General features: G+C 35.7%; 1 protein-coding gene across 1 annotated transcript; it reads left to right on the forward strand.

Moving 5' to 3' along the window:
* The first annotated feature begins 6,705 nt into the window (after window positions 1-6,705).
* Window positions 6,706-38,259, forward strand: LOC149776909 (uncharacterized). Its single transcript, XM_089942665.1, has 6 exons — window positions 6,706-7,007; window positions 35,102-35,194; window positions 35,927-36,040; window positions 36,305-36,400; window positions 36,896-37,000; window positions 38,133-38,259. The coding sequence occupies exons 2-6, from the start codon at window positions 35,158-35,160 to the stop codon at window positions 38,135-38,137; spliced, it is 357 nt and encodes a 118-aa protein (XP_089798791.1). The 5' UTR covers window positions 6,706-7,007; window positions 35,102-35,157; the 3' UTR covers window positions 38,138-38,259.
* Window positions 38,260-72,089: the final 33,830 nt, after the last annotated feature.

Genomic DNA, 72,089 nt, shown 5'->3' on the forward strand with positions numbered 1-72,089 from the left:
CAACTGCAACATTTTAGTTGTGTTTCATGTCGTGGACACACACACACCTAGAAATATTCATCAAACTTGGTGTGGTGGTGACATGGATATAATTAAATTCAAAAATTTCTTCTCACGAGCGCAAGCTACTCCACATGGATTTATAACAATAAATCTACATGATCCAAGAACAAGATATCGTGTGGGTCTTGATAAAATATTTGGGTAAATTTAATTAAAAAAGATATCATTCAACTGTGCGTGGCTGCGTCAAGGAACCGTGATAAAAAATGTCGTGGAGAATATTGTAAAAAACATAATTATCTTATAAAGAAAAATCCTCATGCTGGTCCACGAAGTTGTGTTGGATGTAACAACGGCGTTAGAGGATTACAAAAATTGCGGTGGAGATCGATACAGAAGTTTGATGATATATTATAAACACAGAAAGAACATAAATCCAAAAATAGAAAAACCACCATCAGAACTTGAATATTACATGAAACATAGAACAAATAAAGATGAAACAAATAAAGATGAAACAGATGAGGAGAAACGACACCGAGAACGCGTTGAGAAATATTCATCAAACTTGGTATGGTGGTAAATTTACATAAATTAATAGCAGCAGAGGGGGTACCTACCAACGTTGGTCGTCAAAAAAATAAACAAAAAAATAAATAAACACGTAGAGTACTTTATTTTTTTCAGCTACTATTTCGAATTAAGGTTTTATTAGTATAATCGGCCATTACAGAAATAAAACATCTCAAGGAAACGTTAATTTGTAAAAATCTGGACCTTTCTACGAGATGATTTTATCTTTGTTTGTTTTATTTGTTTTTGTTGGAATTCTATGGTCTGTTCACCCCCTCTGCTGCTCAGACTTATGACAGCTCCAAACGTATTTAAAACTCTGTAAGCATATCATTGGAGTGGTTATTTGAGACTTTAAAATGCTTTTAAATTCCTTGTTCAAGTATGAATCGCTATTGTACCATGTTATGTATATTTATTTTGCATTGTTTGTATGATTTATGTTATGTATATCTGTATTCTGCACTAGACCATTGTCCAAACGCACGTTAAAGGTGTCAGTGACAGGTGACCAGTGACCGGCGACCCATAGTTAATATTTCTCTTAGTGTAGATTAAATATTCAGATTATTGGAAGAAAACATGTTAACCTCTATCGGATAGTAAGATGTTAGATTTTCTCTTGGAAATTCATAAATTTGTTGACAAATGTGAATTTTGTTAGGAAGGATGCTGACCTGTATCCTGACTCTATTATTTGTCTTAGATTTTAAGATCACTGTTGTTACTTGAAAACTAGTCCTTCCTGCCTTAATATCGGGAGCATAATTAGTCCTATTATTGTATTAAATTTTCAATTTTGTTGGTTTTATTTATTCAAATTATTCACAGGAATTACAAAGTGTTCGATCATATTCTTGCACTAAACCATTAATTTGGAATTAAGTGAACTTAGACAAGGACATTTTAGATTATATAATTGTGATATATCAAGAGACTGTTAACATACTGACACATTCGGACCATTGGAACATTAGTACGTTCAAGACTATATGTACATCAACACCTACAATATTGACTTTATTTGGAACAAATCCGGAACTCATTTTGAACTTCATACATCTGGATATGTTGTAGATTTTTTAGTATTATTTGGGATTTAATGCACAATACTGTAAGCGCCTTTTAACTGTTCAGTTTGTGTTGTATGTAAATAAACTTTTTTTTACTTAATTTAAGACTACACACACACAGACAAACACACACACACGCATATATATATATATATATATATATATATATATATATATATATATATATATATATATATATATATATAGGTTCGACTAAATGAAACTTTCTAGGTTGTGGCTGAAAATAAACAAATTGTATGATTAATGGTCTTGGCTTATTAACAGAGACATGCTAAATATAACTGAACTGATTGACAGTTGCCAACGGTGAAAATGATTATTGTTTTGTATTTGCAGCCTAAATGTAATTTACGTACCTCGTACAGTGTTATATGTATGTATGTATGTATGTATGTGTGTATATATATATATATATATATATATATATATATATATATATATATATATATATATATATATATATATATATATATATAGAGAGAGAGAGAGAGAGAGAGAGAGAGAGAGAGAGAGCTATTATAGTTGTGAAGCATGACGACCGGAAACAACAATTACAAGTGGGTTGACTGATCTTGTTTAGTCCCAGATAAGCTATAATATCGATATTTATTTATGCTTATGATACAAACGACAATCTAAGCTCAGATGCAGTTAATGTGGACTGAATGACCATGAATTTTTAAACTACGTATTATCTAACATATTTGTCAACACGCGTCAATTAAACGGTATTTCCATCACGCAATGTAAGAATTTAGGGGACAGACGAGTTATATAACGAATATTTACAATATTCTCGCTGATGTCTTCTGTAATATAATACAATCTGGTATTTGCTTTACGAAAATACGTTACAAATCTTGGTCAATGTATAGAGGGTTGTTTGTGTGTGGGGTGGTGGTGGTCTCAACATATTTATGTCACTTCATCCTTTCAACAAGCGTGGTTTAAATGTCAGCATATACATGTAAAGGTAAATATAGTCACCTGTCCTTTGTAAATATTATCAGCAAATGCCGGTCTGACAGCTGACAGAATGTTATCTAAGCAAAATATTCTTAAAATTCTTCGAAATCAAACACAAAGATCCAAACACACAAAACATCCAATCAGTAATTAACTGCAGCCAAAATAATGAAAATCAACATCAGTAACTCCTCAATGCGCAGCAACACTTCAATATCTAGCATATTTTCTGCATCTAGTAATACTCCATTCAAATAAATATCCAATAACTGGAAGGCTATTTCTTCTGCCAAACTCAATATTGCATCGGTGCTTTATGTCCAAGTTGAAATCAACACACTCTCCGACACAAAAGTCCTTAACAGCCTCAATTCAATTTATGTCTATCGTGCTTGAGATATTATTTAGTTGACCTAACCAAGTTGTAATATATTGTGTTTAATTTTGTAAGTGATTAAGTGTTGGAATCTTTGCCTACCTGACTTTTCTCATGATTGTATGTAGCATAACAGATGTTTGGTACAATTTGAGATCAAGACCTAACCTTGCTTTCTAATTAGTAAAATGTTCCACTAGAATTCCAGAATGTTCTATTCTTAGGTCAATTGAAATTTGCATATATATGGAATTTGATAAGGAAATATTTCATTCCTAACTTAATATCAGTTTCCGAAATTCGTTTGGTGTTGTGGCAGATATAATTCAAGAAGTGTTATATTTTTTAAAATCATTCATGACATTCATTATTGGAATTCATTCAGAACATTCTTTACTTTGAGACTTGTGATAAGACATTTAGGATTATTTGGGGTTTAACTTACAATACTTCAGTGCATTTGGATTTTTACTTTGTGTTCTAGGGAAATAAATTGTTTCTGACATATATTTAAAGGCCTGGGGTTGTAACAATATAAACTATGTAGCAACACCCAGGAATTTCCAGCGGCTTTCCAATTTAAAATAAAAATTATCCTCTTACTCACATATGTTATGCTGATTAGAAGGGCATTCGCACTTTTAATTGTTCTTTATTACAAATTATACTTGTACGTATTGTTTCTTATCAATTTATTCAATATTGCTTCAACTCGCGCCTTGGACTATTTTTCAAAGGGGAGAGATAACTGCGCGTTCCGTAGGTAAAAAATATAGTCAATAGCAACTATAATATTAATGATTATGGCAGAGTTGACTTTTTCCGTTTACTTCAAATAAAAATCAGGGCATTAAATTCAGCGTGAGCATGACTCAGAAGTTATTTAAACATCAGCTTACGGTGTAAAGGTTTCATTTTGTCCATAAGTACTTGCATCCGACAGTCTGTTTGTCCATCCGTCCGCCCTCTCAATCCAGTAATTATGGAACATATTTCATGGTTATTACATTTTCTACATATGAACCGGAAAGGGTGAATTTTGAGTTGAGATAGAATCGTGACTGAAAGAAAGCTCTACTGACGTTGTTGACAAACGCAATCATCATCAGCTGCGGGTCTTGTTCTGCTGGCAAGCTACATTATGAGATGCGCTTCTCGAACGATAACTGTGCAAAGAAAGAACACACATTATCATCTTGATCAAAAACTAGACTCTAGCCAGCATGTCATTTTTTTTGTAAGCACTATTGCGTAGGAGAGGAGCTGTAAGCTGTGGAAACATGCCATCGGTCACACTTACCTCACCATGATTGCAATAAAATATTAAACTACATAAACCAACCTTATCTGGGTTATACATAATCAGATATGGGAATATATATGGTGAATATAATGTGTTTTCCGCTGGGCCAGCGCCATACCCTCGATACAAACTTATTTCAAGATCACTAGGAATGTTGAAGAATGCATGCCTCAACCATGTAAACAATGTAATTATTTGATAGCATTATCTCAGTTTAAATTTAAATTAATTTTGAATGTGAAACTATATACGTTAGGTCCCATAAAAAGGGAGCAACATAAGTCGGATCAAAATGTACCTATTAAAACAGGAAAATCAATGTTGGCTTCATTCATGTTTTCTATGCAAGTTTCCTTCTTATGAATGGAGTGGATTCGTTGATATTAGTTTAGTTTAGATATTAAAAAATATCGGAACAAGCACATATGTCAATTCTTACCCTTTGTCGCCTAAACTTGGTGTGGGCATTTAACCACGCTAACGACCTTTATTAGAAACATACGTAAGCGAACTGTGACCAATCTATTCAAGTAGGAATTCCCACTTAACAAAGACTGGCATACTTAAGTGCAATTCCTTTTCACTCTTACTTAATCCGAACAAATATAAATGTTTCAAAAATATAATTATATTTAGATCAAAGAAACTTAAAAGTAGCATGTAAAATTCTTACAAGAGAGATTAGATAATATTAATTGTAATCATACATAATATTTCATTTATTTTATGAATAAGATAATTTGAAATTGGTTGTTTCATACTGTTCTCCTGATTTAAATAACTTGAAACAGGCAAACTTTCAACATATTCTTACATAAAAATGTGTCTGCGACAGTATTGTACGAGATATATAGGTGTTGACGCATCCATGTATCAGTATTTGATTTCACTCGCACTTGCTGCCCCTGGGTGTCGTCATACTCGCACTTTTTCTGGCCTTATACAAAACAAATGACTGTGCGTTTGGCATCATGTATTTATTGACGCTAATTCTACAATCCTTTCACATTCTCAGACTCAGTAAATTTCCCAGTAGAGAACAAATGGCTGGTCTCATTTCATAATATATCATATTTGTTCAAACCGATAGATTTAAAGATGCAAGGGGCTTTTTGGACCTTTCTGCTCGACAGGAACCGCTGTTTATACTCGTCTGTAGCTCAGGATCTGACATATTTCATGCTGTTACCAGATAGATGATGTGGTAATTACACATCTTCCCTTTATTTTGTACACACACACACCATAATTTTTATTAAAAAAATACATAAAGGATATAAAAATGTCCATAACTATTATTTCATTCAGCAATTTATAACCGGATTGTCTTCGTTCTAATTTGAAAGAAAGACGGGTTGCAGAGGATAAAGATAAGGGTTACAAATCTTTTTATTTAAATATTTGTTTTAATGGTGCTCATATCAGCTAAACTTTACCTTATATAAATGAACTCATATATAGAAAAATTATATTTCATAGTAGGAAAAAATGAGCACGAACTGGTCGTACGTTTGGCACCGTGGGTATGCGAGAAAGCTTGCCAGTAGCTTCTCGAGGGTCGGTGGTTCTTTCTGGAGTTTTCCCGGGTTCTTCCTCCACCATTAATACTGGCCGCCATGTATAGCCGATCGTGTGCTGAAAAATGGCGTTAAACCCTACAACAACAACAACAACGTTTGGCACCCTTTCTTAAATGGTAATTCCTACGTCCACAGTGTGGTCACTTGTTGCTTATGGACGTTGGCCATGAAGGTCGTTAGCCTGGTCAAACGTCTCACACCGATTTAAGGAAGGATGAGAATTGATACATCTGCTTGTTCCGAATTTTGCATATAAGTAAAGATAAATGGTGACAGTCAACATACAACTTGAATAAGAAGGGAAACATCACAGACGTCCATAATGAAGTCTGCTCTGATTTCCTATTTTGTTTTCACTGGTATAATTTTTATCACAATTTTTTCTTCGATCAACATGGATACCTTTTGAAAATAATTTCAGTTCGCACTGAGATTATGCTATCAAAATATTTTGTTTTCATCGTTTACGCATGCTTTTTTTCATAGGTGGACAGGCACGGTGATATATTCATGGCTATATATCAATTTGTGATATATTTCTGACCTTTACAAATGAATTGTCTGCAATTGTATTTTCCATCGAAGCTTGTGGCAGCATGACTTATCAGTTTAGGAGCATTCAAGTTCCAATAAATCTTAAATTCCTCGTCGGCATTCAACCCGTTTATTGTCATTATATTAAAATAAATGATTTCACTAAACCTTTGCAAGGATTCCAATGGAGTTTTATCTTGAATAAACCACAGCCTCTATAAGCTTCACAAATATGATACCGACCAAAGTTGAGTCATTAAGTGGAGTGTACGTAAATACATATCGTCAAGGACGATTTTGTAACATGCTATTGGGGAATGTCAAACTGATGTTTTCGTTTAAACAGTATTCAGTCATCGTTTGCGTAGCTTAAACTTTTCATGCTAATGAAAGTGAAGCAATGCTGATGTATTACATGTTTCAACTGTCCGCAGATCCTCTACCATACGTTTTTGACTTTACAAGGGTGGCACTGGCCCAACTTCACCATTGCACGAGTTTCGCTGATTGCCCACATTCATCTTGCAACACTGGCTCCATCCCTGACTGCAAAGATAATGCATGCTCTTAACTACGTGGTGAGTATATCCTTTAGCCATGCATGATTGTTAAATAACTCAATGTTCAATACTTCTACATTTATTATACAACGTCTAACAACAACACAATAAGTTTCAAAGCCGCTACCGAACATGTAGAAGGGACGACCGACAAACAAGCTTAGAAATTCAAGTTCTTATCCACACAATCAAATCTTTACACATTCCGATTCTTGAAGATGGTTATAATAACATTTGAATCATGATCACATTAATTAAAACGTCCTAATTTGTCTCCTGGGTATTACATGCAGGGTGCAGACAATATGCAGATTGTACTTGCCCTCTTGATGGCCACTTCACAAACGAATTTTCGTATCGCGTGTGCATCTGTCGAGACTCACATGGGAGTAAGATATTTACATAAATCTTTTCTCTTAAATCTTATCTTACTGGATACCACAGATATATATTCGTATTTAACAACAGATTCAGATAAGTGCAGTTCCCACGTCATGCCCACTCTTCTTTGTACAATGATTTGTTTCCATTGACAGATATATCAAATTCAGTTTCAATTTAGTTTCCATTGACAGATATATCAAATTCAGTTTCAATTTAGTTTCCATTGACAGATATATCAAATTCAGTTTCAATTTAGTTTCCATTGACAGATATATCAAATTCAGTTTCAATTTAGTTTCCATTGACAGATATATCAAATTCAGTTTCAATTTAGTTTCCATTGACAGATATATCAAATTCAGTTTCAATTTAGTTTCCATTGACAGATATATCAAATTCAGTTTCAATTTAGTTTCCATTGACAGATATATCAAATTCAGTTTCAATTTAGTTTCCATTGACAGATATATCAAATTCAGTTTCAATTTAGTTTCCATTGACAGATATATCAAATTCAGTTTCAATTTAGTTTCCATTGACAGATATATCAAATTCAGTTTCAATTTAGTTTCCATTGACAGATATATCAAATTCAGTTTCAATTTAGTTTCCATTGACAGATATATCAAATTCAGTTTCAATTTAGTTTCCATTGACAGATATATCAAATTCAGTTTCAATTTACTTTATATCGTTTAGAATGAATACGATACCTATCATATGTATAGTCATCACTGGAAAGCTATTAAACAATATTTACATTTATTATTGGACAGATATTCAAATATTTATATTTATCAAGCTTAATGTAGTGGTCTATGTGTGATATCAATACATAGGTTTATTACTGACTCGACTGACTACCTATTTAGTACATATTGTGACTATTTTAAGATCATGCGTGCTTTTTTGTTACAAAAATATTATATCCGTTTTCAAAAATCGATGTACAAATTTGGTCATAATGGTTTCAATCCATCCCAATAGAAGAGCATTTTTTTATTTCTGTTAAAAAATGTGTATCTCGATATATTTCCTGTCCACATTTTGTGTGTGGCTCGTTCAACATGTCTTTAAATTTCCTTTCCGTTGATGTTCAATATGTTTAGAAGTTTTGTTCTGCGATATCAATCTGTAAAACGTACACAAATTAATCTGTCTCTGTCATCTGTATTCTGGGTTTAGTAGAGAAACCGATGTGAACTTTTACTGGGCTTAAATTTCAGTTTTTTTACAACCAACTATTTTCCATCAGTATCGGTCAACTTTTTGAAATATAATTAATCAAATCCTTTTGATTGCTTCTTCTCTTTCATATATGCATCCATCTATATTTATGTATGCATTTATGAAATTTGTCGCAATATTATGTTATTGTTTCTTCTGCTGTTGTTATTGTAATAATGAATATGTTGTCACTGTATTGTCAATTCGTTTTTCTTTCTTTGTAAGAAGACAGATTAAATGGGACATTAAGATCATTCCTGGCTTGGCCAATCAACGATTACAAGCTAATTGTCTTCTGCAAAAGTGTTTGCTAACTGAATTATAATTAAACTCTATTAATTAGGCAATATCATACTACAATCTGACTCGAAATTTGAGATACTTAAAAATGGACACATCAAAAACTAAATGTGTCATTTAAAGATACATGAAGTAAGTGGTTTTATTGAAATAGACAGGCGCATACTACCTCGTTCCATATATATTCTGCTCTCATTAGTTCCGTCAGTACCAGTCTTCTTACTTCATCCTATATGATAAATAGAACCAAATTAATGCACGACATCCAAGCTAACCTAACAACTTGCTTACCTCCTACCGCAGAACAACTCGATAACTGTCTGCGTTCATTACTTGACAAACATACCCCAGCTAGCGAATGCAGAGTATCAATTAAAAAGTGTTCTCCATGGTATAGCAGTGTTAGGGACCAGCTTCGCACTGCTAAAAGAGACCGCCGTAAAGCTGAGAGGCTCTGGCTTTCCACCAGACTCACTATTCATAAGCAGATCTATGAAGTTGCTAAGAAGAACGTCACAAATATAGTCCATGCAGCGAAATCAGCCCATTACACTACTAAGATCATGGAAAGTTCCAGCTGCAAAGAGCTCTTCGGGATTACTAACAAGCTAATGTCAAGGAACAAATCAACGCCACTTCCAACTACCTTCTCTCCAGTCGACCTTCCGGACATGTTTGCAAATGTTTTTCCGTGACAAAATACAAACCATTAGAGATAAGCTTGACAACACAATTTCAACTGACTCGTCGTCACCATACATTTCGGACACAGAATTTGAGCGGCAACCATTAGCAGCATTTGAACCTGTCTCTATGGATTTCGTACGTACAATCGTGACGAAGAGTGCACCAAAGTCATGTGAACTTGATCCAATTCCAACATCACTGCTGCTTGAGTGCTTAGATCCAGTATTGCCTTCACTAACTGATGTTATTAATACCTCTCTCTCATCTGGGGAATTCCCATCATTTTTCAAAACTGCCATTGTAAAGCCTCTGCTGAAAAAAAACCAACACTAGACCATAACGATTTAAAGACCTACCGCCCAGTTTCTAATCTCCCATTCATTTCAAAAATCTTAGAAAAGGTTGTTCTATCCCAGCTTGTATCTCATCTAAATTCAAACAGTCTTTTTAGCAATGTACAATCTGCATATCGCCCTTGCCACAGTACTGAAACTACTCTTTTAAAAGTAGTTAATGACATTCTCTCTGCATTGGATATCGGAAAGATTACAGTCCTCACCCTCCTTGATTTGTCTGCAGCATTTGACACAATAGACCATGATATATTACTTCACAGTCTCCAGCATGTATGTGACATTCATGATATATCCTTACTGTGGTTCAAGTAATACTTGGTCAACAGGAGACAAATTGTATCTGCAAATAGTAAACACTTCAACCCAGTTAATCTATGTTGTGGTGTTCCACAGGAGTTTGTTCTTGGACCTGTTCTCTTCATTCTGTACACTCAGTCGCTCTCAAGTGTCATAGGTCATCATCCAGTGTCTCATCAATTGTACGCTGATGACACGCAAATATACAAAAGTAGCCACCCAACTGAAGTTGATGCAACCATCCAAGGTGTAGAGATGTGCATTTCTGATGTGAAATCATGGACGACTTGTAACAAGCTGCAGATGAATGATGATAAAACTGGGGCCATTCTGATCACAACACAAAGACTTTCTCATTCACATCCTTTACCTAAGACAACAAATATCAGCAACGCCAACATTAAATTCACACAATCAGTACGAAACCTAGGTGTTACTCTGGACAGTACTCTCACATTGCACCAAATTGTGATCAACATATGAAAGGCTACATATCTTGAGCTGAGACGCATCAGCTTAATTCGCAAATATCTTTCAGCTGATGCCTCTAAAATATTTGTGTGTTCATTAGTACTTTCAAGACTGGACTATTGTAACTCAATTCTGTCTGGTTCATCTCAATATCTGCTCCAGAAACTTCAAAAAGTTCAAAACACAGCTGCTCGGATCATACTTAGAGTACCACAATTAGAGCACGCCTCCCCACTGCTCTGTACCCTACACTGGCTATCCATTCGATCCAGAATCAAACACAAAATGTGTTCTCTGTGCTACATTTCACTGCCGGACTCTAGTCCAACATACCTATCTGACCTCACTCATGTGTACACACCAGCAAGATACTTACGCTCCTCTTCTGACAATCGTATACTCATTATTCCAAGTATGAAAACAAAGTCATATGGACAGCGTTATTTTGCATACCAGGGCACAGGAACGTGGAATGAATTGCCTACTGAACTTAGACACAAAGACACAGTGATCACATTCAAGAGGGCTCTCAAAACTCACTTATTTCGACAGCAAGAACAAACTTAAAGACCTAATAATGTTTCCTACCTGAAATATTCTCAGCATGTTTTTTATTTTATTTTTAATGTTTTTCTAATTTCATGTCGATTGTTTTTGTAATAATATTATTATGTTTCTTATCTTATAGGTGTTGTCTAACGTTGTAAAGCGCTTAGAGCTTCTAAAGATTAGGCGCCATACAAAGTCCTCATTATTATTATTATTATTTTTACTTGCAGTGTGTTTGTCTTGGAAATATTCATTTTTGTACTGGGGAACGGTACCACCCATAAGGCAGCTTATTTTGAACTGTAGAGAAACCAAAGAAAGGTAACGACAGCACTGAATACTGAACAACACGCCAGAACTGAAACATTGCACCTCGATTCCCTGTGTCAAGTAGTTAAATCCTGCTATGGCTAAACTGTTAGGCGTGAACAATCTATTCCGATTTGCATGCCAAATTCAAACTTGTTTTATAAACTTGTGTAATCAAAATAGTCACGCAAGACCATAATAAATTTTTATTCTTTGAACTTGAAACCACGGTTGGTTCATTACACCAATGCTGTGTCGAAGTCATCATCATTCTTCGTAACTGTTTTTGGAACATTTTTACACTACTGCTAAACGTTTCCTTATGGCAAATTTGTACATCGAAATTTACAACGAACACATCGCTGTATTTGTTTTCTTCTATTTTAGATTTGTCTGCGTTGTACAATAAGCGTGTCGCATTTGGTTCGTCCTCCAAACAAACTGTCTCGGGGGTTCACAGGTTTAATGTCCATCATGTCGTGACTTTCGGAAATGCGCCGAACATCGAGATTGGTTTTGAGAGGCCCATCATCGTACTCGTTCTCCCACGTTTCTACCGTTTTGCATCTTTGATTTTCTAACCTCACGCATCGTTGATATGTTTGGTCATACAACTCTGAGAAAGGACGTTTGAGATATTGTTTAGGGAAACACTTGGTGCATCAGTGATATAAACATTCCTCGGAATTCGTAGACAATATGGTGGTTTCTTAATCCCAACCATCTACTTAATATTTTCCAACTTTCTTTTCTTTCCTCCACCGCTTCTAACATGTTGTATCCCTTTGCCTCAACTTTCATTCAAGTAATACAACCAATGCAAAACAATGACGGACTATTGACGGATAACCAAGAGCTAAATTTGATTACTAATTTGTTCTCGGGAATGAATAGATTTCAATATATAACTTCACACATTTTAGCGATTGCAAAGCTTCCTTCAGGGGAGCCATACCTCCGTGATGCATACATAAATGACTACAGTTTTGCAAAGAAATTGCGTAAAATGTCCACATCGGATCGGCAATATTTTAACATTTCTTCCTGAAAGCAAAACGGGTTTGAAGAGTGGGTTAGTACTAAGGGAAGGCTACAGCTTGTGGTGTGTATGCAGTCGTAATAATATAGTTCAGGAAAATGAGGGAACACAAAGCGTTAATTAGCTTCAATATAAAAAAATCGTGGAAAATAGCTTTTGGCCATATCTGTCATCCCAAACGTTTTAGGACACTCTCGTCAAAGACATGGCCTAAACACTAATCGAATCTTTAAACTGTACTTGTGATACATGTAATACTTTCATCTAGATGAATTTGGCTCAGTCCATGATGACTGAGTGGTATTCTCCGCCTTGTTCTGAATAATTTTAAAAGGGAAATCGTCATTCTTATCACTAGAAATCATGAGTCATAGCTGTAACATATCGATGACAGTCCGCGTAACGCATATGTCCCCTTCGCTCTGTGTGTCGTCGGTAGGCTCTAATATCAAGATCCATTCGGCAAATTCGGAAAGAGTACGGAGTCCAAGAAATATTCTTTCACGTCCTCCTGGAAACTTAAAAACAATTGGAACATTCATCAAATATCAGTTCTTGTACACACTTCTCGCAAGCCCGATGGGCTACGCAGAAATTAGAGAATTAAACGTCGGTCTCATGAGTACATGTTTCTTTTTATTCTTGTGCTGGTCTTCTTTAATGTCTTCTTCCAAAATCTTCTCACATTTATGAGTGTTGCATTGATGTTCAAAGTCCACGATTTGGTCACAAAAACTACATTTTTTTCTTTCCTGGAGAAACATATGCCTTGAAGTTATAAGCTTGAATAAGATGTACACAAGTGGAATTCAATCTCCTTAATTCGCAAGCACTTTCGTAAAGCATACATCTGACAAGGATTAGCTCGCAAGTCTCAGCACTGAATGTTTTGATCTCGATTGGTAAATCCTTGGTCACACTTCCCACAATAATACTGGTATCTAAAAAAATCCATTGATATTAGTATTGGTATCCAAATATTCTTTGTGAATGTAGATTTTGCGTTTCAGGCATGCCATACACAAAATCTTTATATTTGCCTGCCTGCTGTAACAGGAGATCTGCTTCTCTTAGATGTTTGGCTCTGTCCGAATGTCAAATTGTCTCTTCTCGGAATATGTTCGAACCACAGCGATGGCATGGGCTAAGAACATTTTGTATCTAGAAGTTGTCAATTCAGATTTTACTGCGTTTTGTACTACGCATGTTGTCCGTCAATAACAGTTGTGTGCCTTCGCTACCTCTATGAGATGAAACGTTGGTCATGTGAAGTATGACGTTTCAATTGGCTATGCTAAACTTGCAACTGGATTGTTGGACATGTTGTATTGTATAAATCACTTTTGACAGTGCTAACTCTTGTCGCTGTATTAAACTCAGTCCTTGCAGGAGACTTATACTGTCGTGACGGATGGAGAGGCTCAAACGATCGTCCTCTTTAGCTTGCAATTGTCGTTTCGGTATTTCTAAAACAAGGTCACACAAATCTGTAATGAAACCTGCTGCTTATTCAGTTGGCACTTCAGATTTAAACTCTTAAATGTTTGCTAATACTTAATAAGTGTGATCCGTACTTGTATGTTTGGTAAATCTGTTTGTATTGTTTTTCTATGTCGACGTCAATGGCAATTATATTTAATTTGTATTGCGTAATTGACCTGTGTCAATTACTGAGGGTCGGAGTTTGGGCCTACATGACTAGTCGATTGTGTAAACATGTTTACTTTGGTTTATAATTCGGATACTGCCATGATTCTGGCCTTAGAAGATTCGGGAAACAAATTATGTTACGAGTTTAATGAAGTTCCATTAAGATGACATAATAATTGCCACGTAGAAGTGCGGAATTATAGACAGTTATTTATATCAGACTTACTCGCTAATAGTGTAACATCGAAGTGGCATCAGTCTTTTAACTGACTTCACAAGATTTCAATTATTCATTGGATTTACAAAGTGCTCATTGAATTGAGGACTAATTATATATTTTGGGATCTTTGTGAATTCGTTTAAATACATTCTGATTATATCATCGCGATACTTCAAGACTGTTAGCAATTCGACACATTCCAAGCTATTTGCACATCAGCACACTCAAGAGTGAAATTCATTCGTAACATTATTGGATTTCATTATACTCTATATTTTTCGACTTGTGATAGAACTTTAATGACTATTTTGGATTTAAGTCACAAATCTATATTTTCTTAAAAGTTTAATTTTGTATTCTTGAGGACTAAATTATTTATTGAATTCTACTAATTAATGCTTCTCGCTCTGTTCAGTCATTTACTTTCAAACTACAGAGTCGAAACAATAACAACAACAACTAAAACTTAAAGCCCAATAAAACTTAAAATCAGTTATAGCCCATTACTTCTTTGGACCCTATAAATGCTTTCGACCCAATAAACACTTTTGAACCTACAATGCGTTTCCTATGTTAAACATATTTCCCCCTGTATAAGTGTAATTTAACCCCCATGTGTCATCTCCATGTAATTCTGGTGCGCATATATAATAGTAATATGCCCCCAAGAGGTACATATAACTACTTGTATCACTTAATGTCTTTTTCTAACAGTGGTGTAGTGCAGAGAACAGTAGAGTTACAACAGACTTTCTGCTTATCGATTAAAACGGTATGTCCGTAGTCGGAAAATAAATCAAGCACAAATTGAAAATTGTTTGAAAATCAGCATTTTATTATTGTGTTTATGTTTTTTTATTTGGTATGTGGTCTAAACTTGTATGACTAAATTACATATATTTGCTTACCTACGCTTTTAATGTGAAATAATAATAAGGGCCAAATAATGATAATAATTGTATTGACAAAAACCGATAACCCTTTTTACCCGGCACAAAAACACAAATATTTGTCCCAAGATCTTCCAATTTCATTTGTGCGAAATTCTTACACTGAAAAGGAAGGAAGAAAGTGAACGAAGCATTTAATTAATTGAATTGGTTTATCTTTTGGCAGTACGTTTTGTCATCATGACTAGTTTGTCGTGTAGTTAAAAAAATCATCCAATAATCTGGTACTTACATATTCCATGCGTGCATCATATTTTTTTTATTTCTTGTGTCAATTTTTTTCCATTAAGCTTTATTACAATATTCACAACACAATTGAAAATGGCCCTAAGTCTTGTTATAAAAAGATAAGGGAATGTATGTGGTCAATACAATTATTATTCGGCTCGGCCTACACTACAGCGAATGTTGATCACACGGATCCTACATATTGTAGTATGCTGTCCAAACAGATACACTCTTTTTCAAGCGTCTGTTCAGTGGTGATGTTAATAGTAGTGGTCTTTTCCGTATACTGAAGAAAAATTCGGGCATTGTATTTAACTTGAGCATGCCTCAAATGTTATCATAGATAAAGAAGAAAAAGATGCAAGTCGTATTCTGTTTGTAAGTACTTGCGTCCTTAAGTCATTCTGTTCGTCCGTCCGCCTTCTATGTCCAGTTGTAACTTTGGGACATGTTTTATAGTTGTTACATGTTGCAGAAGTCAGCTAGAAGGAGTGTATATTGAACTATCTAAGAGTCATAATAGATTCGAAACTATACTCATAATGTAGACAAAGGCAGGAATCACTTATACAGTGGTAGGTCTCGTTGTGCTGACAAGTTACTGTATGACAGTCCAATCTTTGAATGGAGTCTATTGTCCAGAACACTGTAAAGAATGAAACATTATACTCGAATAATAAGTTGATTCTAGCAATGTTGTTTCGATTGTAAAGTACGATATCCATAGGAAATGAATTGTTGGCATCCGTTAGTCTCGAGAGACGATGAAACTGCGCCCATGAGAGATGTCCCGGTTTGTGGTTGTGCAGCGTCTGCTGTGGCTAAGTAGTCCAATGCGGGAGTGGCAGTCCCTGCTGCGCTTGCTGCACTTGAACGTTGCGTCTGGTGTTGGTTGGATCTGCTTCTTCCTCCTCTGCGATCGTCTTTCATCAGCTAGCAAGCGTTGCTTATCCTCTCCGTCTTTCAGACTAGTGATCAGAGCATGTCGCCAGCTTTATCTGTCTAGAGCGAGCGTTGACATCGATATCAAGGGCTTTCATGTCGTGCTTACAGACATCCTTGAAGCGGAGATGTGGCCGTCCGATCGACCTTTTGCCAGAGGAGAGTTCCGAATAAAGAATGTCTTTGGGGATCCGTCCGTCATCCATCCGACGTACATGGCCCAGCCATATGATGCGGCATTGGCGGAGGAGTGTGATCATGCTGGAAATCTTAGCATGCTCGAACACCTCGTTGTTTGTTACTCGATCGCTCAAGGTGATCCCGAATATGCGTCGGAGGCGTCGCATGTGAAAGACGCTCAGTCTTTTCTCTTGTGAGGGGTACAGAGTCCATGTTTCACTGGCGTACATGAGAGTGCTTAACACGGATGCACGGTACACGGTGATCTTAGTGTTCATGGTCAGCATGATGTTGTTCCACACTCGCTGAAACAACCTGGAGAGAGTTGTTGATGCCTTTCCGATCCGCTTGTTGAGCTCAGCATCGAGCGAGAGGTTGTTGGTGATGGTAGAGCCGAGGTACATGGACAGACTCACCACCTCAAGTTCGTAGTTGTTGATGATGATGCTTGGGGGTCCGCGTCCTGAACCATCACGTTTGTTTTCTTTAGGCTTATGGTTAACCCAAACTCATCGCATGCTTTAGCAAAGCGGGCCATCAGGCGCTGTAGCTCAGCTTCTGTGTGAGTGACTAGAGCAACATCGTCTGCGAAGAGCATGTCCCTGATGGTTACTTCACGCACTTTGCTCTTTGCCTTCAGTCATGCCAGGTTGAACAGTCTGCCGTCTGATCGTGTGTGCAGGTAAATCCCTTCTGTGGACGTCTCAAAGGCGTGCTTGAGCAGGACTGCGAAGAAGATGCCGATGAACGTGGGGGCAAGGACACAGCCCTGTTTAACTCCACTGCGGATGTCAAGGGGGTCGGATGTTGAGTCATCGTACTGCACTGTGCCTTTCATGTTATCGTAGAAGGACTGGATCATGCTTAGCAGCTTTGGAGGGCAACCAAGTTTCGCCATGATTGTGAAGAGTCCGTCTCTGCTGACCAGATCGAATGCCTTGGTGAGGTCTATAAATCCAGGAAGAGAGGTCTGTGTTGTTCTCTGTATTTTTCCTGCAGTTGCCTAACATAGAAGATCAGGTCAATTGTGGACCTCTCTGCGCGGAACCCGCACTGCGACTCTGGGTAAACTCTGTCAGCAAGCGTCTGCAGTCTGTTCAGGATGACGCGTGCTAAAACTTTACCCACGATGCTCAGCATCTCAGAAGTGATATGCCCCTGTAGTTGTTGCAGTCGCTTCTGTCGCTCTTGTTCTTGTACATGGTTATGATGTTAGCGTCTCTCGTGTCCTGAGGCACTTCACCCTCGTCTCAGCACTGGCAGAGGAGGTCGTGCAGGTGTGTGAGCAGCACGCTACATCCGCACTTGATGAGTTCTGCTGTGATGCCATCCTTCCCTGGGGCTTTACCTAGAGACAATTTCTCTAAGGCCTTCTTTAGTTCGTGTACAGTAGGTTTCTCGTCCAGTTCGGCCATGAGAGGGAGCTTTTCAGTGGCGTTGAGGGCATCATTAGTCACGTGGTTCTCTATGGAGTACAGTTCGTCTGCTTGCCCTTGTTGTGGATGGTATCGCCTGTGGCAGACTTCAGTGGTGCTGTCAGTTTCTTCGTGGGATCCATTGCTTTCCTTATGCCATCGTACATGTCTCTGATGTTTCCAATATCTGCTGCTGACTGGATACTCTGACAGAGCTGAAGCCAGTATTCATTGGCACACTGTCGTGCTAATCTCTGCACTTTGCTTCTGGTAGACCTGTATGCCTGTAGTGTCTTCTGGCAGGGGGATCGCTTGCATTGCAGGTGAGCACTGTGACGCTTTTCTATGGCTGGCATGAGTGTGGCAGAGTTAGCCTCAAACCAGTCATTGTTCTTTGATTGCTTCTTACCAAAGATCCGTGTGGCTGTGCTGTATACAGTCTCTCTGATGTGATCCCATCTTTTTTTGGTACTGCCGTTGGGGGGTTCTGAGTCAAACGTCTTGGAAACAGCATAGGTGAATTCGTCAGCCTTGTCTGGATATGATGTCTTGCTCACATCAATATTTGGTTGACCCTCTTGCCTAGAGCGGTGGATCTTCTTCGGCTGAAGCTTCATTTTGCAGAACACCATCGAGGGGTTGGTGTCGCAGTCAGCGCTGTGGAAGGTAGGGGTAAGAAGCACACCCTTCATGGCTGACCGTCTTGTAATGATCAAGTGCAGCTGGTGCCAGTGTTTAGACCGGTGATGCCTCCAAGACACTTTGAATCACTCTGGATTGAAATATTACTCTGGGACTATTGTTAATTTACTCAACGGAGTTCTAAACAATAAACTATAGCTGTTGAAGCTATCAACATTGTTTTTACTTTGATTGCTATTAAATGTTTAAGCAACCTAATCTAGTTTATATATGGTGTCATATGAGAATATATGTTCTTAAATATATTAATTTAACTTTTGGTACTCCTCCGTACATTGCGTGTGATTTAAAAATAGCTGTCAGCAGGTTGTAAAACATATAAATAATAATGAACCTGTTTACAATGTGGGGTGATATACCATTGGATATTTCAGTCAGGTGAGTTCTGTTGCGATGTGCGGTATTGTGCATTCTTTTGCGTTGATGTATTGCAACATGAATCGAATAAGATATTGCGATACTGAGATTGTAGAGTGTATATAGAATCAGTTCTTATTTCCTATGTTCTTAATTTAATATCAGTCTGCATGTGCTTTTGATGTTTTGTCTAGAGATAATTTGAGGAGAAAACATTTGTTTGGATTATTCATTGTATCTGCAAAGTGCACTTTCACTCTGGATTGAAATATTACTCTGGGACTATTGTTAATTTACTTAATGGAGTTCTAAACAATGCCATTGGGATAAATCAGGACTGTTGACAAATAAGCACTTTCGATGACCTGGCATACATTAGAAAGTCTTGTTTATTTTGGACTTGTGTAGAACGTTCAGGATGATTTTTTATTTAATTATAATACTTTAGGTTCTTCTTACGTTTTACAAAGCTTGTTAGTTTTGCTAAGTTTAAGACCACAGATTCGTGTCAAACAGTCGATATCATGTGTAATCAGTTGAAGACCACAGATTCGTATCAAAGAGTCGATATCATGTGTAATCAGTTTAAGACCACAGATTCGTATCAAAGAGTTGATATCATGTGTAATCAGTTTAAGACCACAGATTCGTGTCAAAGAGTTGATATCATGTGTAATCAGTTTAAGACCACAGATTCGTGTCAAAGAGTCGATATAATGTGTAATCAGTTCAGCCAGAACCACAGTGAGTGCTTATAATACAAACTCAACATGCGCTAGAAGTTCATGTTCAATGTAGATAAGTAATAACGTTATCCTAATAATTCATCTGAAATACTGTAGATAATGAATGGCGTAGAATTAGTCGTTCCCCGTCATTTATTGTGTACTGGTTTCTGACAGAATTACATATCCCAGTAACATTCTCTAATCAAGCCGTGACCGTAGCCAAGAGGGCAAGAACACACTTCATGTGACCTGCACCCTGCAGATAATAATCAGGACATTGTATTTAATATAACCATGACTGAAATCTTGCTATAACCGACTTTACGTTTCACTTTGTGGATAAGAACATGCGTCTCTTAGTTTCTGTGTTGTTTCGTACCATCTCACCGCCCAGCTAGAGCTTTCAGACTTGTTACCTTTTGTAAAATTGAAGTGGAGGGAGTGAATATTGATAGATCATTTATTGATGACTGACGAAAAGCTATACTCACAAGATTCACAAACGCATACATTATCGTTGCAGTCGGGGTATTGGGAAAAATGCAACGGAAAGCATGAAGGCACTCATTGTCTTTAGTGCAAGAGTAATGTGCATGCGGGATTGCAATAAAGAAAAAACAAAACGTGATCAACTTAATTTTAAAATATGCCCCCTTTGCCATCATGTCGTTATTTTTTTTTTAATATTATATGTATGGAAGAGGAACTGAAAGTTGTCTAAACATGTAATCTATCAACACTGCTTCACTTTCACCAGCCGAAATAATCGAATAAGGTTCGACCGAAAACATAAATTTCACAATGTTCATAAACATTGACGATATGTATTTACCTACATGTTATTTAATGACGGTTTGTTCGTAGCTAACTTTGCAGCGTATACAGATTGTGTTTTCTCAAGACTAAATGCAAGTTTAGTTCTTGCAAACCTTTAGTGAAAGAATGTACTTGTCTATAATTCGATAAACAGATTCAAGGAATTTAAAACTTATGGGAACTTTTATGTTACTAAATAGATAGGTCTTGCTGCCACACACTCTGATCAAAACAAAATACAAAGGATTGATGTTCGAATTTATAATAATATGTAATTAGCATTATGTTCTGGCATATTTGGGTGTATCTCCTAATAACTTGAGGCCTCAGATTTGGGTCTATCATGTTTTGTAGGTTTTAGAAAACCTGAGGCCTCAGATATGGGTCTATCATCATTTACAGTTTTTAGATAACTTGAGGCCTCAGATTTGGGTCTATCATGTTTGCAGTTTCTAGATGACTTGAGGCAAAATACTGATGGGCTCATACCATTACCAGAAAAACGCAGCGATTGTGGATATTTATAGACAAGCTTAAAGAAGTCGTTGTTGCTTTATAACGGCCATTTCGCTGTACGTCTCAATGGAACTAATTTTTCAAATTATTTATGGAACATAGTTCCGCTAAAGTAACGAGACCCGTATGCATGGAACGATGAAACTCGTATATATGGAACGAGGTAGTCTACGCCTGTCTGATTCAGTAATTCTATTTTTTTAACTTGCGTCATCATTGAAACCGTCCATTGTTCCTCCTTCCAATTTTTACGTATTTCAAATAGTAAGATTTTACTATGAAGTAGCCTGCAGGGTTTAATTATATTGAACAGTTAGCAAAGATGGAAGTTGGCTATGCCAAGAAGGAAGTTACAGTTTCGTTTAATCTTCATTCTGTTTTAAAAGAATAAAAACGAATTTGAAATAAAACGACGAATAATAAGTATTATTAAAACAACAATAACAACAAACAGCATGAAATAGCCATGCTTTTAATAAACATATAATTCAATATAGATGTATACGTGAAAGAATAAAAAGATATCAGAAACATCTGATTAATATGATTATTTGCAAAGAGGTTGAACTGCACAGATAGGAAAAAATAGAAGTAGAGATTTGAATCGAGTGAAAGTCGAGATTGATTGATCTACCAATATAGCTGATAGCGACAAAATAATTTGTGTACGTTTAATAATAATAATAATAATAATAATAATAAATCAACTTTTTTATTGATTATAACAACTTTGGTTCTTAATTTTTGTAATAGGTATACCATTGTGTAGATTGATATCATAGAACATAAATTCCAAACATAACAAAAAATGTTGAAAGTAAAAAAGTTAAAGAAATGTTCAATGAACTATGCACAAAAAAACTGGAAATATGTGCAAATGCAATATTCTTTTCGAAATTAACATTCTATTTTAGTTTTCCATGTGAACAGATTTATGAGGAAATTTATACAGAGATTTACCAAACTGGATACAACAATATTTTTAAAACAGCAATGTATGCATAATATTCAAAACAAACACAAGATATGTTTTAGTTTTAGTCAGTTGAGTGAATTATAAATGCACCTAGTGATCGCCTATATAGGCCACAAATATTAACCTTGATAGACATGAACATTATTTAATAGCCGTCCAATGACAAATATAAACATTTTTAATAACTCTCTAGCAATAAAGATAAACATTATTCAATAAACGTACAGTGATAAATATAAATATTCTTTAATATCCGAAAATGATAAATATAACCATTGTTTAATAACTGTCCACTATTAAAGATAAACATTACTTAATAAGTGTCTAATGGTAAATATAATTATTGGAATACCAAACATATCGAGTGTCGAATTTGGAAGGTTTGGCGCCTCATTTATCCTTTTCATTTAGTGATCAAATGAGTCCAATTCGCTGACTACAAAATGATTTTCCATTTAAATATTTTTGTTATAGTCTCCTTGAGGTCTGAAGAGGTTTGTAGTCTCGTTCGGCCTAGTCCCTGCTGTTGCATAGTGGAGGAATTAATGCCTTCGCCAGACGTATGAAGCGAATTCATAGCATACAACTAAGAGGTCTTTCTCAGTTTGGAGCAACGCATTGTTCTTGTTTTCATCAAGTCTTTCCATACGATTTTGTTTGTCGATGAGTACGTTTTTGACCAATTCATTTCCTTTAGTCACAGCAGCATCTTTTAAACCATGCGCTCCTCGAGCCACCATCGGTTTCAAGATATGAGCCGAAAAGCAGATTTTAACATACCTCTTAAACAATGTCCACGTTGTCGAACGACTCCTTGTTATACAGGACAGATCTATTATAATTCACCATAGAATCGTTTTCTAACATGTAGTTTCATGATGGTCTTTCCGTTCGAGACCATAATAAACTAGTGACAGGCGTTGGTGCGAGAGAACGTTTTCGCTACTGTCAGTACATTTCAAGAAAAGACTGGGAAATAGATAACCAATACAACTGCTGGGCAAAATATTCAACATTTGTTTATCTGCTTGTTGTAAAGGACGATTTGAATGTTAGGATCGTGTTCTCGGCCATGTACATGTTACGAAGTCTAGCTTGCAGCCCTTTGAGATAGAAATGGGTTTTAAAAAAACACAAAGAACTTGTACAGTCACTGATATGAAATATACAAAAATGTACATGTCTTATTTTCTTACTCTTGCACCAACTACATAGAATAATATGTGTATAGCAGTGAAATATGCAATGTGAAACATAACAGTCAATACTACAATGATTAACTTCAGTAATAGTATCTCTTTGCAAGTCTTTAGTAGTCAAATACTACCGTGATTGGTTTTAGTAGTCACATGATACCGTGATGAACTTAAGTAGTCAAACATTACTGTACTTTAGCAGTCAAAAACTACTGTAGTAAACTCAAGTACTCAAACGCTCATGTGCTAAACTTAAGTTGTCTAACACTATTATGCAATATATTCCATACGACTAATAATCTTATGAAAGTCAGTGTAATAATAATATTGCTATCAACATAGTAGTCCGCTGCCAGAGTCTGATGGCTCAGGCCCTTCTCGTACAACGGTTATACTGCAACAACAAAAAAACGGATGGGTACTAATGGAAACCATTTACCCGTCTCTCTCAGGTCCAATACCACGTAGCTACATCGCCAAATTTATTGTAAATCACTTGACTCCATGGCAATTCTAGTAAGTCATCTTTGCCACTCTCGTTTTAGATACCCCATGTCCCTTCTAGTTAGCTGAACATAAAAATACATTAAAAATAATCTGTTCACGATTGCGACTTGAATAAGTAAACACAGATGAGTTCTACAATACACACTCAAAAACATTAATCTGTACACACTACAAGCACTCTAATATCTTTGAATTCCAAAACTGTATGAACGACACAGATGTACTGTCGCGCGCGCGCGCGCGCGTGTGTGTGTGTTCTGTGTGTGTATGACTTGGATTTTGAACGGAGCTTTAACAATTGTCATATCGCTATGATGTATGCAGTATTGTAGCTTATTCTGATTTCTAGCACTCGGGCAACATGCAGCAGATGTGTAGTGTGACATCTCACCAGGTCACATTATCCTGACAACAAGCAGACCAGTCCTAATACTAACCTCTTAATGCTGAGCGCCAAGCTAGGCAGCTGCTAGTACCATTTTCAAGTCTAATGTATGACTCGACCTTCGTTCTAACCCGCTACATCCGCATCCGAAGAGGACACTCTAACCACATAGGTCACAGAAGCAGGTCGCAGATATATTCTCGAAAAAGTATGAGAATGCTTGGTCAAAACCTAACCATATAACATCCATTCGTTATTAGTTAAAATCATAACAAACTAAATTATATTCAGGTGCATTGCGCAGATGCGCATATCCATATTTACGACTACATAGCCATACATGTCATCCATAACCACGTTACATAAACCATATATTTTCGGTAAATTATGATAAATTAAGGTAATAATTGTTGAGAATAAAACACCAGCACAGACGTACATTACAACATTTCTTTATAATGGCAGTGAACACGAGTCCACTATTATAACATCTAATCATACAAAACAGAACTCACCCTACTCGTTGGCTCAAACTAGAAGAAAGTCATCCACCATAGGGACATTCACACTATGACAGCTGGACGAACAATTACCCTCCCCTGCGATATATGCTGCAATATATCTATCATGCAGACTGGTGCTGTACTTCGCACATACCGCGCAGAGGACTCAAGCGTCATCGTTTCCATGCGCACCTTAAAAGAAGAGTAAACTTACAAAAAAAGAAACGACGGTGTAAAGAACTTGTCACCTAGAGTATCTGGTAGTCTGTGGTTTATCAGATGCATCATATCAGGTATTGCGTAACAAAACACATATGTGTGTTTTTATAGTTCTTAGAGAGAGAAAGTCTGAGAAGGAGATGTAGCTATGTTTAACGGCATGTCGGTAACTTCTACTCCTTACATGGTCACTCCTCGTAACTCAGGCAAGTAAATGTTCCATTTACGTAAATATATGCTTATGAAGAGTCATTTCTGTTATTAAGATGTGAAACCACAAACCTTGGTCTAACGCTTCCTTGTTTTGAGCTGACTTTTCTTCTGGAGCACATCCGATGCTACGATTGTGCGATTAATTGTAGGTTTTGACTAGACGTGGTATAAGTCGATGATTTTCAAAGTATGTTGATGTGTAAAATATTTGCACATACGTTCTGTCGAGGTTGATTTAACACGTTCCAAGACTGCAGCTTTTGTTTCATTTTCTTCACAGTAGTGAGAACATGAATCTATCGTTTTTAACATTCTTTGTGAACGCTTGGTTGAGATATTAGGTGTCATTGTCCATTTGTCATCGTTCAAGTTATAAAACTCGCATTCATTCTGAACTTCATTTAAAACTCAAAGAAACTACCCTATCTGATTTTGAAAACAGGTAGATGACACAAAACAAATATTTGTCACATCGATCTTACGATACAAAATGAACAGCATCCGAGAATTCCCCTTGACAATGATGATCCACGCCTGACGCTTTAGCTTGACTTCTGGAGACACTTTGTCTAATGAGTTTGTATAATGTATACGTCTTGTAACTATTGTCGTGCATACTCCAGACGAAAACGTCTAAGTCTTGATTTTCGTCGGCACGATACAATTATTGAATTCCTCTGTAGCCAGCAGCATGAGTAGAATTGTTGAAGCATTTGACTTGAAGTGTCTCTTTGGGATTTGCTATTGTTTCCTCTCCTTAGAGAGTTGACCAAGTACCAATGTTTCCTTCTACCTGTGGTAGTTTCTTTCGATTCCAATCGCTTACATGTCCGACTAATATATACGTGTTAAAGATGATACCAAGAACAGGGGTAACTGGCACCGTTATGGTTGCTTCTTCACCTGTATTGTTTTCTCTTCTGCGCACCATACTGTGGACATAATCTTCTTGTTCCAAGCAAATGTGGTCAACTTGCGCACTTGTATAGCTGGTGGAGTTTCTAAGTTTTCTCTATCTTTTTCTTTGAACTGAGTCTTTGTCGTCGTCAGTAGGCATAAAAACGTTCTAACAACAGTCAAACATGGAAAGCTTTTTCAATGATTTGCTTTCTCATCGGGATACTGGATTGGGTCAGTTTAGCTAAAGAAGGATGGAGTCCTTTTTGTTTCCTTTTTAAGAATAAAGTTTCTTTGGACGAGGTTATGACCTTTGAGACAATTTGTATTCAGGAGGAAATATTTAAAGTGCATCTTATGAACCACTTAAGTTTTGTACTGTAATTCGTGTCCACTATTTATCGACACGTCGTATCAACTCGAATGTACATACTATTAGTGTTCTCATTGGAATAAATCTTTTGCTAGTTTGTGTTTGAACAAATCCAACAATCTGTGTAAAATAACTGTCTAGTACTTTTGCCTAGGAAAGGCTAAATGTTTGTCTGGAGCAAATCAACATGTTAAATCGTGCACTTTCCTGTTTCATCTATCATGACATCAAGGTTCATTCGTTCCTGTGGTCATACGCTCGACGCAATGTATTAGTTCACTAGACATGTAAACAATATAGTCTTCAAGACAATGAAACAGAAATGGCGCATTGATGCTGTTGTATCATATATTACAAACAAAACATACATGTTGATGCTATTACTATCATTATTATTGCCGTAAACGTTTAAATGAAAATATTGTCTGCAATACGCTACCCTGTCAAAATATACCATTAATTGTTTCATTTTACATGTGATCATTATTTGTTTTCCGTCAAAATAGTCTCGCATTTTACAGTAATTGGCGTTCCCTCTCCTTCAATAAACTATGTGGTGATTTAGCTATTTTATATCCATAGTATCTGTTTAATTGTTTTCGTGATTTTAGTTTGTACGGGTCACTTGCAAATAACATATTACATAGGTAACTTTTTTCAGTCATGGTAGATTATATTTTAATATAGGAACCATTTTTTAGCAACAGCTATACTTGGATTCGAGCTCATGACGTTGTTTTTTCCTTTGGAAAATACGATGTTCTATCTGATTTTTGTAAGGTTGGCCGCTAAACTTTCAGTAAATAAACCTGACCTTGTTTACGAATTTGATGGAAATTTCCATTGGGAATGACCTAAGTTCAGAGCAGTTTGTACTGTCATAAATCAGGTAACATTCGGTATACAAGGAAAACCAAGTAAACAATTATTCATTCCTACTTTAAGTTCCATCTCTGAAATTATTCTTAGCTGTGTTTAAATATAATTTTATCGGAACCATTTATTTAACATTTACTCATTCAAATAACAAAATGCTAATTGGCATTTTGGACCGTCATTATTTTAGAATAATTGTGAATTAATTCAAGGAAATTCTGCATTATTGTGCTAGATCAAAACTATTGGCACACCAACTCAGCGAATACTATCAGCACATCGGCACATTTAATGCAGGAATTCATTCGGTATACTCTATAAGTTTCGACTTGTGATGGAACATTTATAATTATTAGGGATTTTAGTTCGCAATAGTGTAAGTTCCTTTTAGATTTTCGTAATGTTGAATTTTACGAAACTTGTTTTTTCCTTTTACTGTTACGTAGTTTCATATCATAGAGTCGGAGCACGATTAATACTTTTTCTTATTTCATTCTTAATTATTGTACGTACGTATCCACTTTTACTATAATCACAATGTTCACAAAGACATCCACCATTTTTTCAGCGATGGGTCTCATTGTGTTGGCAAATTACAGAATCGCAATCCGATTTTGAGTGAAATCTATCACCGAGAACACTGTAATGGAAAACAAAGCATTATATTAATTTCAAAAATCCGTTCAGTCCAGGATATCCTTTTATTCATAAGTTTCTTAAATATTGAAGAGGAATTGTAATCTGGCGAAATATGTAACATATCATTACTGCTTCGAATAAAATGTTTTAACCACGAAAACCAAACATGTGTAGTTCAAAGAACGTTAGATATGGGAATATATATGGTCAATATCAAGTATATTCGGCTTTGCAAGCGCCACAGAGAATTTACCCCATATATTTAACTTGAGGTCATTAGCTACACCTATAAGTAATAATTTTTATCTTGGATAATTCGTCTGGAATGCTTTGGATCATTTTTCCATCAATCACGAATTCTGTGTAGAGAATACATCAGGACGGAGATTTGGACTTGGACTCTCTTTTAACGTAGCTTGAACATTTTTTCAGACATATAGCTGCGATGTCTGCAGTGTGACAGTTTAAAGTGATGTTCAGCACTGGGGCATGATGCCGCAGACATGTTGCATGATGTCCCACCCAGTCACATTATCCTGACACCAGGTCCACCAGTCCTAACACGAACCACTTAATGCAGAGCGCCAAACCAGGGAACGTTAGTACCATTTTCGTAAGACTTTGGTATGACTCGGCCGGGGATCGAACTCACGACCTCCCGCTTCCGAGGAGGACAGTCTAACCAGAAGGCGACAGGAGCAGTTTCATGACGAATATATATATATATATATATATATATATATATATATATATATATATATATATATATATATATATATATATATATATATATATATATATATATATAATTTGTAACCCAGTAATGTAATTATTAAAGAGGAAAGAATTGATCTTGCGCTAATTTGAGTCCTGACAGGAGCACATGCCATAGATGCAAGTCAAGCCACGTTTAAGAGGGCAAGAGCAATCAGTGCATATCAGGACAGTGTATTGAAAGTGACGATGACTCAAGTGTCAGTATAACCCTCTTCAACACAATGACGGTATAAAGTCATTATTTTGTATATAAGTACTTGCTTTCCATCTATCTATCTGTCCGCCAACTATTTCCATCTGTAAATTTGAGACATATTCTAATAATTAAAAGGTTGTACAACTGAAGTGCAAGTATTGAATATTAAGTTATCTAACTGAGGAAAAGCTATACTCACAATGTTCATAAGGGCATACACCATCTTTGCAGGTGCGGGATAAGGGATAAATGCAAGCAACGTAAGAGCAATCCGAGTATTTAGTGCAATTATGTTGAATTTACGCCAGTACGATCCCTGTAAGGAAAATAAAAGACACCATGAGCTTGATAAATCAACTGCACTCTTGCCATCATGTCGCTATATTTGTAAATACTATAGGTATAGAAGAGGAACTGAAAGCTAACGAAACATGTAACCTATCAGCTTTGCTTCAATTTGTTACAAAACGTTTAAACTACGCAAACCAACCAAAATGATTGAATAAGTTGAACCGAAAATATTAGTTTCACATTCTTCCTTAGTCCGTTGCAAAATATTCCTGACGATGTGCACTTTCCTACACTTTAATGACAGTGTGTATGGTCACAATCATCTCTGTGCAACTTATATAGACTGTGTTTTTAAGACACGCTGCCACTGGATTCCTAGCAAAGGTTTAGTTAAAGAATTTACTTGACTAGAAGTTCGATCAAAGGTTGAATAGCGACAAGGAATTTAAAATTCTCGGGAATCCGAATCCCACTATAAAGAACAGTATTATTGCCGCAAGCTTTGATCGAACAAAGGAGGAGAGGATTGATAATTTATGTTATAAAATAAGGCACACATCTATCTATCTATCTATCTATCTATCTATCTATCTATCTATGTAGCTTCCAACTCTTCAATGAAATCATCTTTCAATGATGCAAAAAGTATTTGTTTTTTTATACCATAATCTCAGTGTATATTAAAATCGTATTAAAATGAGAAGCTATGTTTTTACAAAAGAAAGAGGGAACAGAAAAAAAGTACAATAAAACATTTATGTTAAAAGAGACAGGAAAAGTAGAGTAGACTTTATCAATGAAGTACCGCAAGTTGTCCTTCTTACCGCAAGTTGTCCTTCTTACCGCAAGTTGTCCTTCTTATTCAAGAAGTGGATTAATTGTCATGATCTCAACTTATATCTAAAATCGGAATAACCACATATGCCAGTTCTCACCCTTCCTCCTCTAAACTCGGTGTGGGACCTTTGACAAAGCTGGCGAACATCCTGATCAACACACATAAGTAAAATGTGATCAGTCTGTACTAATTATTAGAACGATGTTTTTACGAAAATCAAATTGGCAAGCAAAACGTGCCAGAAGAGAGATGAAATAATATTATGTATATTTTTTCTCCAATTGAACAGAGTAGAGACATTTTCCGAGTGGAGAAAATGCATGATCTCATGCCCAAATCTATCATATTTATTAAGACCAATAGAAATCAAGATCGACGGGAAGGGGAATTTGCAAGTCTTCTGCTCACCAGGAACATGTGTGTTTACTCATTTGCGCTTAAATCAAAACGGATAAAAAATATTTCATTTTCATTTGGAATGACATGATCACTTCTTTAGTGTGAAACAAAGACGGTGAAGCTGGCATGCTATCCATGTACTTTCATCCGTTACAACTATATAAAACTGCATTCTCGTGGGTCTGTGGTTCTTTCTGGGGTTTTTCCGGGTTCTTCCTCCACCATTAATACTGGCCACCATATATAGCCTATCGTGTGCTGAAAAATAGCGTTAAACCCCACAGCAACAACAAAAGCAACAACAACAATAAAACTGCAATAATATAATTTCATTTATGTCTATTTATTGCGATTTTCATCTATTTAAACTTCATTATATACTAGTGTATCTTTTGCTGTAGTTTTAGCTTGGAGATTTGTATGCTAATGTATGTCTTATCTAAGCGTTACGTCAATGACGTAATTTAGTTGTTTGTAAATATAAGTAGACAGAGTCCGTTTCGTTCAAAATATTTTATGCCATTTATTTACGTGTACAGTAACAATTACGAGCTTAATATATGTATGTATGTATGTGTGTATATATATATATATATATATATATATATATATATATATATATATATATATATATATATATATATATGTTTGGAAAAGATACCGGTTTCTGATTAGTCTTATGATACATTTGATTCGTACATTTTTGGTGCCAGATTGAGATTTAGAAGTGCTCGTTAATACGTGAATGGTTGCACCATTTATAAACTTTCCTTTTATCCAGTTAGCAAGACAATGGTATTCCCATTTACCCCCTCCCAATACTATTTATATTAGCATCACTATACTAGCAATATCGGGTTAGGAATTGGTGCGTGTGTCAGTCTAAAATTGATTGTAATGTATATTGTAAACGTAAATATCTGGTGACATGTTTCTTACTCGGTACACTTAAAAAAAATAACTAATAAATTATATCATTGCTTACCAAATAATTGTCTTATACTCGGGCACTAGATGCAACTGCTAAACCCATTAGTAGTATTCAGTCAACACTTTCAAGGAATTAGGGTATTTTCCTGACTCTGTGATGGCAAATGAAAACACAGACATCATCTTCCATTGCACACAATTTTCACTCTTTACAAGAAGGCAGTCTTAGCACACAGTATTCACAATGGGATGGTTTTGTTTGCCACAATTTAGACACTTTTTAAAAGAGGAGAACATCTTACTTTTGTATATACAAATAGTATCCTTCACACCATTTTGATAGATAATGTTCAGATATGTTATATGTAAAAAAAATTGCACAAAATGTCTAATGTGGCAGTGGACAATGTCTTTGATTGGCCACTGTCGAATTTCTTACCTTAAGGATAGAGCATGACTTGTTGAGCTATTATTGTGTCATAATTAAAAATAGGGATATGTCTATGAACTAGGTGGTAAGTAGTATATGTATGGAAGAGGAACTGTAATTAAACGAAATGTGTAACCAATTACCAATGCTTCACTTTGATTGCTATGAAATGGTTAAAACACGTAAACCAGTAGAAATAGGGCTGAACGGAATCGTATTTGTACAGCTTACAGATGCTGTGGTTTTTCAAGGCAACCCACCCACCAATAGAGTCTATCTATCACTGTGTATATACACCTCTTTAAAAAAGCATACTTCCAGCATGCAAAGAAAGTAATTATTTTGATAGCATAGTCTCATTGCACAATTAATAATATGCTAAATGTGAAACCACCTATGTTAGTACCCAAAAGAGTGGATGTAAAAGAGTAATCAAAATGTACCTAGGAAAAAACAAGAAAATCATAATTAATCTCATTATAGTTTTTCGTCATATGCATGTTTTGGATTGATAGTCATTATTTTTGTTTAGATACACGAAAATCAGAACATGCACATATATCAATTCTCACCCTTTCTCGCCTAATCTCGGCGTGAGAGCTTTCACTGACGATCTTCGTGTCCAGCATGCATAAGCAATATGTGATCAATCTGTAGATGTGTCAATTCCCATTTAACAAAGATTGGCATACTTAAGTCCAATTCCTATTTATTTTCTCTTACTGTGAGAAATACATATTATCCAAATATAGCTATATTTACATAAAGTAACGTTAAAACTGGCAAATAAAGTTGTTACAAGAGAAACTAGTTTATATACTTTATAATTATAGATATTATTATATTTATTTTATAATCGGATACTTTGGCATCTGTTGTTGTATTATGTTCTCTTCATTTTCGTATTTTAATAGAAGCAAACAATTCATATTCTTAGATAACAATGTGTCTTCGGCAATACTGGGCGAGATCTATCAGTGTGGTAGCATCCATGTGTAGGTATCGGATTTCACTCGCCCTTGTTGTCTTCGTGTGTTGTCAAACTCACACTGTTTCCGGCTCGCTCACAAAACAAATGACCGTGCATTTTGTATCGTGTAGTTATTTCCGCAAACATCTGCAATTCCGTCAAGGATCCCAACTCAGAAGTGCAAACCTTTCCGAGCAGAGAATAGAGACTTGCTCTCATTCCATAATATATTATATTTGTTCAGACGGATAGAAATAAGGATGCACACAAAGGGGATCATCTGCTGGACAGGAAAAGGATTGAATGCTCATTTGCGGTACATGATCTGGAAAATTGCATGTAATTATTAGATATCTGGCATAGTACTCACACTTCCTCCCGTTTATTTGTTCCTCCTTACCAATTTTAAAAACAAAACGCACAAGTAAACAAAAATACAAATAACTAAGTCATTTCATTCAACATTTTATAATTACTAAACTGAGCCGTCAGTGGGTCCAAAACACTGTCAAGTTGTTCCAGTTTCGAATCAAATCGGAGTTTCTCTATTAATACGTTCGCCAAATCTGCATGTGCTAGATATATCAGCTTATTTTCAGCATTTGCACGCAACTTATTGTTAAAGAATTAAGTAAATTATGGAGTTACATTTTGTTGAACACGTTTATACAAGAGTCATCCTTTTAAATTGTTCAATATAGTTTTGGACAATTAAAACAAGACATTGCAAATATTGGACACAGGCGACACAGTTTCTACTGAGATAGACAGTTCTAGAAACGAGAAAAGGACAGTGAACAATATGTCTCCTCATTTACAACTAGAGTTCCTTTTGGTTTTCAAATGCCAATAAGATGGCAGCGTTTGGGACCCCCACCCCCCACCGACGATAATCAGGAATGTAGCATACGTTGGTAAAATAATTAGTATTTGTCATATATATATATATATATATATATATATATATATATATATATATATATATATATATATATATATATATATATATATATATATTCCTAAAAGCGAACGCCAAAACAAGGAAAAGCAACCTTAAAGAATCCTCTACCTTGTCAAACATAGTTTTTTTTAATATGAATCGTATTCATTGTCTATGACTTAGCCTGTTACTTTTCGAGATGCGGTGTCACCCATAATGTACCTATGACACTCTACGGCAAACGGTGCAAGTTTTTCAGAAAAACAGCTCTTTATTAAATATAGCCTAAACATTGTTTAAGCAGCAATAGTATCATCTATAACAATGATAATAATGTTTCTGACTAGTTGTGAAATCGTGGATAGATTAATATGTATGGCAAATTTAAATTAAATGACAATCGAAATATGGGTGCGATTACCGAATTAGACTCAAACGCAAGCATGTGAAGGTCGCGCCATTCTCGTTTGAATGCAGCAATAGACTAAATCAAAAACCAAAACAACTTTTTTAGGTAAACTAGTAATCATTTTAAAAAATCCTTAAAAATGCTACACTCTGACGTTCGCCGCGTCATGGTTCTACAACACTTGTTCTCTGTATCAATCCGCTTTACAAATGTGATAAAGCTAATAAACATATCTTTAATTCCGTAGGAATATATATAGTCATTCATTTGTCAAAACGCAAAATTTAAACATTTTTGGTGCTAATTATGTAAAAGACATTGTCCTAAAATGATTATAAGATTTCGAAACTTCATTTCATTGCTGTCGGAATGCAGCCGTTAATCGCACTGGTACGTAATGGGAAAAAAAAAGTCCATGCAAATAGACGGTTTTTCCTATAAAAATTTGTTTGACATTGAAAAAAAAGAAAAGTTTTCTTGTCTGAGTCACACTGTTAATTGTCAATTTTACTTGCAAAACAAATACCGTTCAGTACGTTTCCCATGTATAAATTAGTGGTTGCATTGATGTTTTATTTGCATTTTATTTTAAATGTAGTCACCTAAGCTAAACATTACCTTATTCAAATGCAGCTATATCTGGAAAGTGTATATGTCTTGGAGTTAGAAAAAATGAACAGTTATTGGTCTTACGTTTTGCAACATTTATCTTATGACTCTTGCTCTGAAAGGTCATCAGTAAAGTTAAAAGTCGCACACCTAGTTTAGACGATTAAGGGTGAGAATTGACATATGTAATGTTCCGATGTTTGTATATAAATTCAGATAATGACAATTAGTCCACAGCTGGAATAAGAAGGAAAGCATCCTAGACGTCCACCATGAAGTCGACTCTGATTTTACTGAGTGTTTTAACAGGTATATTTTGATCATGCTTATTTATCCTCCCTCTTTCTTTTGTACCAATATATAACCTCTCACATCTTAAAATAATTTTATTTATGTTATCGAAATAGTTGCTTTGTTTGCATCCTTAAGTATGTTTTCTTTAAAGAGGTGGACAGGCACAGTGATTGATGGATATACAAATCGATTTCTTATGTATTTCTTCCTTTCAAACATCAATCGTCTGCTATTATTTTCTTCAATCAAAGCGTGTGGCAGCAAGCTTATCTATAAGGTAACATGCAAGTTCCCGTGAACGTTAAATTTATTGTCGACATTCAACCAGTTTATCGAAATTCTAGTAAAGCAAATTATTTACTCAAACATTGCAAGCAATCCAGTGGCGTGGTGTCATGAGAAACAAAGTTTCCATAACCTGCACAAATATATAATAATGACAACAATAGACCGTCATTCAGTAGCGTGTAGGCAAGTGCATATCGTCTAGGAAGATTCTCCCACGGACTCTGGGTGACGGAGAAACTCATGGTTTCGATTACAACCCTATTTGGTCATTTCGGTTACAACCCTATTTGGTCCATTCGGTTAGTTTGCGTGTTTTAAACATTTTGTAGTAATGAAAGTGAAACAGTGAAGATAGGTTACATGTTTTGACAGCTTGCAGTTCCCTATACAAGTATAACGAAATGGCGGCTAAAGTACAGTTTTTTTAAAATTAAAATTATCGTGCTTTTTTCTTTACAGGGGTGGCTTTGGCGCAACTTCACCATTGCACTAAATACTCAGATTGCTCTCATTTAAGCTGCCCGTATCTGCATGCCTACCACTGCAAAGATAATGTATGCGTTTGTGAACCTTGTGAGTATGGCTTTCGTCACTCGTTACTCTTTGATAACTGAACATACACTCCATCCACTTCCATTGTGTAACATATGACAACAACAAATAAGCCTGAAAGTTATAACCGGATAGAGAAATACAGAGGACTGGCCGACAAAGAGACTGATGGATTCTTATTCTTATGCACACAACATGAAACGTTTACATGGTCAATTAATGCAATTTGTAATAACATTTGCTTCATCGTCACTCTAAATACAATGTCATAGATTTTTTCTACAGGGTGCGCTTACCACACCGATTGTTCCTGCCCACTTGGCGGTGGCTACACTGGAGAGTGTTCGTATGGTGTGTGCTCCTGTCGGGACTCAAATGGGCGTAAGATATTTATTTGCTTAATTCTTTTCTCTCTCATATATATATATATATATATATATATATATATATATATATATATATATATATATATATATATATATATATATATATATATATATATATATTCGTGGTTGATGTCAAAATTATATAAAGCATTCCAGATGAATTATCCTAGATAAAATAGAACTTATGTAGATTCTTAATCATCTTGTAGTATAATATGTTAGGTCCGTATTATCTATATTCGATATGGCGCTGGCCGAGCTGAATAAAAAATTGTATCCAGCATAGATATTTCCGTATCTATTGGTGCACAATATAAGGTTGGTTTGCGTAGTTTCATCATAGTACTGCAATAAAAGTGAAGTAATTGTGATAGGTTACACGTTTTATTAGATTGTAGTTTCTGTCATACACATACAGTTCTTAAATATATAGAGATATGCTGGCTAGAGTCCCATTTTTCATTAATATTATAGTACTTTTTCTTTGCAGTGTTAACGGTGAAACATTGTGTTCAAAAATCTGATTGCAATAGTATAACATGCCAGCACAACGAGACCCGCCACTGCAAAGATGGTCAATGCGCTTGTCAACGTTGTAAGTATACATTTGTATCAGTCACGAATCTTTGATATCGCAATATTCACTACTTCCACTTTAATTCTGTAACATTTAACTACTCTAAACTGAGTCCCATAATGACAGCTGGACAGAGGGACGCAAGTACTTATAGCAAAGATGAGTACTTTACATCGTATAGGGCTATATTAACATTTGAGTCACGCTCACGTTAAAACACAGAAAATACATCTCTGCCGTAACCATTCGAATTGTACTTGCTCTTTTGTAGATTTTATATATGTTTAGACCTTATTCTTGATTATGTATGGTCAGTATGAGGAATATTCGCTGTGGTGTTGGCCGAGTTGAATATAAATATATTGACCACATATATTCCCGTAAATGATTCTTTATAAACTAGGCAAGGAAAGGACGTTTGAATTTTTTTTTATTTGAATTCCAAGAGAATGTAATATATTGTTTCCTTCTTCTAATAGTGGCGGTATCTTTACAGATCAATATTCATCAATATTCATCGATCGTATATTCTCAAGAGTTGTTTCATAAATCTACTTCATTTTTCTCTCTTTGTTTGTTCACACGGGTGGGATGGAGTCGTATGTGATGGCTGTCCGATTGCGTTATATGTTTCAGTACGTTACAACAGGCTTTGTTTTAGTTCACTTTCCCCCTTCACGTTTTCATTCTTTCAGACAGATCTTTCAAAGTTTTCTCTCAAAGTTCGAACATATTTCCATTTAGCGACAGGCGTAAATTGTCTAGACAAACGAGCGACTAGTAATGATGTTTTTTGACACTGAGATTTATTCATTGGGCATTGCTCACTCTTGCACGAACTACGTCGGAAAAAATACCGCAAAGGTACGGATAACAACATGGTTAACGAGTGACCGCTATTGGGCAATGATCACTGTATACATTTGTTTAAAGTCTTTCTTCGCCTTCTTGCTTTCAATTAGCATTTATTAGGGATGTTTGTTTAGACAAGGGAATTTAGGATCAACGGAATATTGTAACAAAAACATCGAAAAAGATGTAATGTAGAGGTGATGTGCGTACGATGCAGAATATTGAATGGTTTGCTAACTACATGATAGACATTTCATGAAGAACAGACTTACTTCCATTATTTTCGTTTCTTTTTCAGTGTAAGAATGAATACTTGAAAATGGGAAAAAGCTTCGTTCACATACCTGAATATAGTGTCATACACAAAGGAATTAAAGACATTGTCAATAAATTTAGTATCCTTATTTTGCCATTATTATCCCTTCATATTAAAAGCGCTAGTGAGCAAAAATGTCATGTAATCCAAAACGTTTAGATCTCCGCCCAAATGAAAAGGAAAACATTACCACAACTAAGCTCTGATTTTCGAATAAATTCAACTTTCTTTGTATAACGATGTCACAATATTTTAATCGATAAGCAGATATTTTGTTGTACCTCTATTGTTCCCTGCCTTGGACGCTGGTTAATAAGGGACAATACGTTATATAATAACCAATTTAGTTGGACCTGGTTAAGTGTATTACATTAAAGTCGTTTTGGAGTTGTATTCTTAAGCATCAAATATTCGGAATTTGTACAAACAAACCATGTAAAAGAACATTTAATTTTAAAGTGCGACTTTTTCTTCATTGTTTCTGTAGAAGTCCATCCCTTTAAAAGTAGACAGGCCCTATGAATTTTATGTGTTGCTGGACAATTAAACAAATTCTTCAGCGCTACAAGACAGTGACGATTATACCTTTGTTTCTTTTTTTGGTTTTGTTTTGTGTTTGTTTTAGCTGAAACATATTTTATTTCATTATTTTTTTTGCGATTCCGAGATATATAACACAGAAGATAAAAGATTGAAACGGTAGACAATGTCTAAATAATCTCTTTTGACGATAAAAACAAAGTAAATATATATGAACATTTGGGTGATAATAAGTTTTCATGACATTGGAACATTGCATAGTCCAAGAGAAGAGTCACTAGGTTAAACATTACCATTTATCCAAAGCATAATAAGCACGAGGATGGTCAAAATGTGAGCAGATGAAAAGGAATGAAGGAAATTGTCTATGTATGTCTGCCTGAAAAATCTGCGTTACTGGTATTTGGGTTCTTCCATAAGTGCAAATACACGTTTAGTTTTCTGTTTTTATTCATTTAAAAGCAATTTATATTTCCATTAAACAGTCATTTCCCGACCTCAAATAACCATTATTTCCCTTCATATAAGTGGTAAGGTGAAAGATATACTTGGTAATTTAGTGAGGTCATTTTTGAGGAAGCAGCGGAACAATCACGCTGGGCGAGAAGGATAATGACATTCCTTAGCATCCTCAGCGACTGTTGTTTGCACCACTCAACAGTCCCCTGTCCTCGTCTGCCGGCAAAAATAAGATAAATCAGAGAAAAAGATATATTAAACTTAGAATTGTAGGGACAAATTTGGAAATTTGTGTTTGTTCTTTACAAAAAGCTTGAGATTTCGGAGAACTAAACTTTCCGATATTTCTGTGGGAATTGATTTCGGAAAATCAAACTTACTTTTATCTGTTTGGAGATATTTGAAGCTTTTCAGAACGAACAGACGAAAGCTGTTGTCTTAAGTGTTTTTGCAATCGGTGATTGATTCTTGTATTTTTGTTTTGATCCAGCAACTCGCGTGTGAATCGGAAATCTCATTGGACGTTTATGTAAAGTAGATACAGATTAAATACTTTATGATTATTGAAACATTATTGTACATATTGCACCTTCCTCTTTTGTTGATGACGATAGTATATGCTAGACTATCGCCACCGTTTAGAATAATGGGGAAATAAAACACGCTCTAAACGATGTCACTTTAGTGATTTAGCTACTGCCAATATGCGGTCTAGCGTTCCAGCGACACTGCGAGTATGGATAAACTCTCATAATATTAACCTGTTTTGTAAAAGTCAGTTTTATCAGTCAGTATTTAATGAATCTTAGATAATGATATCCCTGCACATACTCTAAGAATTGTTTATGAAATGCAGTCAGAATTACCGACTAGAATTGTTTAAGAAAATTAACATTATTATATTTCTTGGAAATAATAAGTCGAGTATCTTGAATCAATCAAAATTGCTGTTAACTTGACTGAATATAAGTATTCATTTCAGGTGATCGACAAAGCAACACTTTATAAACCTTGCAATGTTTAAAAATAGTATTCAGTAAATTCGTTAACAGATAATTCTCGATGCATATTTAAAAGTTATTTAAAAAGGGAAATAATGAAATAATGGTATTATTTTATAATCGAGTTATATGCAGAATTGTATCTTGCATTAAATATATTACTCCACGTTTAAATAAAATGTCGGTAACAGAACGAGATATTCACTTCGATTGCAGAACAAAAATACTAAGAGAGAAATTTGTCTGTGATCGCATGCCATGACATTTCTATGCACGTTTGAAAGAGGTGTAGCGATGGAACATTTATATGTTTCAGGAAAATGACAGTCTGCAATTACCCTTTGCGATGTGTGCAATTAGATGACGAGAGTCCATGCATCTTCCTAATACTCCTCCAACTTGTCTGCTGAAAATCGATTTGACAACAATAACATGGTCATATATCCAGGCATGTGATACTTTCAGCCTAATTAGTCCAATCAAGAGATTTATTGTTATTGTTTCCTGACCACCTTGACTTCTTGACGGATTGTGTTCCTTCATTGTTACTTCTGATATGTATCTGCAGTTCTCATTGCTTATCTCCATAGGCTTGCGTTTCATCCTTTTTCTAATCATCCAGGATCACGTTTTACAACCTTTTGACTTCCATGTCATTTACCATTTTTGAATACAATATCACACTCACTATGTTTGACAAAGCTCGTGCAAACTGACATTCCACACGAGGCTGACCCATTGTATAGGATGAAACATGTCTTCTAAATTATGTTCTCGTTGTTGCGAGACATTCTGTATATAGGATAAAATCTATTACAATTCACTGAAGAATTATTGTCTTAGATGTAGTTCATGTTGACTTTTACTTTTGAGAAGATACTATTTTGTTGAAGACAGCATTTCTTCCTTATATGGACACTGTCATCAACACGAGTTACTGATAAAAAGATAACGAGGATGTGCAAATTCTCAGTGAAGTTGATACGTGATTCCTCCTGAATCGTCAGCAGCTATCAGCTATAGCGGAACCCCCTTTGAAAAGAATGACGCTGCGCAAAGGAAATGATGGTGTTTCCCACTACAATGCAATCGACATCAAAGTACACAAATATCAAATTTAGTCCTTCATCCAACACACTGTTGTAAATGTCTTTCATAGGAGCGAGAAAGGCGCGTCTACCCAGAAGAGAAAACAAATCGGGAGCGAAAGTACGTTTTACCGTCGATAAAATCTAATCGCTAGCTGAACTCCTGTGGACGAGATGTTTAACCGTAAATTAATATCCTGTAGAAATTGTCATAATGAGGATGATACGTTTAGGATTCGTAAATGAAATAAATCATTTTTGTCCAGTTCCTCTCGAACGTGTTCCTTGAGGATACTCACGATGAACGTATTTTGAACCATGCAACGTTTATGGGTTTGAGGTGGATTATTGATTTCTACGAAAGCCAGTTCCCAGTGAGATTCGGAGCCAATTGTATGGATTTAGGTATTTGGCCCTGAAACAACTTTATATATTGTTCGAAGCATATTCATAGAACTACCAATATGTAATGTTAAATAAAATTTATTATTTATAGTTCGATGATTCTGATTTCCGAGGAGTTACTCATTGTCAAATGGTTGATTTCCAAATGTTCCACATGAAGGATATTGAGATGGAAAAGTAGTGACTTGCGTTGGGAGAGAGACTACTGTTGTTTTTACAGTCGGTATGTTTCAAGGAAAGACTGGGAAGAAGACAACTAATGCAACTGCTGAGGTCAATAAGCCACAGTTTGTTTATGTCCTTGCTCCAAAGTCAAATTTCCAATGGCTGCTCTAATCACACAATACACCATCAAATTTGAAAGAAAATGGCAATTTGAACACGTACTTATCATCACACCAACAAGGGTTGCTTTTCTTATAGAGATGAATTATGAAAAAAGATGTAACTTTGTTTAACGGCATATTGATAAATTGTATTTGTTATATTGTCGATGACGTGTGAAGCAGCAATCGAAGAATCGAAACTAGGAGGATATGATTTTAAACGAACTTTCACCTCCTGACTTTCATGCTGTCCCACTTCACGCGTTCTTTGATCCAGACATCTTTGGATATCGTACATATCATCTTCTTTTTTGGTCGCTTGTTGGAACTCAGGTAAGTATATAGTTCTTTTAAAGCTTCTTTTATTATCTTCCAATTTATAGACAAGAGCGTCACGTGCACGCACATGTCCTGTGACAAGAAAACCTTCCATCGTTCAGTTAAATACATAACCTTTGTAGAAAGCGTTTCATTTTTCAGTTGCATATCCAGTCTCCGGTGTTTAACGAGTCTTTTTTCTGGTCTTTCAAAAATCACCATCAATTCATTTTGAGCTGACACTTCGTCAGAAGCACGTTCGATGATTCGATGACACGATTGATTGTAAGCTTTACTAGACGTGGTTACACGTTGGTGTATGTAAGGTTATATTCATGTGTAAACCTTTTGCACATAGGTTCTTTCACGGTTCATTGAGGACGTTCTACGACACTAACTTTTGTTTCAGGATTCTCAGTGGTGTGAAACTGGATGTGCTATATTTTTAATTCGATCTTTAGTAACTCGGTTCAGAAATTCGGTATCATTGTCTGCTTTTCATCGCAGAGGGTGTCGGCTACTTTGTTTCAAGATCGATGTTAAAACCCACAGTAACTCTTATCTTGTTTTACAAGTAAAAGAAACTACCCATTTGGGTTTACAATACACGTAGACGACATATTTGTAACCTCCCATTTTATTACGCTAAATAAGAGACATCCATAAAATCTTCTTGCCATTGATGATCCATTCCTGCCACATTAATTTAAACTTTGGGGAACTTTTGTGGGCTGGTTGTGTGTTGGGTTTATGTCATTGTTCTTCTAATAACTGTCGTACTTCATGCAGACGTAAACTTTTGTGTTTGGCTTTAGCGGTACCATACAACGTTTGAATTGCTTCTTAGTCAGCGTCTTGAGCAGGATTGTAGTAAATGGTGACTAAATGTGTCTCTCTGATGTTTTTCGTTGCTGCTGTTCATGAATAAGTTTACCAACTGTCAATGCCATCTTCTTCGTGTGTTATTCTCTTTAGATTCCAATGATGTACATGTCAGACGCGCAGTAAGTATAAAATATGATGTCATAACATGAATAATCAGTTCTGGTTTCATTTCTGTCTTCACTTCGTTCGTGTTCTCTTCTGCTGGCAAAGATTTTGAATATCATCATTTTGATCCACAGTAGTGTGAAGTAATGATTTTGCCTTTTCTCTGTCCCTTTTTGCCCCTGCCATTCGTCTTTGCCTCCACTCTCATGACATAGTTAACCCATTTGTGACCGTTGCATTGTAAGCAATTTTAATTATGCACACAGGTGACTTAGTCATGGAGGTGAGGTCACGGATCGATGTCAGTGCCTACAAAGAGATTCCAAATAAAGGACAATTCCTACTTATGGATTTGGTATTACTCGGTATTACTTTGCTCTTTTTTAAATATGACTTAACACTGTATCGACTGATACTGCATACAGTCAGGCCTGTATTAATGATTGAAGCTATACTTGTTTCAGCGGAACCTGTGTATTGATTGTCTCCACAGCGATGCCCACATGAAGAGGCATAGTCTATAGCATGGATAATAATTTTTTACTGGCAAAAAAGAAACATATAGCTGAGTTGTGAATAATTTCATGTTGAAGAAATGCTTGCTGTGGTTTATATACAAATGTTGAGTAATAGTGAGGCGAAAGTATTCTGAAGGAATTTATAGAGGTCTCTAAAAGAGGCATTAATCTACCGTGAGAATGGGATATCAAAAGTGTAACAGATAAACTGATATCGCTGTATTGCTTGATTGGATCATATAGATTTGTCAAGGAAGCACAAAAAATATTATATGCATTCTCAGAAACTTGGTCAAAACACATTGTGAAATTGGTTAACCGGAGAGTGATTTTAGAAATGGAACAACATAAACTATGGCATATTTTTGAAATAAATGAAACTATCAGGAATCCGAAGATTATCGTGCAGGAAAAAAAGTATAGTCAAAATAGAAAATTAACTCGCCTACGGCGTCTGAAGGGAGTGACGTTTTTGATGAGGTCGCTAATGAGGATTTTCAAGAACAGGCTAATTAAACAAATCTTTTGGGGCTATCGAAACCCGCTCCCCTTCAGTGGATATACGAAAGGTATTATGAGGATGGAAACGAACAGCAGCACAAGCATCGGCTGAAATTTTCATACGCTATTAGGGAAAGCAAAAGAGCAAACGAGGTTGAGGAATTTAACAGCGCTCCAAGAATCGTTTTGTAATTGGATTCCAACGCAAAGTTTTGTCCTACTCGAGTTGGTGCAGTACTCTGTGGTGATGAGTCATTTGAGCTCATTTAGTCTAATGAGGCATTGGAATTCAATTTATCTGCGTTTGCAAATAATTTTGATGATGCAAATATAAGTAACTATTTTATCTGAGAAAGCCTAGTTTAAAATTTGAGTTACCATAAAGTCATGTAATGTACTCTGTACGGCTCATTGTCCCCCTATACTCGAAATCCGTGTACCTTCTGATGCAAATGATGAAAGAATACGGTGGTGACAGGCACATCTGAACCGTGTTTCAACTAATGAGATAAGGGCTTGCGTGTATGTATAAGAATCTCAATGGCATTGGGCGAAACAAAGGCAAAGATGTTTGCCTTTGAAAAATCTAACTCTTTAGCAGAATATGCCATAATGAGTACTGTAAGATACATATGCAGTGTTACATGATGGTCCAGAGGCAAGATCACGTCTTAAATATGTGGTATCGGTGTAAAATCATATAATCAGCCCTGTGGATCTGTTCGTGAGTACTATAAGGCGCGCAGAAATAAACCGAATCCGCAAACACCTGTGGCTGCACGGACAGATACAAAAACGAATAAAAAACTAAATCTAATAATAATCAGATTGTAGCAGTTGCAGTTTCCAACCCTGATAAAATACACAAATGTTAAACAAGTTATCAACGGACTTCGCAATTAGAGAGACGCTTCAAACTTTTCTTTTGTAAGCTTGCCTATACTGCCACAGCTAAAACAGATCACACAGCAGCATAGAATATACGTACTAATTTGTAAGAGCAAGGCTGACATGTTTGAATTATTGAGACCGATGTTTATACTGAATCAACCCCTTGTTGCCACCGTAACAACAGCAACGATTATAAATAAATCAACGGTATAACTAAAACAATGTGTGCTTCAGCATAATATCCAAATACCAAGGGGTACAAAAATGCTGACATTCTGGCGACATTAGGTGAATATGAAGAAATCTGTCTGCAATCACCACTGAAGCGGATAAGTATATTCGTGAAAAAAACACAACAATTAGAACTACCTGAATATAAATTTCAAAACCGTAGTGACGAATGCGACATCCACGTGGTAATTATCTCACCCACATACAAATCAGGTAAAGACGCTCGACAACTATGGACAAAAATGATTATTTGATCACAAAACTTTGCTCACGCTTGAGTTAAAGCAGACTTTGTCCTTAGCGCGCATTTGGTTATGCCACTTTGTTGCGACAAAGATGGATATAAAACTACTACAACGTATATTCACAGCGGTACTCGCGTAATCCTGAACCTTAAAGATATCAGCGACATCATTGATGAAATTATCAGAGATACCGAATTTTTTTCGAAACGTTGAAGAAATACACCGATGCAGGACCGGCATAGACTTTCGAAAGATGTGTGAAAGGCGAGGCACATCTCTCACCGTATCAATCGTTTCGTGGAACCAGTTCCATACCAAAATCAAAGTGGGTCCCGGCAAGGTCAGTGATAAACGTGAACAATTCGGACAATCGCTGTTTTGAATGGACAATTTTATTGTCGTTATATCCACCTTGTGATAATCAAGTTATGCCTCGAAAATGTCAGCAATACCTGGGTGACCTCAATTGTGGTTATATTTAATTTCCTGTGCAGGTTACTAACGCTACAAATAACATATTTGAAACACTTAACCGAAGTTTTACTTTTGATGTGTTCAGTTACGACCAAGGTCTTTATCCATTGTCACTTTCCCTACATAAGCAGCATGGATGAACCAATACTGATTTACTGTTCTTGAGTGAAATGAACGAATCAGAACTGATATTGCACTACTTATGGATTAAAAATCAAGTACGATGGTAGAAATATCCATGCAGATATGTCATGCATGTTTTTAAGGCTTAGTAAATGCTGTCATTCAAGATTTTATTGTGGTATCAGAGAAAATCCGCAGCGAACAGTATTACTTGAGAATGGTAAAACATTGTCAAATTTACTGCCGTACGAGGCAAAATGAAAGTCCCTTATATCATATACGAAGATCTTGAATACTTGAATTTTCAGCAGAAAGAACTGATATCAAAGACACGTCCAGCTCTGCTATCAATGACACAAATGCGTCTGATATCGATCAGTCTGCAATGCGCCGAACTGGTCCCATGCGGGTTCTGTTATGTAGTAGTTAGCAGCCAGTCCTTTATCGTACCAAGAGCACTCCAGACGCAGTTGACGTCTTTTTCTAAATGGACCAAAGTTACCGTAAAATGGATTCGGCAGCAGCTCTATTCACCAGCAATCATGATTTTGACAGATAGCATTTGTGAGTTCTCCGCAGCTACTCGTTGATGGATTTGGGAAAAAGTGCTCCCTTCCACTGATAACAAAACTCATGATCACCATCACATCACTGCTGCGTACAGACGTCCTGCACACAACGCATGTAATTGTGCAGTTGGGAATTACCGAAACAAAATTAAAAAAACCTGTGGTGCTTCATGATTTGCGTGAGCCTGATGGCCACTTTATAATGCAAGAAGTATCAACGGGATCAGAATCGCAATTAAGCGTGATATCCAACAACGTGAATAAATACTTGACGTTTAAGCTGGGACAATTGCAATTCATTGATTCGGTATATATTATGAATTCGTCCCTGGACAAGTTAGCGAACAATCTGTCGGCTGAAAACTCCTCACTCATTCGTCCCGACTGTCCAACCAATACGGATTTGATACGAGAAACATTCTACCCATATGAATACATGACTGACTAAAATAAATTTGCTAAAGCTCCGTTGTCATCGATAGAAGCGTTTTATTCATCGTTGTCACGCGAAGGTATTTCAAAAAGTGATAACGAACATGCAAAACCAGTTTGACCTTCATTCGAACGCAAAACTCTTGGCTACTATCACGATCGGTATCTGCGCACTGGTGTTTTTGAGAAATTTCATGATACTGTTATGCACGTGTATAAGCTCGATCCCAAGCATTACTTCTCGTCATGTGTTATTATTTTGAATGCAATGTTGTCTCAAACCAAAATCGAGCTGAAATTGCTAACTGACATTGATCGTGATGGAATATAAATGACAAGTCGCATTTATGTTCGTGCCAACAACCCAAACGTGGACTGGTATGGCCCCACTCACACAACAGTTACGTCATGTATCTAAATCCAAACAACCTTCAGTGTTAGGTAATGATGTCACCACTTCCGTTTGTTGGATTTCTGTGGATCGATCCTGCTCACATTGATCTTCAAAAACACGTGCATTATCACAGCATCAACATTTGCCACGGATACTTCTTTGAAGTTGGTCTGAAATATCCTGAGCATTTACCTGAGTCAACGGATGCTCTCGGATGGACTCACGACTTCAGCCTGTGGTCATCGTTCTGTTGCACCTGAGACTGTTTAACACATTAACACAAATCCTGGTGGCAAGTCTGTATCTGCTTGAATGACTTGCAATTCCTCTGGCACAATTGCTCTGCTGGGAGGCTTTTGTCCACCAGGTGACTGTCACCTTCGGTAACGTGTTGCTTGTATAAAAGTATCAATCCGTTCCAAAATCGTAAATACGTCCACGTACCATACCGGGTCAGTTGCACGACCTTGTATACCATCTAACCCTCAAGGTGCATATAAATACCGAACAAACTTGTCTCCTATTGACTGTAACGGTGCCGGCTGTGAAATCATTTTCCGAGTAAATCGCAGTACCTGGATTTAATCCAGTCCAGCGTGTGACTTCGTTGTCATTGCTGCTATGACCAATGGAAATCGTGCTATCCTTTCCTGAGACAGTTGTGGTCTCATCAACAATTCTTGTGCGTGCCGACGACCAAATAACCACTCTATAAGGGTGCGATAAAATTGTTCCACAATTACTTGGTCAAGTTGCACAATGACATGTCCGACACGAACTCGCACATGGTGCTTGACCAATATCAGAGCAACAGATCCGAAAAATTCTTTGCCTACATCCACTTTTAAGAATCGTCTCACACTGACAATGGCTAACACGTTCTTGTATATGCGTAATTTATCTTGTTGATCACAGACATGATCATGTGAAAGAAACAATTAGGCTGATGACATTCATTTGGTACTTGGGCATCAAACCAACATCGTGAAATTTTTATTATTACCGGAAAGCAAATTTGCCACATTGCTTGTTTAGTCAACCCTACTCAAGCAATCCCATGAGTGACCTTTGGTTTTCTGGCTAACTGTTCCACGGTGGCTTGACCTTTCTAGCACCCATACTGACTGTGGTATATTTTGATAATGTCTGGTTTTTGTGTCCATTGCTTATAACAGTACAAGTTTCCTTTTAATGAGTGGACTTTGTCCTTGAAAGGGATATCACTGGATGCTTTATAAGCAAGGTCATGGCGATATTAGGCAGCATCAATGCGGTTGATATATGCCTCGCCGTCCCTGGTTGGTTGTTAGAATTAAGTCGTATATCAAAGCCGTATACCAGGTCCAAAGTATTTGCATTCAGGAAGGTGTGTTTAGCCGGATATTTACTCCATTGTGTCCTTGGTAGCTTTGTTAATGTAGTCGCGATATCACAACCGCCAACATTTTATTTTAATAAAAGTGATCTTCTTTGCTCACATGGAACACAAGTTTCAGTGATCGCAGCTCTACCGTTACGTATTTGAACTCCAGTTGGATTGGTGGAACGTGTTGTCGCGCAACATTGCACACAATATGAAGACATGATCGTATTAATAACACTGTATTTCTCAAAGTAACACGTCGAAGCATGTTGATGGCGCCGTGTTTCCAAACTCAATGACCCTGAAGGATCAGCAAAAACTAAACTGTTGAAGAATATAGTTTTACGATGGTTAACCTGGCATCACTTGTATGTGACCTCGCCATTGGCTGATGATCGACCGTGTTATGATATTTGAAAAGGTTAAAACAAAAGCGCTTAGAAGCGATAACACCACCAACATCAATTTATTTTGTGCCATTGACGAAGCCCCTACCATTGAACCATTGACGATTTGGATGCAAATAAAAAAAATTGTGTACGACGATGTGATGCTTGAGAGCCAAGTAAATCTCGCACAATCTTTTTATTAGGCAGGCACAAGAACAATGATGTCATATATATGACAAAACGTTACGTACCTGAATATGACTTTTGTGTTTTCAGCAGAACGTGGATCAACTTGAGGTATTGTGGAACTCCCTAAAGGTGCATGCGACTTTCAAAGACTCAAACTTTTATATTCGTTAAGAAAAGCATACACTCAGCTCCGTTATTGCCAATGAATCTACACTATTTCTGTTAACATTAGACGGTCGTCTATGAGAAAAGTTTTTGGTTGGTTCAAAAATAAAATAAAAATTTAATGCAGGACATAAAGTGACCTGATATTTTGTCATGCTTGACATAGTGAGAAGTACCTCACTGACTCAGGTCAATTTAACCACTGATGCCCTCAGTGTTAGTTATGAAAGCAGGTATGAAATGACAGCAGTAATTTTTCCGGAACTAGGTGATTTGATATCAGTTACGTGCGCAACACCTGCACATCTTCCATGCCATATTAATCGGCTGACATGTTTTATTCTTCCCTTGCGGATCAAGACAGACACGTTACCGAGTTGTACGGTGAAAATTTGATTATACAACTTTACATTAGAAAACGTCTGACATTTAAATATAACAGTGACTGTCGTGCGTGTATGTGTGAAATCTGTGTGGCGCGCTTTGAACACGAGAAAACCTGTACACATGACATGTTACGGACCTGGCCGGGATCACTAGTGGCTGGGTGGTCTAGCGCGCTACTGGATGCCATCTATAGCCTATGTGTGCTAGCCTCATGGATGTTGTTCGTAGATTGTTTACGGACGTACCCAAGGTGCTCACATCCTTAGCATCGCGCGCTGCACCAATCTCTAAACAAGTTGAAATGCTCATCGTTGTTAGCCTCAAAGTGCTGATGTGGCTCGAATGAAACAATTGAGCTTGCAGGCGGTTCAATCGATTCGTAGATAGACTACGACAATTAGTAACACGAGTACCATCACAACTATTTACATTACCATCAACAGAATCAACGACGCCTACAGTTTTTGGATCTCTCACGCAAAGATATTCATAAAATCATTATAAAGTATCCTTGTTTCGTAAGAATGTTCCAACAATGCAGTTTGGCGTGATACATGTGGTGCTGCTGATAAAGTTTTATTAGAAATATTAAGATTGCGAATGTCTGTTATCCCCTTTATTGACTCCAGCATCACGTTTGTTATCGTTTTTGAAGTCGGAAACCACTTAAACATTATCATTTTCTCGCACATACCAAAGCCGCATAACCACCATCTTGTACTTATGGTCAATGTACGTGACAAAAAAGAACCCAACATGGTCTTACCGCGCTAAAGCATTTGTTTGTGGCGCTTCAAAATGTACACAGAGACAATAGTCAAACCCATAATAAAATGATACTTGAGACCTTAGGAATGATATGTTTCTTTGCGGTTAAATGATCATCAGGAACCCTCTGAAAAAGTTCGGCTTAAATATGCATTTGCCAATCATCATACCTCTGGTGCATATCAGTATGTAGTCGTACATGGGCCGACATCAAATCATCGACACAAGCCTTCAAATTTGTTAAGAATTTCGTAAGTTGTACCAGATTTATTACTTTTCATTTGAACATTTGGAATTGTTCAGACAGTCCGTCGTTGATATGTATTTACATGCACGTGGTGCTAGTTATAGATGTTATACGTTAAGACAAGACTCTATTGTTGAAGGTTGCTGGTAGCCGAATGAGGGTGGTTGATGCACTTGTGGAAAATTAAAAATTAAACCCGTTACGTATTTTAATAATAATGTCATATCACTAAATAAAGGTTTCCCTTAGTGAGAATCTGTTGGAAAACATTTATAAAAAAATAAAATAATTGTGGGGTCATATTGAAAGTTTCTTGGGTAAAGTTAGCTGGAAATGTCTATGTGGTTGATCCAAACACAGCTCTCTCAGCTTAATGCGGCCAAACACAATAAGACCTCAATAACATCAACATTATCCAAGTCGGAGGTGACACACATGTAAAAACATCGGTGGAATATTTCTATTTCTTGAAGCCATTCCAGCATTATTGGCATCAGCGGCTCGAATAGATGCAAAGATTGTAGCGTTAGGGGCTGTCTGAAGTGCATCTGGAATGGCGCTTAATAGGTACGCGGGCACTGACATTCGTTTGAGACTCTTACCCCCATGACTAGGTCAAGTGTGTGCATAATTACAATTGATAAGTATGCATCGGTCATATATGGGCTAACTATATCATGCAGGGTACAGGCGAGGACATGTGACCCGAATCAAAGGGGACAAAACAGGCCAGACGGCTACTTTCATACTACTTCTATCCAGGTTTGATCAACCTTAGCAGCTCTTCCTCTTCTTCTGATTCTCTTCATCATCATCCTTCTCATTTTCTTGTTATCCCCATAGCTCCGTCAATCATACTCTTGAGAACTGTTGCTATTTTATGCTTTACGCTCAAAGTCGTATCGTCTTAAGCTTTGATGCATCTCTTGTAGTCGTTGCAAGAATTGTCCGTAATACCCTTATAAGTTGCTGCTGCGGACAAATCACTTCGATATATCAGTGATTGTAATTCTTGCTGTACTTAGCACATCACGAGATTAGGATTAAGAGATAAATGGTATATCTGTTGAAAGCACCAGTGATGGAGTTTCTTCCATCGCTAGAGTAAGGAACTTAAGTTTTGTCCTTCCTTATGATGAACGAGAACAAACATGAAGACAGAAATAAAGTTACGAATATATTGTCGCTTTCTTTGCCAGCTGGAATAAAAGGAAATGCCGATCAATCAAAAGAAATAAAATGCATGTTCAACGAGGAGGATTCTACCAGTGTAATTAGTACCGTTGCCAAAAGTGGCTGTACCTTTCTGTGTATACATTTTGCTGGATCTCATTTGGTAAGATTGACGAGACGATGAAAAAGGTCAATTAAACGGACACGCTTTAATTAGGTCATTGAGCTGCAAAATGTTCATAACGTCAAAGAAAAGTAACTACAAAGACAGGAGAAATGAAAGAAAAAGATGTATATTATCAATGGTCGTCTTCAGAGTGTCCCACAAACAAAGGTAAACAATGAGGAGGAGAGTTGAAGTTAAATACAGATTAAGAATTCATATCAGTAAAGAAATTCAAGAAGGTGAGACAAGTATATAAAAAAAACAGAACAGGCAAAACTCATGCCAACGAATACAGAAAGACAGCGATAGACAAGAAAGGCAAGAACGGACAATGATGAAGAGTAATGGACTTTCATTGCGATTCTTTTACAAGTATACAAACCATCTCTTGATTTTATCAGTCATATAAATTATACTTGAACTAGTATGATTGCAAGAACATTCCAATGTGTTTGTAACAGAATTGAAACCGAGTTGACTAAATGAATAACACAAAAACAGTGTGTGTGAATGACGAGACTTGGGTAATTTTACGATAAGATGATGGCACAAAAATAATAAATGAATCAGTTTCAATTTGGCGCAACAACGCAAGTATGGTTCAACAACACCACCCATCAGTTTCACTCTGGTTCACCTACATATCCCCTCCACCAGTTTCAGCTACAAATAGATGATCACGCAAAATACTCAAAATATACTTAAATATATGTATATGAAATAAATAAATATCCACTCAACAAGTGCCTATAGTCCGTTACATTATATAAATGTCCTTAATGGTTTATACAAACAAACAAAAATACATTAAACCCGCACTCTACGTGCGACTTTCTACTCCGAGTCCTACACGTGAAAATGAATAAATTCTAACAGTGAATTGTCTGTTAAACGTAGTTATTTTATCTATCGAAGCTTTATCAAATTTACGATAATAGTAAAATAAATGTCACGAACACACTAAAAAGCATAAATGTTTATGGGAATCAAAATTATTTTAATAGTTGTCACTTACCCCTATGGCTGTAGTTTTGTGGTTCCAAACCGTTATTGGTGCGGTCCCTCTTAGAATCATCATATATAGGACCCCCCTGTTGCCGAAAGTTTTTTAATAGTTTTTATGTCTGCATGTTGGACCATTTACTATGTTTATGCATGTGTAAAAATCAAATAAAATTTTGATAAAATTGTATGAAATTTTCATTAGGGTTTTTGCACCACCCTATACTAGTGTTCCAGTTTACTTAATTTTGTTTAACCCAGGCTGGTTTATTAAGTCTTCTTTAATTAGTGATCTTTGCCAGAGATCGGTAGTGTCCAGTGTTTGTTATATGCATATTGCTATATTTTTGTATGCTATTATGTGTTTGTGTTTGGACGGCGTTGACAGATCAAATCTTTTTCGAGCTGTGTCTAACGAGTTGAAAGATCAAATCTTTTACAAGTTGTGTCTATCTAACGAGAAAAAATAATTTAGTAATCTGGTAGGACTTGGACTCCTCACAATGAGAGCTTTAGCTCTCTACCTGATTCCTATCTATTAATTGTTTTGTAGACAAAAAGGTAGAAAAAAACTAGAAAAACTAACAAAGTTTTTTTTTTTAAAAATTGTATGCGTGCACGTTCTGTATATTGTTTACTATCTCGTAGTTGTTAGTAATGTTCCTATTCCCCAGTGCTTTTGTGTTTGTAATGTTCTTGTTTATTAACTGTCCCTTTGGGGAGATCACGTGTGACCCTTACTACCTCGCGTTAGCAATGTAGCATCGGTATCACACCATGTGCTCCTTACTCGGTTTGGTCAATACCCTGTCCCTTCTTATTGCGTTGGTATGTTGTTATGCTTGTTTAAAAATCTACGAGATAGTAATGTTATTAGTTTAACCATTTTAACTAGGCTGATATGGTCTCCTTTTCCATTATGAAAGTAACGGAAAGTTGAATTTAACTTTAGAATTAAATATTGACGTTGATAGTTGATTTGACTGTTGATATACGTCTTTGCTACTTGTACACGTTCCATTATGTTTAATGGAACGTTCGTCCATGTTTATATATGTTCATCTACTTTATCTATTATTGTTTAATGAGTCCTTACCAAAAAAAAAGATTTCTATTGCCTTTACTTTTCTCTTGATAAGGTTGGGGGGGGGGCCGATTCGGGATGGTTACCCCTCCAGTTCCCTATAAGGAGTATTTCAGTTTTGCTATGATTTAATGCAGAGCCTGAGGCTCTACCACAGCTATCATATTCCTTTTGCAAGTGATGTAATGAGCATTCATCACATATAAAATTAGTACAATCATACGCATGTTGAAGGGTTTTAAATTCCTTCTCCATGTTAGGAATTTTTATACCTTCAATCTTTTCATTTGAAGAAATGTTTTTGTCCAGCGCTTCAATTTCTAATACATATAGGAGCATAGACAGTGGACATTCCTGTCTCACTGCTCTTCCTACAGGGATGTCCACCGTCTTTGCCCCATTAACTACTACTTTTGACGAGCTGTCAGTATACATGTCTCGGATCCAATTTACATAAATTTTCACCGAAACCACATTTTTTCTAGATTTTCGTAATAAAGCCATGCTCTATCCGATCAAAATTTTTCTCCTGATCGAATAGCAGCATGGCCCCTTTCTCTCCCCTGTGTTCCATTAGGTCAATGATATTACCTATGGAGAGAGTGTAATTTATAATATTTCGACCTTGACCGCCACAACTTTGGTTTTTACATGTGTTTAATCTATGTGTCAGTATCGTACCTAATATATTGTAGTCCGTGTTAAGTAGAGTAATGGGGCGCCAGTTTCCGATGTTTTCTCGTTCCCCTTTCCCTTCATATATGAGAGTGATGATACCTTCTTTCACTGATTTTGTAATTTTCTTATTAAATAGAATATTATTAAACAATAATTCTAATATGGGGCTTAACTGTTCCTGAAATTTTATATAAAAGTCCGTTGTGAGTCCGTCGGCACACGGCGCCTTCCCTTAATTAATGTTTGTATAGATTTCCGAACTTCTTCAATAGTAATAGATGCATCACACATTGTAATTTTCTTTAGTTTAGTGTTGTTTATATATTGATCCATATTACTGGGGTCAATGTTTTGAGATTTGTACAAATTCGAATAGTATTTTTGTATTTCTATCAGAATTGATTTATTTGTTATCACTTTTGTCATTTATTTTTAACCTGCCCATCTTTTTATCATTTCCTCTCTTTAATTCTATTCTCCTATAAATCCTCTGCCTTTGGTATGTATATATCACTGAATTTTCCGGCTCTCAAATTAATTCCGTCAGTAATAGTACGTTGAATCTTATCATGTTCTTTTTCTATTTCTATTTCATCACTGGTCTTTTCTTTTGTATTTTTTTATATTTGTTCTGGATCCATTCTCTATGTATCTTTTTGTTTGTGCTGTGGTGTTTAGAAAACATTTTAATTAGATTTTTTAGTTTTTCCCATTCCACCATAATATCAGGTTGTTCATTTTCTGCAAAATCAATCAGGTAGTGCTGAACAGCGCTCACATAATCCTCGTCATTTAGGTGAGCACTGTTCAGCTCCCAAAAGCTTGATCCCACCTGGTTAGGTTTTCCATAGACAGATTAATTATAACTGGCTTATGATCTGATATTGTTTCAGACAAAATCCTACAACTGTCAATATTTCTTGCATGTCCTTCTGAAACGTAAAATAGGTCAATTCTACTGCCCTTAGTTTTAGTATACGTGTATATATATTCTATTTGGTCCTTATTTAAGAGTCTGTATATGTCTACTAAAGTTTTTGTATTTATAAACGTTTTAACATGTGGATTAGCAGCCGAATCTATATACGACATACCTCCATACCTGTCTAATCTGAATCTACCCAATTAAAATCTCCCATCAGGCATTTCTCTAGTATAATGTTTTGTAGATATGTTGTTAAAAATGATATGAAGTATGTTTTCTTGGTATTCATGCTTGTTGGCACATAAATATTTTTTATGTTCCAGTTATTTATTTTTATGTGTAGGTAACGTCCTTTTAGTTCTAGGGGCGTAAGTTCTACTTCAAGGTTCAATCCCTTTGCGTTACGTTTAATAATTGAAGTTACTCCAGATTTGATCTCTGAGTTATGTTCATCTACAAAAACTAAAGCGTTTAGCTTTTCTTCTAGCTTTTGTATTGTTGCTTTAGACGTATTATCGGTTTCTTGTACAAGTATGATATCATAGTTTTGAGACAAACAAATCAGTTAGTCTGTTTTGTCTTTTATACCATTAATATTAATGGTATGAATTTTGAGGTTCAATCGCTCCATTTTTAATTATTTGAGATGTTATTTTTCTTTATGTTATAGTACTGTTATTTTTTATATACTGTTCTATGTATACTTATTAATTTGCCTTCTTGGCCTTGTATTCTTCTAGACTTATAGTTCTTTTCCTCTGATCTCCCCTTGTAAGGGAGACTGCCCTTTTTTTCATCTCTGTTTTTCCTTGATCCCTCTCCGGGGTGAGCTTCTGTATTGCTCGTGTAATATGCTCATCTGATTCGTTAAGGGATTGGATAAAATCATTGATTTCTAATTCAGTGGGCATTTTAGGTAAGGACTGTGTCCTTTTTCTATTGAGCTGTTTTTTTTTTTGGGGGGGGGGGTCGAAGTCTGGGGCTCACCCAATTCTTCCTCCCCTTTATTGGTTTCTTTCGTCTCAGGAACTATAACTGAGAGTTATTTATCTTACTATCATTTATGGTTTTCTGTGAAGTAAAACTCGGCTCTGAGTTCAAAAAAGGGAGCCACAGAGTTTTCTACAATAATGGTCATCTTTTTCTTTTCTCTAAGTTTTTCTTCTCTCTTAATTCTTTGTCTTTTTTTTCTTTCTATTTTTCTTTTCCACCGAGCTTGTTTTGTCATAGCTCTGCCAGGCATTGGAATTGTTGTCCATACTGGAGTTTTCCCCCACAATTACCTCCATCTGTGCTTCTGGCACTTCTGGCGCTACTAATGTTGGTTCCGGAATCTTATTTTGGGGTCCAGTTTCTTCATCCAAATCTGGAATCCCGTGTAGTTCTTTCTGTACCCCCTAGTTTATATTGTTAATTTGGGCTGCATATGTTGGTTTAGAGATGGGATTAGGGCATTCCCTTGGCAGATGCCCTGTTTTCCCACACATATTACAAGTTATTATGTACTGACATCCCCTAAACCATGTTTTAACAATAAAATCCCATTACATATGTAAAAGAGGGAAACTCTCTGGCGTCCTCCTCACTCATGTACAATATGCGTACTACTGTGAGGATTGTTGAGTATCCCCAAAAGGTCGCCATCTTTTCTTTTTGCACTTTGATTCCATGCTTCTTCTCTAGCTTGGCCCTGATTTCTAAAGTTTTAAATTTCTAGAGGTAATCCTGAGCAGTGTACCTCTAAATGTGTCACCCAACATTCTTGTGATGGGGGGGGGGGGACTCCCGATTTTAATTTGGTGTCCCTTGATTTCCATAAAGGAATCTTTAAGGTACAGAGGGGTGTTTTCTTTGGTGAAGAGGAATTATTTTCCTCGTCCTCCATTCCGCAAACCCTTTATGTATTCTATTTTAGTTCATTAGCAACTAAGTGCAAAAGGAGTTCAGAGGGCCTTGGTCTATCTTTTTCGGGAATCCACGAAAGATAAAAAAAAACCTGGCATCCTTCTTCCCTGTATGCTCTCAGGATTCTCCCTTACTGGGTTGTTTGTAATTCAGTTGTTAAATAAGATCCCAACTTTCTCCTTTTCATTTTTTACCTGCATTATGGCAACACTTTCAAATAATCTTTCATTTTCACAATATAAACAACAGCTAAATAGTAAAGATAAAATAATACCTGGCACAGAGTTCCAAAAAATAAATCCAAAAACACATAAAGAGTATGAATAAAGTGTAGACGTGAAAGCACAGGCTGGCTGTCACGATGGCTTCTGAACTTTGCTCACTATTCTTTCTCGTCTCTGGATCTATATGCCCCGGTATGCATCTGATAAACCGGCACTCCCTGACAAGATCCAAGCGATGATGAACCGCTTAAAGTAAAACCTTACTATTTATACTATATAAAAAAACAAGACGTTCAATACCCAAGGGTAAAGTATCCGTGCATGTCGAGAAACATGGGCATCATGCTGCGAGTGACCTACAACGAGATGTATGCATTCAGTAACTATATGTCAAGGTAATAAAAACAATATACTCTAGTTAACTAAGTACGCGTCGACAAAGTCAAATACACATTGTCATCGTTTAATGAAAAACCGAATTATTTTCTTGCCTTACTCGGTAACACTGTTTCAGTCCGGTCCTAGAGTATGTATAGTGGCGCTTTGATATATTGTGCCGTCTGTTCTCAAGAAAACCTCGTTAACATATGAGCAAACCTACGGCCATCGACAACGATTTCCAGAGTGCTGTTTAATACGGACGTCCTGGAATGTGTACAGGCATCGTAGGTCATTGCCATGATCACGGATACAGCTATATGTCTATATGGAAAATATGAATCTATGTGAAGAAGTATATGTGCCTGAAGCGTGTTTTATGCTACGGTCTGGCTGTGACAAGAAGTCTTCGGAGAAGAACTTTCATGCGGAACCAACTATGTTATATGGAGGAGTATTTATATATATTTATATAATTATATGCATGTATTTTTATTTTAGTGTATGCTGTACATTCTTTTCTGCATTATTCTATTTTTCCATTATTTATGTGTGTAAGATGTACATTCAATATTGTATCTTTACATGCCAATAATTCCTTCTAAATTTAATATACTCGATATTGCTATGCTGCCATTTCATATCTCAAAATATAATTTGCAAATTTTCAATATTATACTTGTCATCCATGCATTATTCCATTTCGCATCGTTACATTCGGACATATTATTTTATTTAGTATTAATCACCATAACGGTAAAAATACATAACAATGGAGAAGTTATTCGGTAGCACAGTGAACAGTACAGCTCTGATGTTATCATAATCCATTGTAGCACAGTGAAAGGTACAACGAAGATGTTACGAAAACGCAAGTTATAATTTGTAATCAACACTATATGTTGTCATAATGGGACACTACTGTAATATCCCAGATGGAGCTGTTAGATTAAACACTGAAGGAACAGAACTGTCCGGTGTCCAGTATATTAAAGGCTCGGCGCATGGAAGACATAGCCATGAATTTAAGAGCCGGGGTATAATTAAAATGCAATTATCATCCGCAGCAAGGCACGGTTTAAAGCAATTTAAAGTCCTATATCGTTACGTCTCATTTTTCTTTTGTTTTTGTTGAGTTTAATTATAGTGGCGTGCGCACAATTGTGCATGTGCTACTTTTTCTGACTTCACCGCAGCCTGCTAGTTGTTCCTGGGGAAGGGAATGGTGCCACCTCCCGCAGGCTTTTATGGATTCAAGGAACCCTGATAGTTTGGCCTCAGTCTGTGGGTCCATAAAGGTCCCTTACAGTTGAATGGATTGCTGTCATTAGTGGGAGAGGAGAGCTCGGGAACGGTCATGCTTGCTTTACATCGCTGGTTTCTTGTTGCATTTGTCTGGTGTTTCTTGCGACTTTTGGTGGTTTTTTTCGATTTTGTTTCTTCTTCAAAATGTTCTAAAAGGGAGGGGGGATGTTCTATGCTATTTATAGAGGTTCTTAGTAGAAATCATGTATGAAGAGAGATTTTCAAGGTTATTATGGTATTACTAATCGAGGTGTTTAGGGTGTGCTTCCTACGTTATGTTATTTATAAGGTTTTAGATATTGCCTCTTTAAGTTATTTATTAATTAATGTTTTTAGAGATTGAATGTTATTTATACTTTATTTAGCAAGAGACCGGAGTCCTAGCCGATTACACGGTTCGTTAAGGACATCTAGGACATCCGATTTTGCGGTTTCCTTAGTTTTTTTATAGGTGCTTCGTAAGTGAATTATTTATTAATACTTTTATAAAATTGAATGATATGGGTTTTTATGTGGTGGCTTCTAAATTTATTTAGCTAGTTACTGGGTCTTTTGGTTTTGTGGGAATAGTAATTATATTTTGTTCCTAAGTCCTCTGAGTCTATGAATTGATTTATATTTTTATATGCTGATTGATTTTTTTATTATTAGAGTCCAAAAGTAACTGTGGGCATGTGTGTGATGATCCAATTTCTTTTTGGTTTTTGATAATTTTTCCTAATGGTGTATTTGTATATGGACATTTAAAACCGAAACAGTTGTCATCCTCTTCATTTTCTTATCTGTGCGACACTTTAAACTTTAGCCATAGCCAATTTTATCACGGATGAGAATCTATAAATTGTCAAACAAGTATCTTGCTGTTAATGCGTTAACATGATTAAAATGAATTCAAAGTCATCCAGATTATGAAATGATTGTGTGCTCTTGTCAAATCTTGTGAAAACTAGATTTATAACAAAGTATCGCATACAAACGCGATTATTGATAATCGAGTTATAGAGCCAAGTTTTCTTCTAAAGTATAGGAAACCAGAAACATTAGTTCTCTTTCAGTGCTTCTTGAAATTACCAAGATTCATTTTCAGATTAAAGCTCATTTTCTAAGTGGTGATAATGGACACTGAATGATTGAAGCAACATTGCCTTTCAAAACATTAGATTCTTTATTTGACTAAATAATAAATATATTCGTGAGTATTTGACTAACAACAGCTCTACTCATTTAATCAATTCCCAATTTCGGACATTTAATCATTTAGAGACATCTCCTTAATTTGGATCAAGAGTTTGTCTTCAGTCTGATCTACGAACAGAATCATTAGGTATGAAAATGATTTATTGACGTCCAGAAAATAAAACAACATGCTTTCGAATTTAAATGCAATTTTATAAAACAAATTAACCTGATGGATAATTGAACGAAAAAATATCTTGAGCAAATACATAGAGTTGCAGTATTTGTGCTTGTATTATTTATTGTATTTTTGTATGTCGGGGTGAGGCCTTTTATACATTGAATTTCCAAGAAATTAAGCATATGTCAGGAAGAAGCACGTGTCAATTATGTGCACTTATTATTAATATATTGAAGAAAATTGCAGAATTTGCAACATTATATCAATAGTTAGAAATAAAATTGAAAGCAATTGAGTTTTCTGATTTAAGTCCTTTTCTTAGAAACTTTTCAAGAAGGATAACTCGCAGAACACGTTGAAATATCATTTTATAATATGATTTGCTGAAGTTCCGTCTCTAGGTAATTATTCACATTATTATCCATAATAAAGCTTTCAAGAAACTCTGATTTAAGGCAGCCACCATCACCTATACAAAATATTACTTTTACAAAATTTGTACAGCTGTTACATTTTAATTCCTCGAAGAACTGCTAGGAATCTTTGATAACTGAATTTGCGTCAAGCAAGCAATATAATGTTGAAATAAACAGTATTTAATATGTTTTGACGTTTCTAATTTGATTTGCAAGTGAACGAGACTTCGGAAACGTCTGACGTCTTCCATCATTGATATGGTACAAAAGAAAAAAGATTGATTTTTACATGCAGGCAAACGTAAACGAAAATTATAAAGAATAGCTTTCAAAATGCTGAGGTTGCAAATACTATAATTCGTTTATAAATGTTTTGAGTTTTCCTTTGAGGAAACATAAACAAACCTGACAACAAATTGCACTGCAGAGTTATGACACCTTTAATGGAGAAATCTTTTTCTTCTCCTTGTTGAAGCCGTTAATGTATACTAAACACAAGCTATGCTACAACTTTTCGTTCCTGGTAAGTTTGTAAGTTCCTAAGTGCATTAAGCATGAGTTACTTCCCTTTGTCAACCATTGGTGCGGTGAACTTCATTTATATAAGTATACGTTTCCAGCATATTATTTCAAGGTCAGCCATCCGTTGTTTCTTAATTCAAGCGCCATTTTCTTATAAAACAATATTTTATTTTTCTTCATGTTCTAATGGTGACAAAATTAACATTTTAACTTATGTTACATCTAAAATGGAAGAAATAACCAAGATCCACTTTGATGCAATAGAAATACTGACCGAAAAGCTGGTGGCCTGCGGACCAAAAGGGAGCTAGTTGGTAATACATTTGATGCTGTGCTCTGCTTTGATGAGACGTATCAGTGAGAACACTTTTGTAACTTTCATAGCGCTGTGTCTCTGGTTGTTTTTGTTATATTCTGGTACCAGCTACTGCCACACACGCGCACACACGCACACACACACAAATATATATATATATATATATATATATATATATATATATATATATATATATATATATATATATATATATATATATATATATATATATATATATATATATATATATATATATATATATATATATATATATATATATATATATATATATATATGTGTGTGTGTGTGTGTGTGTGTGTGTGTGGGTGGGTGTGTTTACATTAACCTCAGATTGATACATAGAAGCAAAGTATTGGTTCATTTTGTTTAATCGCTCTTTTACAAAAGACCTAAATCTATTAACATCGTTGACACTACTGGATATCAAAAGCATTACGCCATAAGATCATTTGCTCGCTTTGTGATGTCAACCTGCCCAAATATAGACGTTAATATGATTAATGAAGTTAGAACACGAGAAGAGGGGTAACAGGTACATGGAGCCGTGAGACATTATCATTAACTATATGTAAAATCATAAATATTCGAAGCAAATATATGATTTCATTTACATGGGTAATGATGTCCACGAAATGAAATTATCAAAGAAATATAATATTTCACATATGGTTATAATGTATGCAGTGTGACCACAGAAAATCGTATATCCACGAAGTCGTTCGTTTTCTCGCATACCACGATATGTTCATCTCATCGTATATATTTTACTGTAAATATGAAATAATCAGACATATATAGTTAATTACAAGTATCATCTCCACTGCCCTGTATAGTGTATGCTTAACTACAATATCATTTACACACGTATATTTTATATATTTAATTCCAAGTATAATTTCTACTGTTCTGTATTTTATATACTTAATGATACAAGTATAATTTCCACTAGTCTGTATGATATATATTTAATTACAAATATCGTTTACACTACTCTGTATGATCTGTATTTTGTTCATTTACACTCCATTATAAACTGTATACCTATTTACCAATATGTAGTTCCTCTTTGTTTCATATACTTAATTAATATCTGGTCTTTATGAAATATACTTGCATGTGTCATTTACAAATTGGTCCATATGATGTACACTTAGCTATAAGTACTTTAGCATAAGTATCATTTATACTGGTCTCCATGCTTTATAATTAAATAAATATAACATTTAAATCGCACTGTGTGTTATATTGTCAACTAAGGATGTGAATGAATGTTTAATGAAACTTTCAGACAGATGAAGACGAACACAGAAAGAAAGAAGCGCGCTTGATTCTGTATAAAACTTTAAAATTGGTATTCAAAGAGGGATTAATAGTCCGTCCATTATTTCACCGCCATCAATATTTTCATCGTTATCTAAACCTCAGTAAAGTAGTGGTTTTATAAGAATTGCCTCTCGTGTGTCTGTAACAGTCAAGAATCTACATCGTCTAGATGACAATTATGTGCTCGTCAATGTACCAGAATATGAAAACGTGATTGGTGCTCGTGAGTAATTTTAAGTAATACACATTGTGTCCTTGCTCCTACAAGTCGAATGCCGGGCATTTTATTTTCTTCTTCCAAACTGCAGACCTGTCGTTGGGGTTTTGCTTTTGAACTCAACAATGATCTTGTAAGGCAAGTAAAGACGGCTCAGTGTCTTGTAAATGAATACTCGTACCAATATTATTCCACCAAGTAACCTGTGTCCAACCAGTTGTTGTCGGAAAATAAGTTCAAGTGGACCTAACAGTTGTATGCTTTATCATTTTTACCAGAAAATAGTGCGTTTGCTGATGTACCACACGTATTGTCGGAACATTTGTATATTCATAAGCACATTTTTAGACATGGTGACCAAGTAGAGATGAAATTAATAGGAAAATGTACATAACGACTCCCTTTACTCAACTGGAAGCTTTTTAAAGACAATGATTCGAGAAGGAAATCTGGTTCAGGTTGATATTGATAGTTTACAAATTTTAATAAATGGTATTTACTTGACAGTAAGTCTTTTAGCTTCAAGTTTCAGGTTGCTTAATTTTCCAAGCGGTTCCAATGAAAGGCCTGCGGTTTACAGTCAGCTTTTTTCCGCTGACAAAATGCTGAGTACGCAGAAATGATTAAATTCTTTATATATTTTCTCTATATGTCTACATATTGATGCAATGATAAGAAACTCCCTAGTTTTACATTAACTTAAGAAGAAGAAGAAAAAACAATTTAGTTCTGGATGCTTATACAAACGTTCTTGCTTTGCAGTTATTAAGTCGATTCAGTATATTTGAGAAGAATTAAGAAACATCATCAGTTTTTAAAATAAGTCAAGTAAGACAGAATAAATAGATGTCTCCCGAAGTTATTCCCAGTCGTTAGAATTCTGTTCTCACTTTCTGTCTCCTCCTTTATCTTTTCTCCTTTCTTATATGTACCGTACAAAAGAATAAAACTTTAAATCCTGAAGTCTACATCTGTCTTAAACTTACTATTTACGCAATATTATGTAGTCATGTATATTGTCTTATGTAAAATAAAAAATTCTCTGTGCAATGTGTGTGCATTTGTAAGAAATATATTCTCTACATCTGATATTTTCAACCTTAAAAAGGATAATGCTTCATTTTTCAGCAGTACAGTCTTTAGGTATGTATCAAACACTTGAGTATGTATTGTACATGCATACACATTAAATGTGAGTGCATCTAAGATGCTTAATTACAAAACAATATTTGGTGATCGTGGGGACTATATGCAGTCCACATGCTTCAGTTATTGCATATTTAATTTTCATATTTTGTTTTACATATAAAGTTGGATATAGAAAGTACCTCGCGTTAAACTAGTTTGAAAGTTGTATCCTTAAGCATTAAAAACATTAAACATTCATAACGGTGTGTAAAAAAAATCATATTAGCGAACATTTATTTATAAATTATACCTTTGTTCCTCTTTTGGAAGCACATCACGTTAACGTTAGCCAAGTCCTATGAATTTAATGTGTTTTTGAAACATTAAACAAACTAGTTAGTCAACGCGACAGTAAAGATTATACCGTCGATGTTGCTTTCGTTTGTTTAGTTTTTTCTTTTTTCTTTTAGGTGAAACGTATTTTATATCATTAATTGGTGGTTGAGATACAGGATGTATAATACAGAAAGTAAAACATTTTACTTCGTAATTTTGTAGTTAAGGTTACAAATGTATATAATACAGAAAGTAAAACATTTTACTTTATAATTTTGTAGCTAAGGTCACAAATGTATATAAAGCAGAAAGTAAAACATTTTACTTTATAATTTTGTAGTTACGGTTACAAATATATATAATGCAAAAGGTAATGGATTAGATGGAAAGCCAATGACTTAGAATGCTCTTCTACGTTCTAATAACAAAGAAACTATATCTTAGAATCGTAGAAATGAAGATTCACTACTTAATACTTTAGTATTTAGCCGAGGCATGACAAGCACGAAGATGGACAAAATGGATGTAGGTGAAGGACTTGGGTAAAGAAAAGAAAGAATTCAAAGGAGGGTGTGTGAATTAAAACGTGTCAAACATTGTGCAAAATGTTAAGGCGTTAGTGAAGAACGAAAGAAGAGGAATAAATAAATAGCAATAAAAAGGCGAGATTAAACTGAACAGTCCTTTAGGGACAATCGTTGAGGAGGAGATGGCGAATCATTTGGAAAAATCTTGAAATTGCGGGTCACAGCTGTTAATGACAGGATGAAGTGCAGACGTGTAAGTAATGTGTGAGCCTAAGTAAATGATTTTTACGCTGCAATATATTTATGAACGGCATCAAGAATATGAATGTTTTACTTCATAGGAAAGCGTTGCATCATCATAAAAGAAGGTAATGCAAGTTAAATTACCATATATTGTTAATGGAAATTAGTCTCTAGATATTAAGAGATATAAACAACGTCGACATATAGTTAGAGACACTTGAAATCTAGTTTTCTTTGATCAGATTGTAAGTTCTACCCAGTATTGTAGGTCCACATCTTTTATCAAAATGGTGTTAGCCAAAACAAATGACCAGTAAGAGAGCTGGTTGCATATGTTGATGCTTGATTTGTGTCTACATTAAATGTTATGTGTTATTTTATAAAGAGTGAACTCTGACATTTTCATCATGTTAATAAGTGGTTCGGGATTTAACATTAAGATTGTTGGCTTCATGCTTAGGACACTATATCTTCCAAGTGGTGCCAAATGATTGATTAAATGTGCTTCAGATTTAATTGTATTTCATATCTGACTGCATGATTTTCTTACTCGAAATATTGTGTAATTGATTTTGTGGAACATCCTTCATGTTTTCGTCAATCATAAAAAAGAATACACTTGTTATGTCCCGAAATACCTCAATTCAGTCATGCCAATATTTTGCTTATTTATTCCCGATATCAGACGAGTTGTTTCTCCGACTCTGAAAAATAAACAGGAATAAGGAAGGATATTTATTTATTGCCCCCTCTGATACGCTTTCAAAATATTTTCAACTATATTGTGAATATAATTTAAAAGAAAGTAAAATGTTATAAAGTTGTATTGAAGCATGTCGACGGTAGGACGTCAGTGAAAACCCATAAATAGCTCCGGTGGAATGTTGGGTACGGCAACACGAACTGAAAATATGTACCGAACCACCAGATCAAATGTGTAAAAAGTTAAATGGGTGCGTAACGTGTGATTAATTATATATTTTGGAAACCATTTCTTTGAATTTTGGCAAGTTGTATAGATTCTTAAGATTCCTCCATTTCTTTGCCTCAAATAACCGTCAAATAATTTAGCTGAATAATCTGATACCATTTATCCATTTTATTATCTTACAATAAACTGTTCTGGAAATGATTTCAGTCTAACAATATGCATACTGTAAAATGTTGTATCTGTATTGCAAATGTCCTCAGTCTTCAAATTCACGCAATCTTTATCTTTCATCCTAACACTGCATTTTACAATATCTGATTTAATGCGAATCTTCGGATGTCTAAAAGGTATACGCTCTATAAAACAGCTTTTTGTGATCAGCTCCTATCTGAAATAATGAGGGAAATTCCTGATGTCTGAAATAGTATCTTCTCTCTATATTACAACCACTTCCTTAAAATATGTTAACCTTGCGTCTGAAATAGCGTATTCTCTCTATAGTATAGCCCCTTTGTTACCAAAACCTAATACTGGATCCGAAACAATCAAGGAAATTAATGATGTATGAAGTAGGTTTTTCTCTATATATTGCAGTATCTTTTTCCTCATAGCCGTGTCCGAAACAATCAAGGAAGAAGACGAAATAATTCATGACCTGGTACAAAATTATTTAGTCAAAATGAAGAAGCTTGAGTAAGTTTCAAACATCATGGCTTTTGTCTAAAGTGTCCTCAACAATAATCATCTATTAGGTAACACATCTTGAACGAAGCTCGATTTTGACATTAATATACAAAATGTAAATATAAAATACGACATTAGTTGACAAGAAGTGAATCATTCAGCTAGACAATGTGCACCAGAGAAATTTTATCAAAATCATCAATAAATTTACTTAAAAAAAGAATGAAACTAAAGAAAGTTCAAACTGCATTTCCATGCAGATTACTTAAATTTTGACCTAATTTGGAAAACGATACTAATTAATGTAATGGTTTGGAAAATGAATCATTTTGGCAAAATGTTCTGTATAAACGTCGATCGAAAAATATAATTGGACGAAGAAATATAGCCGATCTGCCCGTATGATAAGGATCAGAGTGAAATACATGTAGGAACATACTTTGTCCAACTAATGCCCATAGTGAATGAAGTACACCAATTGCAAAAGCGAAAATTCTCGTGCATGTATTAGTATGCACAGGCATATAAGTCGAGTCTGTGTGCGAATAACAAAGACCATGGAGTGCAATCGCAGAATGCAAAAATAACAAACTGCAAAGATCTAGGTATGTCGGTGTATTATAAAACGTCTGACCTCTGTCTGCGGAGTTTGCTCTTAAACTCGACATATTAGCGAGTATAGAAGGTAAGTAGATAGGAGATTAGATATATGCCATTTTCAGAAACAAAATTAACGCTTATTTGTTTTCTTTACTAAACAAGTTATGAAAAGAGAACCATGCAATCTGATTATCAATAATGGTAGTTTCAAACTACATGCTTTAGGGCACGTCTTATTATTTCATTCATAACAATACATGTAACTGTCTCTGTGTTATGTATCTTCATAAGAATGTCCATTATATTAGATTCTCTGTATGCATGTCTAAATGTGCTACCTGTTGGTATTTTGCGGTTCTTGCAGATATATATATATATATATATATATATATATATATATATATATATATATATATATATATATATATATATATATATATATATATATATATAGTTTTCCGTTTTCAACCAGTTAAAAGTAATTTTTAATTCATTAACCCATAGAAATAGAAAAGAATGGAAGTCCTCTTTGAAGCTAATTGTATTGTTTGTGTCTACGTTTGTACGGAAATGTACGTTATTTATGATGTATGTCGTTAACTTTGAACTTATATGCATATGTATGTATGTATGTATGTATGTATGTATGTATGTATGTATGTATGTATGTATGTAGGTATGTATGTATGTATGTAGAAAGTCAAGATATTCTTTCTCCGGGGTCGATAACTCATTTGTATGTTCACAAATTATACACTAGTTTCTCTTTGATGAAAAGTATTAGCTTTGAATAAAATTTAAATTTGCATGCTGGTTATTTATACACTTGTAAAGGATAACTACACTGAGCTACGTTTTGCCACCAGCTTTTTATTTTCGAGCTCAGCGTTTAGTGACTGGTCTTAATATGGGACTTTCTGCAGATGCTATTCAGGTATGACATTAGGAGTATGGTCCTAGTTTCATATAATTGTAATTCGATCCCAGATTAATTTTTGCTGCTATTTTCGTTTGTGCAAACATGTTAATTATTTATAAATAGTTCAGGAAAATGAAAGCCGTACTATTTTATATTCCGTGTAAAAGCAATACTAATTAGTCACATTATTGATGCACTTTATTTACAGTCTTTGAAGTTTATTATTTTTTATATGATGGGGCCTTCGGAAGCCGATTGGTCTAAGGCGATCGCCTTGACATCTTACCTCTTTCTACGAGGGTTCGAGTCTCAGGCTCTGCCAATATGGGTGTATTATAAAGCTTGTCGGTAGCTTCCCTTGGGTCGGTGGTTCTTCTCGGGGGGGGGGGGGAGAGAGGGGGGTCATGTGTCCTTTCGCCATCAAATATGCTGCCCACCATGGATTATCTATCATATTCTGAAATATCGTGTTAGAACCTTAACAACCTACCAAACATTTTTGATATGTTAACAAGTCAATCTATCACTTTCTGGAAATCTGATTGGTCCAAATTAGTCTCATAATAAAATCCTTGCGCAGTATTTTCATTTATAAAAAACTGCGACTATGAGAATATTTTCCTTTTAACCGCATTCTGGAACTACTTTATGTTACTATTCCAATGTGGCGGCCGTCTTCGGCATTTGGAGAAAACACGGCGACATATACGCACAGTAGTGGTTACGTAGGTCGGAATATGGTTTCTTTACCCTACACAGAATTAAGCGTTAAGCCAAATGTGTAGTATAATCGAGAAGCTCCATACAGACAGGAACATACTGAGTCTTTGCAGAGAAAAGAGCTATTGTAATACAGACAGTCCCCATTATATGGATGTTTCCTTATGTTTAGGTTCTTTCACCCCACCCCACCCAGATAAGCTTGGTTCAAATGCAGGAGTAAATAAACTCACCTGTAATGAAGATAATTTAGATAATTTCTGGTTGCTCAAATGACAAAATGTTATCCGACAATATCATTCTTTAAATCAAGCAACCGAAATATCCGGTCACAAAACAACAAATCTGGAAACAGCCAGAGCCATAAAATTCGAACAAGCACTGGTTGGTATTAAAGACCCATGAATTAGTGCAATTTATGCAGCCAGTAATCATATAAAACACCTATGATTTAGTGTAATTTATGCACCCAGTAATCATATAAAACACATATGATTTCGTGCAATGTATGCACCCAGTAATCATCTCTCCTGAAAGGTAGCCAACAACTGGAATGATGTTTCTTCTGCTTAACCAAAACTGCATCTGTGATGACTGTCCATGGTGGAATCTACACTCTGTTCGGTGGAAACGTTGTAAGCAGTTTCATCGAAATCCCTATATGTGATGCTTCGTCGCAAATGCTGAAAATTAATCAACTCGTTTCATAAATTTCAGTATTAAATCATTACCTCTTTGTGATCCTTTATCTCAAGGGTCTCAAACACGTTGCCCTCCAAGCCGTATCCTCTGACCCGCTAAATGATTGGCAACTCGTTTCATAAATGTCAGTCTTAAATCATTACCTCTTTGAGATCCTTGATCTCAGGGGTCTCAAACATGTGGCCCGCCAAGCCGTATCCTCTGACCCTCTAAATGATTGACGTCACAACGTGTCATGAGAGATAATAAAGGTGGTGCGGCCCTTGGACCATCGAAAATGCCGTTATGCGGCCCACAGGGTGGTTTGAATTTGAGACCCATGCTTTATATATTGTATATTTTGTTTTTCTTTTCAATACAACTGTCATATTTTACATTCAATGTGCCATCTGTAATATTTAATATTCAATGTGACAGCTGTAATATTTAATGTTCAATGCAACGGCTGTATATATTCTATTCAATGGGACGGCTGTAATATTTTCTGTTCAATGGAACACCTGCAACGTTTTATATTCAATGTGGCAGCTGTAAAATGTTATATTCAATGTGACAGTTATTATATTAGTAGCTTATCATTTTCATTTAATCATCTTTCAATTTCTAAGCATTGAATGAATGTGCTATATGCTTCAGAGTCCTTGCCTTATCATTTGATAATAATTAGAGTGTTGAGATTTTAAATGACGTTTACGAGATTTGCTTTTAACTGGCGAGATTTTAACTGCACTTTAAACACATTATTGGCTATATCATGCCGAGTGAAAGACTGGCCCTAACTCGTTTTACCAAGAACACAAACTGAGCCAGCCTACTCAGACTGGAATTGGCAGGTATCGTACCAGCGACCCATGGATTACAAGTATAACGCTCTACCAAATGAGCCAACGTTACTGTGGTCAGATTTGATCCGCGAGATATATTCACCCCAAGATCCACCAACAATTTCACTTTGGTCTCGAAGGGTTACTGATATAAGAAGTTCGTGCCTGAACGGGGGTGGGGGGTGGGGGGAGAGGGTCAGAGGACGGACGACGAGAAAATCCGCTATGCCGCTATCTTTTCCAGAAGGAAATAAATTAAACCTTACTCGCACATATGACGGTATTGAATTTAAAATCTCG

This window comes from Sinohyriopsis cumingii, chromosome 18, assembly GCF_028554795.1.
Source record: "Sinohyriopsis cumingii isolate HCF-2022 chromosome 18, ASM2855479v2, whole genome shotgun sequence".
Lineage (NCBI taxonomy): Eukaryota > Metazoa > Mollusca > Bivalvia > Unionida > Unionidae > Sinohyriopsis > Sinohyriopsis cumingii.

Excerpts from the sequence above, each read along its gene's own strand:
- LOC149776909 (XM_089942665.1), top strand. The coding sequence starts at position 35,158 with ATGAAGTCGACTCTGATTTTACTGAGTGTTTTAACAG. Across the intron at positions 35,195-35,926 it reads TTTACTGAGTGTTTTAACAG|GGGTGGCTTTGGCGCAACTT; the intron begins GTATATTTTGAT and ends TTTTCTTTACAG. Across the intron at positions 36,401-36,895 it reads CTGTCGGGACTCAAATGGGC|TGTTAACGGTGAAACATTGT; the intron begins GTAAGATATTTA and ends TTTTCTTTGCAG.